This window comes from Vicia villosa, linkage group LG1 (genome assembly GCF_029867415.1).
Source record: "Vicia villosa cultivar HV-30 ecotype Madison, WI linkage group LG1, Vvil1.0, whole genome shotgun sequence".
NCBI classification, from domain to species: domain Eukaryota; kingdom Viridiplantae; phylum Streptophyta; class Magnoliopsida; order Fabales; family Fabaceae; genus Vicia; species Vicia villosa.
Window position 1 is genome coordinate 2,370,085 of NC_081180.1, and position 72,089 is coordinate 2,442,173.

General features: G+C 33.6%; 6 protein-coding genes and 2 long non-coding RNA genes across 8 annotated transcripts; 4 read left to right on the forward strand and 4 right to left on the reverse strand.

Annotated features, from left to right (window-relative positions):
- The first annotated feature begins 7,805 nt into the window (after positions 1 to 7,805).
- LOC131626609 (pentatricopeptide repeat-containing protein At4g16390, chloroplastic-like) lies at positions 7,806 to 10,169 on the forward strand. The gene has a single exon (XM_058897444.1). It carries the CDS (start codon positions 7,902 to 7,904, stop codon positions 9,981 to 9,983), a length of 2,082 nt encoding a protein of 693 aa, XP_058753427.1. The 5' UTR covers positions 7,806 to 7,901; the 3' UTR covers positions 9,984 to 10,169.
- Positions 10,170 to 15,270: 5,101 nt separating this feature from the next.
- Positions 15,271 to 17,406, forward strand: LOC131626612 (pentatricopeptide repeat-containing protein At4g16390, chloroplastic-like). Its single transcript, XM_058897450.1, has one exon. The coding sequence runs from the start codon at positions 15,327 to 15,329 to the stop codon at positions 17,271 to 17,273; it is 1,947 nt and encodes a 648-aa protein (XP_058753433.1). The 5' UTR covers positions 15,271 to 15,326; the 3' UTR covers positions 17,274 to 17,406.
- Positions 17,407 to 17,517: 111 nt separating this feature from the next.
- Positions 17,518 to 18,230, reverse strand: LOC131626622 (PLASMODESMATA CALLOSE-BINDING PROTEIN 5-like). Its single transcript, XM_058897460.1, has 3 exons — positions 18,111 to 18,230; positions 17,755 to 18,003; positions 17,518 to 17,656 (listed from the first exon to the last, which is right to left on the reverse strand). The coding sequence occupies exons 1-3, from the start codon at positions 18,175 to 18,177 to the stop codon at positions 17,622 to 17,624; spliced, it is 351 nt and encodes a 116-aa protein (XP_058753443.1). The 5' UTR covers positions 18,178 to 18,230; the 3' UTR covers positions 17,518 to 17,621.
- Positions 18,231 to 19,567: 1,337 nt separating this feature from the next.
- On the reverse strand, positions 19,568 to 20,653 carry LOC131626633 (uncharacterized). Its single transcript, XR_009291241.1, has 2 exons — positions 20,198 to 20,653; positions 19,568 to 19,924 (listed from the first exon to the last, which is right to left on the reverse strand). It is a non-coding gene; the product is annotated as an uncharacterized LOC131626633 (long non-coding RNA).
- Positions 20,654 to 35,201: 14,548 nt separating this feature from the next.
- LOC131645250 (uncharacterized) lies at positions 35,202 to 35,788 on the forward strand. The gene is made up of 2 exons (XM_058915924.1): positions 35,202 to 35,251; positions 35,398 to 35,788. Exons 1-2 carry the CDS (start codon positions 35,202 to 35,204, stop codon positions 35,786 to 35,788), a joined length of 441 nt encoding a protein of 146 aa, XP_058771907.1.
- An 8,897-nt stretch (positions 35,789 to 44,685) lies between these two features.
- LOC131645251 (uncharacterized) lies at positions 44,686 to 45,066 on the reverse strand. Its single transcript, XM_058915925.1, has one exon. It carries the CDS (start codon positions 45,064 to 45,066, stop codon positions 44,686 to 44,688), a length of 381 nt encoding a protein of 126 aa, XP_058771908.1.
- Positions 45,067 to 49,640: 4,574 nt separating this feature from the next.
- On the reverse strand, positions 49,641 to 51,602 carry LOC131599570 (uncharacterized). The gene is made up of 3 exons (XR_009282847.1): positions 51,179 to 51,602; positions 50,989 to 51,048; positions 49,641 to 49,785 (listed from the first exon to the last, which is right to left on the reverse strand). It is a non-coding gene; the product is annotated as an uncharacterized LOC131599570 (long non-coding RNA).
- A 3,390-nt stretch (positions 51,603 to 54,992) lies between these two features.
- LOC131645252 (protein MAIN-LIKE 1-like) lies at positions 54,993 to 56,841 on the forward strand. The gene is made up of 3 exons (XM_058915926.1): positions 54,993 to 55,364; positions 55,460 to 56,083; positions 56,242 to 56,841. The coding sequence occupies exons 1-3, from the start codon at positions 54,993 to 54,995 to the stop codon at positions 56,839 to 56,841; spliced, it is 1,596 nt and encodes a 531-aa protein (XP_058771909.1).
- The last annotated feature ends 15,248 nt before the right edge of the window (positions 56,842 to 72,089 follow it).

The following is a 72,089-nucleotide window of genomic DNA, read 5'->3' on the forward strand; positions in this document are numbered from 1 at the left end:
GAAAAATAAAAAAGGGCCCAATGGACCAAACCGGTCCAAAGGCCCATTTAAGAAAGAGCTCTGTGGCTGAGCGGGTTCAGAACCCTAACTCACCACACTTTTGAAACTCACTTGCCTCCACTTGATTCCATCTCCATCTCCACCATTTTCAAAGCTTCAAGTTCTTTTTCTCTTCAAATTTCTTGGTATTTCGTGTTCTTCTTGAATTTCAGATAAGGTATGTGCTCTTTTCTGTTGCAATCTTTTGTTTAAACTATATTAGGGTTGTAGACTTATGTTTCTTTTAGGATTTAGTGTGCTTTGGTAGTATAAGGAAGATTAGAGTGTAAATTATGTTTGGTTTTGGTAAGAAATTCTGTTTAGGGTTTAAGATTTAGGTTAGATTGAATTGTAAATGTTAGGGTTTCTTGAATTGGATGTTAATATTCTTGTTTTCCATTGCTTATATGCTTGTGTTCTTGTGCTGGAATGGGGTTTGAAACCCCATGGCTAAGGCTGGTGCAGACCTGTGTTCTGAAGTTTTTTTTAATTTTCTGCGCAGGTCCGCTGAGCGGACCCCCTCCGCTGAGCGGACCCTGCTGAATGCAGAATTTCAGTTCTGTTTTCTGTTGGGTATGCAATGGGTTAGGGCCTGGTTTAATACTACCAATGGACTTGTAATATGCTATAAATGTTGCTTTTGACGATGTTTGTTCGATGTTGTGTTGTTTTTTGTAGATGTCGTCAAGAAGTGATCGGGGAAAGCGAGCTAGGCAATTGGCAGGCTCAAGCTCAGGAGCTGCTCCGCAACCACCCTTTGATTCCCATAGGTTTCTAGGACCAGAGCAGCAGGCGAGGTTTGAGAAATTGGTTGGTCGGAAGATTTGGCCAGAAAAGGTGTTTGACCTCCCACATAGAGGTAACTTCTATCAGTTTCTGGATAATATCGCGGAACGCCATTGGGAAGCTCTGATTTCTCCAGATACTCAAATCAATGCGGACCTTGTGCGTGAGTTCTATGCCAATGCGATTCCGATTGAGGGAAGGGTGTACACTTACACGTCCTATGTGAGAGGTAGGGGCATTTCTTTTTCAAGGGATGCAATTAACACTTTTTTGGGAAGACCGTCTCCTCGTGCTGCAGGTGAGAAGTGTGAGTATGCAAGGAAAAAGGCTGCAAAGACTTGGAATATGCAGGAGATTGCTGATCTGTTATCCTTTGAGCGCCGAGGGTTCACTCTTAACCCTTCCGGTTATATTCAGAAGATGGACAGGAAGAACATGACTCAAATGGCACAGCTGTACACAGTTTTCCTCCTGAACAATGTCATGCCGAGGAGCCACACATCTGACCTAACCATTGACATGTCTTGTCTTTTGTTTTGGATTATGACAGGTGGAGAGGTGGATGTGGCTCAAATCATTTATGAGGAGATTAGGATTGTGGCTTCAAGTGGTACCAAAAGAGGGACAAAGCCGTCTGCTCAGCTTGGTTTTCCAAGTTTGATTATGGGACTATGTAGGAATGCAGGTGTGGAGTTCCCTAATGTTGCAAGCATGAAATCCACTAGTGTTGTGGACACAGGTTATGTGCATAGGCACTGCTCTCCCAAGCTAGGTGTCCAGCAGCATCCTCAGCCACAGAACATGGCTCCTCCTGCTGGTGGTAGGTATAATGAAGAATTAGCTTGCAGGTACAATTGGGCGTATTTTGATGCCAACAGAAGATTGCAAGCAATGATTCATGATTCTCTGTGCAAGCTCTATCGCCACCAAGTCAACCCGGCGGATGTTCCCTCTTTTCCTACTAATGAGGATTATGAGGCTCATTGTGCATGGCCTGCGGAGAGGCCATTTTTCAGAGAGGGGGATGGTGAAGAGGAAGAAGAGGAAGGAGATGGCATGGAGCAGGATGATGAGGAGGATTGAGGATTTTCAGTGATATTTTTATTATTATTGTTGTTTATGTAGTTTATGTTTAGTTTTATAATACTTTGTTATTTACTTTTATGTTGTTGAACTAGTAGCATAATTTCTAGTACCTTTGTTAGTATTAGTAACTACTTTTGTGCCATCCAGATGAGGATGAGGTTTGTTGTACTTTGGTGGCCGTGGGTGCCACCCGAACATATTTTGTAGGCAACTTATGCCTTTGTTGTTTAAGTATTTGGTTTAAGTAATGTGTGCTTGTGTGGGCAAGTTATGCCCTTGTTGTTATAATATTGTGTTTTAGTAGTAGAATAGTGTACATATATTATATGTTAAGGTGTATATAATTTTTTGTGTTTGTCTTGGAATAGAAGTGATGCTCTAAAGAAGAAAAAGTGATAAGGTGTGTCAACATCAAAAATTTGGATGGTGATGATGATATTCTTGATGATGTTCATACCAAGGTAAGTATTTTGTTGCTTTGTAGATTATAAGGTGACTATGAATTAAGGACTTTACACAAAGTTTTGATCACATTGCATTTTAGAAATTTTGTTTGTGTTTGAATCAAAAATAGGACAAAACTAGATAAGTGAGTGGACTTCCATTGTGTACAAAAATAAGAGTGTTCTAGTGATTGATGTTAACTCAAATGATTCATGTTTAATCTTGCTTTGTATGAGACATTAGAGCTTAGAAGGGATCGAGGCAAATTTTTTGAGTAGTATGAGAAAAACCACCTTAAACAAGGCTACCCGTGAGTGTGTGATCTTTTGTAACCAATTTTGAGCCTAAAATTTTTGTTTTGTCAAGTGACTCAAAGAAAAACACAATGAATTTTGATAAAGAGAAGTGATTCACTTGATAATTTCTTTGGTAAACACTTAACCCAATAGTACTTGAACCTTAAATGGAAAGCATTGATGTCTTTATAGATGTAAATGTTTAAAGTTGGGGAGAGATGTTTCTTAAAGATAAAGAAAAGAAAGAATATGGTGGTGCAATGCATTCTTTGAAAAAAAAAGAGGAAAGACAATGATAAAAGAAAAGAAAAAAAAAATGTGTGTTAATGGTCTAAAGAAAAGGAAAGGATGCATTGTATGGTGAAAAACAAAAGGGTAGCATATTAGTAGTGTTGTACATAAATAATGCTTTCCATGATCATTCACCCTTTTTGTTTCAATGGCCGTGTACATACAATATCACTTGTTTGGAACCCAAGCCAAGTTACAACCAAATGAAGTCCTCAGTGATCTTTGTTTCTATTGTCTCGTGTGCATAGTATAGATGAATATATGAATTGTTTTGGATGTGCCTCATTACTAGTGAGTGTGATTTGTCCTTTTTGCTATCATGGCAATTGTCCTTCAATTATTTTTGTGAAGTGAAACATAGGTGATTCATTCATGAACATTATCTCTTTAATGCAATTGTGTTGAAAGTTTGTGTTCAGAAAGTGGTTCATAGTCATGTTAGAATCTTGTACAAGCAAGGAAGACTTATCTTGTAGGTATGTAACTCAAGTTTGAACCATTCAATTGATGTTGCTAACCTCATGTGATTCAATGATGTATGTTTTTGAGCTAGCTTTGTTCGAGGACAAACAAAGATCAAAGTTGGGGAGAGTTGTTAGAATCCCATTTGTGCATAGTTTGTATATATGTTTTGTGGTATTTCTGAAACTCTTGTGCCAAATTTGATTACTTTTTGATATAATAGTATGTAAATAAATAACTTTATGTTTATTTTCTAAATTAAGTTAGTTTATTAACTCTTGTTATGTTTTCTTTAGGTTTTAACAACTTTTGGGCAAGATGGAATGAGAAGAATGATCAAAGCAAGCTTGCAATGAGGGTGGAATGGAAAAAGAAGAAGATTTGTGCAAGGAGGTCCGCTCAGCGGAGTCCAAGCGGACCCAGGCAGGGATGCAACAATTTTTTTCATCAGCAAGTCCGCTCAGCGGAGCTGAAGCGGACGTGGGCAGTGAAGAGCAGAAAATTTACCTCCGCTCAGCGGACCTCTCCGCTCAGCGGACCTTGAAGACAAAACAGATATTTTTACTGCTCCGCTCAGCGGACGGACCCCCTCCGCTCAGCGGACCTACTTTTTCAACTTTTGTTCTTAGCCACATAAAATTGATGATTAAGCTTGGTTAGCTTGGTTCTTATCATAACACACATTGGGAAAGAAAAGTTAGGGAAAGAGAAGAAGAGAAAAACCATTTTTAAGAGAAAATCAAGATTTCCAAACATCTTTCTTTGATCTTCTTGAGTTTGATGTCACTAAATCTTGGTTTGTTGCTTGTTGTTGGAGCTTCCATGGATATGGAGGGCTAAGTTCCATCTTGTGTCAAGATTAGAGGTAGTTAGTGTGTAAATATGTACTTTCTTTGATCTATTATGTATGAACTTGGTTAATGATTAATACATGGTGAATATCTTGTTATTTATGTTTCATTTGTTGTTTTGGATTACTATTGAGAGATATGTTTCAAAGCTAGACCTAAAAGATATTCATCTATCAATAAACAAACTCTAGAGATAGATTTGTGAGTTGATATTCACAAGTATCAAGCTTTTAAGATTATCATGTTGATTGTCGGCATGAGAGATCATCTGACGGTGAATATGATAATAATCACGATATTGCTTTAGAGATAAACAGTATCGAGAGGATACGTGATTGTATTAATCATGAATAGGTTCATATATATAATCTTTAGAGTACATATGAAGCAAACTAATGAACACTAATCTTGACACAGTTTTACCAAATCGTTTTAAACCCGAATTTATTGTCTTTAATTTCTTTTAATGCTATTTATCTTTCATGATACTAAAAACATCCAGAGCCTTAACTCAAAATACACTAAGCTGTAGAACGGAGATAATATCGCATCAATCCCTGAGGAGACGATACTAAAAATACTTATCCTATACATTTCTAACACCAGATGAACCACGTCCTTGCCCCTCCATAAACACAAGTTCCGAGCCAGACAAAGTTCGCGCCAGGGAAAAAGGGCAAAAACGCAGGACATCTAACTATGACGCACGCATACAAAGAGAAACGCCAAAAGCATAATCAAACGTCTTTCAACGGTACAAAAAGCTGGAATCTAAAGATAAACTCATCAAAACGTTGTCGTGGACGACGGAGAAACCCCATATCTCCGCCATACGCCACCACAATCATCATCTATCCTCATCAAAATCTTCCTAAAAACCCACCCTAACCACATGCAACCGGGTTCTAAACAGTGATCGAAGCATAAAAATACAAAACGTAAGGATTAAAAGGTAACTTACAGGTACGATTTTGAGGAAAGACTGAAGAATATGTAACAAACACCACTACAAGAAGAAAGGCCGGCGAAGAGAGAAAGAAGCGACTGAAACTTGAAAAGTTTGGAAAGATGAGGGGTTCTGCTATTTATAAGAGGCATAAGGTACCACGCGCGCCGCACGTGCTGTAATATTCGGAGGAATGGCAATCATTAACCCTATAGCCTAGGGAATAGATTAGCCATCATTTCACATTAAATGCGACATGCTCCCCTATTAAATTTTTGAAACAACACGCTTCCTTACTCCCGGCCTAACCCTTCTTCTCCCCGGAAATGCACGACCTACCTCCCTCGGATAGCCTGGGCTCGGACCCTCGGATCAACTTTCTATAAGTCGTCACTCCTATGACCGGAAGCAACGACTTGGGGGGCTCCTGTTCTGGACCGGCCCAATCCAGTCAATTGGACCATTCCCGCCTTCGGCCCAATACACTTCAGAACACGCGTGGCAGTCTCCATCCAAGCAGACCGCGTAAACTAGGCCAAGCAACCGACCACGAGGGCCCCTCGTGCCCGGTAAACAATCAGTCAACGCGTCTCCTAAATATCCGCCCTATGAAGAGGAGTCTAATTCGTTCCAAGAACATCTTATAAATAGCCCTCTACGTACAGAGGGCAAGGTAATCTTTTTCTTACCACTAAAACCCCATTACTTTGTTGTACCTTGTAGAATACATACTTACTTTGGCATCGGAGTGCCTTGCAGGTACAACACCTTTTTCTCCATATTCGTCATCCTGAACTTCAAGCCTTCATTGTTGCTGGTCATCTGATCTGCCCGGTAAGATCAACTATATTTACAAATAAAAATGTCAGAACCTATTTTGTTTAGCATTATCAAATTACTGGAGATTGAAACGTGTACAAAAAGAAGAAAAACCAGTATGTCAGGAACTTCTTTGAATTTGTATTTACTATTCTCTTAAGAGAAAAACCATTTTCTTCTTGAAAAGTTATATTCTTAATGTATAATGATTAGGTTAGTAAAACGGTGATAAAAAAGTCTAAACCTAATTGATTTGGTAAGTGGCCAAGATAAATCCCTCATTATGGATGTAGTGGGTTTGTATTAACTTAATTAAATTGTGTATTTTTAAAAGGTTGAAAGTGTGAATTGGATAGAAAAATCGTCGAGAGAGACAGATCGTTCTCATGTAGCGTAAGTTGAATGTGTTTGAAGCTTTCTAAGGTAAGAGCACTTTCTAACGATATTATATGTGATTGAATCCATATGTGTTGATATGAATGATGGTGTGCCCAGTTGGGGTTTTGTGATAATTGTGCATCCGACTGAGAATGTTTAAATGTTGTGTGCCCAATTATGAATATGTGTTTATGCTGTGATGCTAAACTTGTGAACATACTTTCATATGATTCGTTGAATATATGATTTGACTGGTGGTTATGATTACATATGTGAAGATTATGTAAGTTGTTGCATTAGTATATGTAGAGAAAGTGTATACTCATGCATATCATAGTTGCGTGTATGTCGAGTGGATTACACCGGGTGAGGACTCTAGTGGATTGAGCCCACCTAATCCTGCAGGATTTTATAGAGTCGGTGTCAGTGGAGAATACTGCACTTTTAGTGGAAAGAGGCCATGACTCTCTGCGGAGAGGTTAAATTCCGAAATTCATGCATGTGAGGAACCCGGTTAGGGGGATCACACCCATGTAGAGTCTGCATTAGGATATTTGTGCATTACTTTATTTGTTGAAATAAATATTGTGACTGTTGTATATCATGTTTTACTTGCATGTGTGTATTCTTTCATGTATGCTATTTTTAGATCGTGACCCTCTACTATTATTATTGAATGGGCTGAACGCCTCCATGTTGTTAGGAATCGTGATAATTAGGGTATCAAGGTGTCGTGAAGACTTGCAAGATGTGAATGTCTTTGGCGATCGAAATCATCAAGACTCAATGTCATAGTGAGTCATTTGTACTAAGTCATCCTTGGCTTTCAATTCAAGATTAGCTTAGGGGTTGTTTCAGAATGTTGTCTATGTCTATTATTGGGAAGTTTGTTGTTGAAGCTGAATGCTTAAATGTGTTAGTGGTATTGACATTCACTTTTCGTCAAATACAATTTGCAAGAAAATATATTCAAGTGGTCAAATATTTTATAACCTTGGGCATTGCTCTGGTCCTAATTATGGAAAAGATTTAGACAAAGTGTCATTATGTTCTTTTAGACGAAATGTTTAATTTGTGTTTCTTAATCCGTTAACTGAGAAAACAAATTATAAAAGAGACCCTGTATTATGATCATTGTCTTACAAAACTTTACTCTGATTTATTTTAAATATGATCATAGATGTTTTAGTTCAAAGATTTTGTGGTTTTAAAAAGAAAAAATATACACTCCCGCTGTTAAAAATCGGGGTGTTACAATGATAATCTCAATATAAATAAATTTTTTAAATTTTAAAAGTTTTTTTTAAAAAAATTTACTTACAAAATATTTAATCGGTGCGTCGCCCGGGTGTAAATACAAGTTTTAATTTAAAACAAACAAAAAATTACATTAAACTCTAAACCGTGTGATCTTGACTGCAGGCGATCTGAATTTGTAAGTTTTATGCTCCTCTTCTCCTTCCCCTCTCTCTCTCTCTCTCTCTCTTCCACATAACACAGAAAATGGCTTACCGTCTTTGTTGCTCTTCTGCTTCCTCTCTCTTCCACGACCCACCCTCCTTCTCTATCTCTTCCCGCAAACCCAAACTTCGAAACTTTCCTTCTTCTCTCACTCCTCAATCCAAAATCATTCTCCAATCCAACCATGTCTCCCTACAACAACCCATTCCACAACAACAATCCGAAATAGACGCTAATTTTGATAACCCAGTTGCGAAATCTACTCCCTCGAAAAACAGTCACATATGGGTCAATCCCAAAAGCCCCAGAGCCAAACAGTTCGGGAAGAAATCTTATGATGCAAGGTACACTTCTCTTGCCAAGCTTTCCAACTCTTTGGATTCGTGTGATCCCAATATAGATGATGTCTCTAGAATTTTTAAGAGTTTAGGAGATAATCTTATAGAAAAAGACGCTGTGATTATCATCAATAACATGGAGAATTCTGTTGTTGTACCTTTTGTTCTTCGGTATATTCAGTGCAAGATTAGAGGTGTTAGAGAGGTGGTTCTTTATAATGTTACACTCAAGGTGTTTAGAAAGTGTAGGGATTTCGATGGTGCAGAGAAGGTGTTTGATGAAATGGTTAACCGAGGGGTGAAGCCGAATAATGTTACTTTTTCGACTATAATTAGCTGCGCGAGGTCTTGTAATTTGCCGAATAAGGCTGTGGAGTGGTTTGAGAAGATGCCGTCGTTTGGAATTGAGCCGGATGATGTTACGTATGCGGTTATGATTGATTCTTATGGGAAAGCGGGTTATATTGATATGGCTGTGAGCTTGTATGATCGTGCGAGGACTGAGAAATGGCGACTTGATAATGTGACGTTCTCTACGATGATTAAGATGTATAGGGTGGCGGGGAATTATGATGGATGTTTGAATATCTTTGAAGAAATGAAGGCTCTTGGTGTTAAGCCTAACTTGATTGTTTATACCACTCTTTTGGATGCCATGGGGAGAGCTAAGAGGCCATGGCAGGCCAAGAGTATATATAAAGAGTTGATAAATAATGGACTAATTCCTAATCGTGCAACCTATGCGTCTCTCATACATGCCTATGGTAGAGCGCAGTTTTGTGAAGATGCTCTTGCTGTGTATAAGGAAATGAAGGAAAAGGGAATGGATTTGGATACGCGTCTTTATAATACCCTTTTAGCTACATGTGCTGATGTTGGTTACACTGAGCAAGCGTTTGAAATTTTTGAAGACATGAAAGGTTGTGATACTTGCTGTCCGGACAGTTGGACATTCTCATCGTTGATTACTATATATTCCTGCATTGGGAAAGTTGAAGAGGCTGAAAGGTTGATGACTGAAATGAATGAATCTGGATTTGAGCCTGATATTTTGGTTCTGACTTCGCTCGCCCAATGCTATGGAAAAGCCAAGCGTGTTGATGATGTTGTGAAAACATTTAATCAGCTATTGGATATGGGCATTGAACCGAACGATCAATTCTGCGATTGTCTTCTGAATGTTATGTCCCAAACACCAAAAGAAGAACTTGGTAAGCTAACAGATTGTGTGGCAAAGGCTAACCCGAAACTTGGGTCGGTGGTGAGATATTTGGTGGAAGGGCTGGAGGGTGATGGAGAGTTCAAAATAGATGCAATAGAACTCTTTGGCTCAATTACTAATGAAGTAAGGAGGGCATTTTGCAATTCTCTGATTGATATTTGTATCAACTTGGATTTGCTGGACAAAGCATGTGTGCTTCTTGACCTTGGTTTGACACTTGAGATATATACAGATTTACAATCCAGATCTCAAACTCAGTGGTCATTGCACTTAAAGGGTCTCTCAGCTGGATCTGCACTGACAGCATTTCATGTTTGGATAAATGACTTGGCTAAGTCTTTTGAGTCTGGAGAGGACCTTCCGCCTCTACTCGGGATCAACACTGGTCACGGGAAGCACAGGTGTTCCGAGAAAGGTTTGGCAGGTGTTATTGAGTCGCATTTGAAGGAACTCAACGCTCCATTTCGGGAGTCTCCCGATAAGGCTGGCTGGTTTTTGACTACACAGGTAGCAGTCAGTTCATGGATTAAGTCTAGGGATTTGTCTAAACTAGTTGTTGCGTAATTTCTGAACTATGCGGTTATCAGCTGCTCTAGCAATGACTTTTTTTATATTCATAATGTAGTTTTAATGCACTTTCCTTGTCTTAAGTATATCATTGCAATTGATAATCTTTCAAAACCATATAAATAAAAAAATTAAAAAAAATAAAGATATTATTTACTTGGATCAAGAGCATTGATTAATGCAGCAGAGTTGAAATAACAAGATCCTCCTTTGTTCTTAAACTTCTAATAGTAATTGTTGAAGATATAAGAAGCATGATCCTTGATTGTATTTGGAAGATAACATGGTTGGTTCGGTTTTATCTTGCTGCAATCTGCTCCACCAACATTACAAGCCCAATCCATGGCCCTTTGCAACTCATCGTCTGGTGTCTGGTGTCCTGAAATTTCACAATAACTCATCATAATCAAATAAGATAATGCACAATAAAACATATACTTTAAGTACAGAACACAAATTCAGATAATGCGGATTTTACCTGATGCTTGAAATGACAGGGTTGCAAAGAAGCATAGTTATCAAAAGTTTGAGCATTGGAGAAGTCATTGTTCTTCTGGAGTTTCTAATATCTAACGTTGAACAGAGACACCATGTTTTGGCCCTACATCAGTTTCTTCACTGTCACGGTAGCTTATTTGAAATTTTTTTGGTTTCGAGAATCAATCACATGATTTTGTTATACTAAACTTTTTTGCTTTTCTTATATTCAGATCTAAGATGTGGAATTTCCAAATATTGTATGTCAGTTTTTGTTCTTAATTTATTGATAACTTTCCAAATACATAACTGCACATGGTAGAGAAATTAAATTCAGAAAACCTTCACAATAGTACTCTTATTATTATTTTTTTAGAACCCGAGTATCATTGCTGAAATTCTTGGTATGATTTTAACTTGGAATGGAGATTGGAATGATTTATTGATATCAAATGAATTTGAAAGGATTTATTTTAGTCCCACATAGGAGGGAGTACAATTATTAGTATTGTATATATATTCCAACTTGAACAATTGGTGTTTGGCCCAAAGGCATCAACAATTTTGTAAAGGAGTGAGGACACACCCATAAATTGGTGTTCGGCCGACTCAGCTCTTAACCTAGTTTTTGACTGGGTCGCTTGCCCTCCAAGAGTCATACGTGTGACTTGCTGACCAAGTAAAAACGGCTAGTTTGACTGGGTTAGTCTCACTCTCCCACGATTTTTCTCCACTCAGTTGGATATTTTGCCTATAAATAGAGTTCTTCCGTTCATTTGCAACTTACTCCAGAATTCTCTTTTCTCTCTCTCTCCCTACTCTCCTTTATCTAAACATTTTCTTTTTCTGTTTTTCGACTGGATTAATTTCAGATACTACGACTGGTTGTTATACAATCTAAAGGTGTATCACTTAGAAAGATTTATCATGGCGCAAGTGAGAATCATATTTCTTGAACGAGCTGTTTTTTCCTGGAGGCGTCGTGGTTATTAAGAGCTGCTTATAATTTTTGGCAGTACCGCAAAACGTCTAAACGAAAGCGTACTAATCCGCGACTCAGCCGATAACTTCCTTCGTGGCAATATTTTCTAAAACCGAAACAATAATTTTAAGATGTTTTTTGTGACTGTCATGTCTACTGAGGGAAGTATTGGTAATACTGTGGCCGCTACTGTGAATGACAAACCAATAAAGTTTGAGGGATCTAATTTCAAACGTTGGCAAGCTAAGATGAAATTTTTCTTAACTTTGAAAAAGGTTGCCCACGTTCTGACTGAGGATATCCCTGTTGTTCTTTCTGGATCAATCGACCTAACTAATGATAAGTCAACTGGTGAATCAGACGGAACTTCCAAAACGTCTGAATTATACTCTGCTACAAAAGCTAAAGCCGCATCAAATAACTTATAGCTCCGAAAAGAAATCGCCCTATGGCAAGAGTATGATTACCTATGCAAAAACCACATTCTGGACAGTCTTGCTGATGACTTGTATGATTACTACAATAATTACAAGACTGCTAAACAGGTTTGGGGAGCTCTGCAAGAAATATGATACTGAAGAAGCAGGTGCAAAGAAATATGCTGTTAGCCGCTACTTAAACTACAGGATGGTGGATGAATAATCGATGGAAGCTCAAAGCCACGGACTTCGAAAAATTGTTCATGAAATAATTACAGAAGGTATGCCCCTCAATGAACAATTTCAAATTGCTGTTATCATTGACAAACTGCCCCCTGGTTGGAAAGATTTCAAAAACGTGTTTCATCACAAAACAAAAGACTTTTCAATCGAGAGTCTGATTACTCACTTGCGAATTAAAGAGGAAGCTCGGAGAGAATATCAAAAAGATGAAGTCTTAGTTGTTTCTAAAAATAAAAGAGATTTAGTGCGGTTCTGAAGCCTACTGGCAAACCATTAAAGAATCAGAACTGCAATGCTGCGAACCGAATTAAGAATGAGAATCCCTCCAGGACCTCATCTGCTCCATATGCTAGGCAGCAACCACCACCTCAAAAAAATGACGCTCCAGTTTTTACTTGCTACAATTGTGGAAAACCGACTCATATGGCAAAAAAATGAAAGAGCAGGCTTAAATCTATTGCTGGCTCAAATGCTCAAGTTAACTTGACTGATGAGCCATTAGCAGCTATGATCACTGAAGTCAACATGGTTGGAGGAAGTGATGGTTGGTGGATAGACATTGACGCCTCTCGTCATGTCTGCTATGATCGTGCTATGTTCAAGACATACACTAATATTGAAGATAAGAAAGTATTGTTAGGAGATGCTCACACCAATAATGTTGCTGGAATTGGAGATGTTGTGCTGAAATTCACCTCATGAAAGACTTTGATCTTGAAAGACGTCATGCATGTTCCTGAAATTAGGAAGAATCTTGTTTTTGGTTTTCTTTTAAATAAGGTAGGGTTTAGTCAAATTATAGGGGCAGATTTGTACACCATCACTAAGAATGGTATTTTTGTTTTGAAAGGGTACGCCGCTGATGGCATGTTCAAGTTAAACGTTGACTTGAATAAAATTTCTCCTTCCGTTTACTCTTTGGGTGATTTTAATATTTGGCATGCTAGACTTTGTCACGTTCATAAGCGAGTTGTTTCTAATGCAAGCAACTTAGGCTTAATCCCTAAATTAAATGTCAATGATTCAAGTAAATGTGAGTATTGTAGTTAAGATAAAATTAACTAAGACTTCACATAAATCGATTATTAAAGAATCCAATCCACTAGATCTCAAACACTATGATAAATGTGAATTAGATGGAACTCTAACTAGAAATAGTAAACATTATTTTATCACTTTTATTGAGGATTGCTATGATTATACTTATGTATATTTAATGAAGAACAAAAGTGAAGCGTTTGACATGTTTAAGATGCATATAACTGAAGTTGAGAATCAATTTAGTAAGAAGATTAAGAGACTTCGTAGTGATAGGGGAACTGAATATGACTCTGAGTTATTCAATGATTTTTATATTAAACATGGAATTATACATGAAATGAATGCTCCATACTCTCCTGAAATGAATGGTAAAGCATAAAGAAATAATAGAACTCTTACTGAACATGGTTGTTGCAATTATGATGAATTCTGGTGCTGCACCTCACTGGTGGGGGAAATTTTATTGACTGTTTGTGATGTCCTGAATATAATACCCAAGTCAAAAAAGTAAGATCTCACCTTATGAGATATTACAGAAAAGACAACCAAACTTGTCTTATTTGAGAACTTGGGACTATCTGGCTTATGTCATAATTTCGGATCCGAAACGAGTTAAACGAGCCTATGAATGTGTATTCATTTATGCAGCAAATAGTAAGGCATACAGGTTTTATGACCTAATTGCAAAAGTGATCATAGAATCAAATGATGTTGAATTCTATGAAGACAAATTTCCTTTCAAATCGAGAAATAGTGGGGGAACCTAATAAAGTCACATTCCTGTGATAAGAAGTACAGAAAGCAATGATAACGTAGAAACCGAACTTCAAAGAAATAAAAGAGTAAGAGTTGCTAAAGGAAATGGGTCCGAGTTTGCGACTTATAATGTAGAAGAAGCTCCAATACATCTTCAAGAAGCACTGCCATCTCTAAATGCTTATTTATGGCAATAAGCTATCAATGATGAGATAGATTCTCTAGAGTCTAACAAGACCTGGTACCTAGTAGGCTTGTCTCCTAGTTGCAAACGAATCGGTTGTAAATGAGTTTTGAAAAAGAAACTAAAAACTGATGAAACTATTGATAAATACAAGGCTTGCCTTGTAGCCAAGGGTTTTAGACAAAGAGAAAATGTAGATTTCTTCGACACCTTCTCTCCAGTCACTAGAATTACATTCATTAAGGTACTTGTTTTAATTACTGCTATTTGTAACTTAATAGTACACCAAATGGACGTTAAAACAACTTTTTTAAATGGTGACTTAAAAGAAGAAATCTATATGGATAACCAGAAGGTTTTGTGATCCATAGACAAGAAAACAAGGTCTGCAAGTTAGATAAGTCTCTGTATGGACTAAAACTAGCTCCTAAGCAATGAAATGAAAAGTTTGATAGCTTAATGATATTGAATGGGTACAAAGTGAATGAAAGTGACAAATGCGTTTATTACAAATATGAGGATCGCATCTGCATTATCATATGATATGTCTATATGTAGACGATCTACTCGTATTTGGATCAAACATTCAGGCCGTTAATGCTATGAAATCATTGTTATGCAACAACTTTGATATGAAAGACCTCGGACAAGCGAGTGTGATTTTTGGTATCAAGATCACAAGATCCGAAAAAGAAATTACTTTGAATCAATCACATTATGTGGAAAAGATCTTAAGGAAATATAATTAATTGACTGTAAACCAACGAACACACCATTCGATCCAAGCATGAAACTGTTTAAGAACACAGGTGAAACTGTTAGACAGACAGAATATGCAAGCATCTTTGGCAGTCCTAGAACGCTTAAACACAAAGTCCTTACTTGCCTTATGCTTAATTAAATAACTAAGAGTATCAAAAACTACGATGTATCCTCCGCCGCATAATTATTCACTGCAGTTGAACATTGTCGCATTTATACATTCAACATATTTTCTATCGTTAAATCAAGATCAAATAATTTATATTAAAAGTTTGATATTTTAATTTAAAACAAATAAAAAATTACATTAAACTGTAAACTGTCTGATCATAATCTAACGATCCTAAATGTACTGAATGCTGGGGTGCTGTCAATATTTTGACTGCAGGCGATCTGAATTTGCACGTTTTATGCTAACCAGTCCTTAATTTGCAAGATAAGGCTAAGGAAGTCCACATAACACAGAGGGTAAGAAAATGGCTTACCGTCTTTGCTCCTCTTCTGCTTCCTCTCTCTTCCACGACCCACCCTCCTTCTCTCTCTCTTCCCGCAAACCCAAACTTCGAAACTCTCCTTCTTCTCTCACTCCTCAATCCAAAACCATTCTCCAATCCAACCATGTCTCCCTACAACAACCCATTCCACAACAACAATCCGAAATAGACGCTAATTTTGATAACCCAGTTGCGAAATCTACTCCCAAAAGCCCCGGAGCCAAACAGTTCGGGAAGAAATCTTATAATGCAAGGTACACTTCTCTTGCTAAGCTTTCCAACTCTTTGGATTCATGTGATCCCAATATAGATGATGTCTCTCGAATTTTTGAGAGTTTAGGAGATAATCTTATAGGAAAAGACGCTGTGATTATCATCAATAACATGGAGAATTCTGTTGTTGTACCTTTTGTTCTTCGGTATATTCAGAGCAAGATTAGAGCTGTTACAGAGATGATTCTTTATAATGTTACACTCAAGGTGTTTAGAAAGTGTAGGGATTTTGATGGTGCGGAGAAGGTGTTTGATGAAATGGTTAACCGAGGGGTGAAGCCGAATAATGTTACTTTTTCGACTATAATCAGCTGTGCGACGTCTTGTAATTTGCCGAATAAGGCTGTGGAGTGGTTTGAGAAGATGCCGTCGTTTGGAATTAAGCCGAATGTTGTTACGTTTTGTACGTTGATTAAGATGTATGACGTGGCGGGGAATTATGATGCATGTTTGAATGTTTATGAAGAAATGAAGGCTCTTGGTGTTAAGCCTAACTTGTTTGTTTATAACACTCTTTTGGAGGCTATGGGGAGAGCTAAGAGGCCAAGGCAGGCCAAGATTATATATAAAGAGTTGATAAGTAATGGACTAATTGCAAATCGAGCAACCTATGCGTCTCTCATACATGCTTATGGTATAGCACGGTTTTGTGAAGATGCTCTTGTTGTGTATAAGGAAATGAAGGAAAAGGGAATGAATTTGAATACGCGTCTTTATAATATCCTTTTAGCTATGTGTGCTGATGTTGGCTTACTTGAGCAAGCGTTTGAAATTTTTGAAGACATGAAAGGTTGTGATACTTGCTGTCCGAACAGTCGGACGTTCTCGTCGTTGATTACCATATATTCCCGCATTGGGAAAGTTGCAGAGGCTGAAAAGTTGATGAGTGAAATGAATGAATCTGGAATTGAGCCTAATATTTTTGTTCTGACCTCGCTCGCCCAATGCTATGGAAAAGCCAAGCGTATTGATGATGTTGTGAAGACATTTAATCAGCTATTGGATATGGGCATTGAACCGCACAATCACTTCTGCGTTTGTCTTCTGAATGTTATGACCCAAACACCAAAAGAAGAACTTGGTAAGATAACAAATTGTGTGGCGAAGGCTAACCCAAAACTTGGGTCGGTGGTGAGATATTTGGTGAAGGGGCCGGAGGGTGATGGAGAGTTCAAGGTAGATGCGATAGAACTCTTCGGTTCAATTACTAATGGAGCAAGGAGGGCATTTTGCAATTCTCTGATTGATATTTGTATCAACTTGGATTTGCTGGACAAAGCATGTGTGCTTCTTGACCTTGGTTTGACACTTGAGATATATACCGATTTACAATCCAGATCTCAAACTCAGTGGTCATTGCACTTAAAGGGTCTCTCAGCTGGATCTGCACTGACAGCATTTCATGTTTGGATAAATGACTTGTCTAAGTCTTTTGAATCAGGAGAGGACCTTCCGCCTCTACTCGGGATCAACACTGGCCACGGGAAACACAGGTATTCCGAGAAAGGTTTGGCAGGTGTTATTGAGTCGCATTTGATGGAACTCAACGCTCCATTTCGGGAGTCTCCTAATAAGGCTGGCTGGTTTTTGACTACACAGGCAGCAGTCAGTTCATGGATTAAGTCTAGGGATTTGTCTAAACTAGTTGTTGCGTAATTTTTGAACTATGCGGTTATCAGGTGCTCTAGCAATGACTTTTTTTTATTCATAATGTAGTTTTAATGCACTTTCCTTGTCTTAAGAGGAAATTTTTGTATTAGCTTCATAAATAACTCTTGTTTTGTTGAAAGTTAGATGCTATAAAGAAATTTAAAAAGTTAGAAAACCCGATTGACAAACGCCAACCATTTAAGTTGCAGAAAAATAAGAATTCAATGTCTCTTTGACATGATATGTTTAAATATCAAGATATGACACAACAGCAATTTATAAGACACTGGCCGAATATTTCACTGGCTTTGTTACTGTCTTCACTTTGAGAAAACAATTTACTCCAAACTTCATTCAAGGGATAAACTCAAACTTGCAAGAGCCATGGCCTGTCGTTGAACAAAGAGAAAAGTATATCATTGCAATTGATAATCTTTCAAAACCATATAAATGCAAAGAATTAAAAAAATAAAGAGATATTATTTACTTGGATCAAGAGCATTGATTAATGCAGCAGAGTTGAAATAGCAAGATCCTCCTTTGTTCTTAAACTTCTGATAGTAATTGTTGAAGACATAAGAAGCATGATCCTTGATTGTATTTGGAAGATAACACGGTTGGTTCGGTTTTATCTTAGTGCAATCTGCTCCACCAACATTACAAGCCCAATCCATGGCCCTTTGCAACTCATCATCTGGTGTTTGCTCATCAGCTATGCACCATTCCATGAATTGTCCTGAAATTTCACAGTAACTCATCATAATCAAATAAGATACTGCACAATGAAATATATACTTGTAATACAACTTATTAGAACACGGATTCGGATAATGCGGATTTTACCTGATGCTTGAAATGATAGGGTTGCAAGAAGCATAGTTATCAACAATTTGAGCATTGGAGAAGTCATTGTTCTTCAGGAGTTTCTAATATCTTGAACTATATTCCCTATAAATAATGACATATTGTATATTTTTATAAAAGAGTTTCTAATATTTAATTTTTTCCAGAATCTGAGGCACAAGTTTTGGCCCTACATCAGTTTCTTCACTGTCACGCTAACTTATTTGAAACTTTTTTGGTTTCTAGAATATCACAATCACATGATTTTGTTATACTAAACTTTTTTGCTTTTCTCATATTCAGATCTTAGATGTAGAATTTCCAAATATTGTATGTCGGTTTTTATTCTTAATTTATTGATGACTTTCCAAATACATAACTGCACATGGAAGAGAAATTAAATTCAAAGAAACTCCACAATAGTACTCTTAAAGGGTTACAAAATTACCATCTTATGAATCAGACTAAATTGGTGGTGAAAAAAAAAAAATTAAAAAATTGCTTAAAAAATTTATATCATTATGATAACTATTATTATTATTATTAGAGAAAATGTGATGTACCGACAGTTTAAAATATTTTTACACGGTCAATCAATCACCACCATGAATTCAATTAAACCATTTTTTTATTTTAAAAAAAGTTTAATGACATAGCAGTTTGATGGCTTTCTATTAGATGTCAATGTAAAACTATTTTACACGGTCATGCACGACCTTTTAACTCTTATTATTATTATTATTATTATTATTATTATTATTATTATTATTATTATTATTATTATTATTATTATTATTATTACTATTATTATTATTATTATTATTATTATTATTATTATTATTATTGATTAAGATTCTGATTACTTTATTGTACATACATATATCAAGAATAAATAGTCCAGGAGGTCCCATCTAAGCATATTTTCTTTTGCAATGAGGAATTTAGATGACTGATTTTCCAAGCAAGGTATAAGAGTCTATGTATAAAAGTTAGCCCTATTATTTGTTTATTATATACGTTTTTCATTTAAATTTCATGGCTTTTTGTGAAGAGTTTGATAGTCTCATCTAGGGGTGGACAACGGTTCGGTTCGGTTCGGGTCCAAAACCTAAAACCGAACCAACCCTCGGGTGAGAATCATTGACCCTATTTCCGACCGATTGGGCTTTCGGATTGTACGGGTTCGGGTTCAAATGGGTTCGGTTTTTTAAATCGGTTTTTTCCGGTTAGTGTTATTTTTTGACCAATTCAAATTCCAAGCCCAAGTTTCAAATGAATTTAGTTTTTATTAATTTTAAAATTTTATAAATTGTCAATTGTTAGGTCATATTAAACTTGGTCCAAATAAATTAACTAATTTTTAGTGAACATTTTTAAAATGTAGAATTTAATTATTTTTAATCAATTTTTAATTAATGACATCAAGCTATTTTTAGCTCTTTTTTCCCATTAAAAAGTAAAATTATTTTAACCTTATATAAATAGACACGCAATTAAATCTAAATCTTTCTTACAACTATTAAAATTAAAAATTAAAAATTTGTCCATAATTGCTTCCCACCCTGGGAATTCATCTTTCATCATATCTCTGGAATATTTTGATTTGCCTCCAATTTTCACCATTTTATTTCGATATGCTTCACATTTTCACTTTCAGACATGAGCTAATAATATCTTTTATCTTCACTGATATTGTATAATAAAACCTACATCAAAACAAATGAAATATGTATACACTTCATATATTTACATTCCCTGCACAATATCATATGTATAAACTGCACATTCAGTAACTAATGAAATAGTTGTATAACCTGCAGATGAAATTAGAGTGGTAAGAGTTAAATTAATAAGCACAGTTTACATTAAAAGAACTAAGAAGCAAGCATAGTGCAAATTGGTTTTAGCTTGAAGAAGAACATATTTAAACAGAACACCAACAAAACAAAACATAATAATTTGAAATGTAATTTTTTTAAGAAAACAGAACTTCATAACAAGTATAGAAACTTTACTTCTAAATACATATCATATCAATCAATTTCTGGGAAAAAGTTAATATAGAAGTAAGATTTATCAGGACTTACAGTATTGCATAGTCAAGGAGAAGATTTAAAGTACCAAGAGACAAACTTTAGGAAAAACAAAGGCAAAATAGATCTAAACCTGAAAAATGAACCGCTTCAAAAAAATACAAGATTAAGCAAAATAGATTGAAAAAACAAATGAAAAATAGATCTAAACCTGGAAATAAATAGATCTAAACCTGGAAAATCAAAAAAATACAAGGTGAAGATAAATAGATTGAAAATACAAATTCAAAATAGATCTAAACATGAAAATAAATAGATCTAAACCTGGAAAATGACTAGCTTCAAAAAAATACAAGTTTAAAATAAATAGATTGAAAATACACATGCAAAATAGATCTAAACATGGAAATATTAAAGCCAACAACAAGAATAATAACCAATCAACACAAATGATTAGGGCTGGACAAACTATGATCACCCGAGGGAAACCGACCGGTCCGAATCCGGTTTTACATTTCGGTTCGGTTCACGTCGGGTTAGCAATTAAAACGGGTGGCTATTTCGGTCTATTCTGGTTTCCTTCGGTTCGGATCGGATCAAAATGTTGGGTCCATCGGTGGCCGAACCCGACCGAGCCCAAAACATACTTTACTATTATTTACTAGCAGTATAAGGGTTTGTGGAGGCAACCCTAATTTCTCAGTTTCATTTTTCTTCATTCTGAATAGCGCCGCCCCCTATGCTCTCATCTCTTCAACTACCACCACAATATTCATCTTTTCCCTGCTTCCATCACCACTACCTTCGTCTCTTCCTCTCAACATCTCTCTCACCTTACTCACAAATCAGATTTGAAACCAACACCCTAATCCCTAAATTCCAGAAAATAGATCTAAACGTGTTGTTATATTTTGTTGGAAAAACACCACTTGCGTGTCTTCGTGTTTCTCTGTCGTCCTCGGTCAGGTTTGGATCCTACCTTCGCTACCATATAACTCTTTGTTTTGAGTAAGATTTTTGATTTTTTTCTCCTTAATGTATTTTACTCCTTATTTTACCTTTGATGCTTATTATATCTTTACTTTTATCCTTGTCAGGTTACTCACTTCTCATAATACTTGTTATTGATATTGGGGTTCTTGCCTTCCTTTTGGGTGTTGCGGTAAGTATCACTTTTCTGATTTATATTTCAGTTATCATCAATGAAAAATAAGCAAAGAGTGATGGTGAGAAAAATATGTCTAGCAATGATTTGTTAGTGAAGGAAGTGTTGTTTTCATATTAGATTTTCATTAGAGTTGACAACTAAAATAATTAATAAAGATTTGGATCCTCTACCACAATGATTTCTACAGCAATTATCTCAGTCATTAGATAATTTCATTGCATTATGGGATCCAAATATTTAAATTACTAATACTTAACAGAATTCAGACCAAATATCTTAAAATGAGCATATTCTCGGAACTTAACATTCACCAATATGTAGGGGGTGGCAAAACGGGCCGTGGTCTGCGCACCCGCTAAAAAATGGCGGGTTGGGTTGGGATTTTAGGTCCGCTGCTCGCCAAAGCCCGCCCCGTCAAACCCGCCGCCTGCCAATGCCCGCCGCCCGCCAAAACCCGCCCATCCTCCAAAATTCCCTCTTTTTTAAAACCACCGGTCATTTTATTATAGTAAAATTATTTTATTAAACTACGTCTTGTGGTTTTTGTTGAAGTTGGTATTTATGTTGTTGGAGTTTATTTGAAGTCTCACATTGCTTAGGTTTATGGACGGTTGATTGTATAAATATGTGAGAGCAATTTCATCCTTTGAACTAGCTTTTTGGGTTGCGATCCAGACATATTTAACATGGTATCATGAGCCTTTTTGAGTTTGGCTTCCGAAAACAATATTTTTTTTATAAAAAATATAGAAAAATATTTGATATTTAAAAAAAAATAATTTTGTTTAAAATAATAAAATAGTGTTTATCATTACTATATTTTTAAATTTTTATAATACTATAACAACATAAAAGATATTTTAAAAAATTTATGTAAGTCTTCCAAAACCCTCTTTCAATACAAATTTCACATTCGCTTAAATTAGAGGATTTTTGGTGTTATGAATAAAAGTTAATCCTCCAAATTCGGAAACAAAGCCTTAAGATTTTGGATGAGTATGTGGTGTATCTCTCACAAAGTGTGTCGCTTCTAAACTAGCAAAACTTCATTATCCTTTTGGTTACTGTTGCTACGTGAGGTCATTGTGAGCAGTATTTTAAAAACCGGATCAAACCGGCCGGTCACACGGGGAACCAGAGGGGTCACCGGTTCGGTCTAATTGTTGGATTAGATATGCTATTGAACCGGCGAGAACCGGCCAAAACCGATCAAAATTATAAAAAAATGCTGATCGGTGGTTTTAAAAAATCAGTGGTTCAAATGCATACTCTTTTTTTTCCCGCACAAAACAACGGCGTTTTCATGATTTTTTTTATAAAAAATATAATTAGACTTTATTTAAACCTTATTTGGAACAACTTTTCCCCTGTTTGCAATTAGACTTGGTTTAAATTTTATTTAAATTTATATTTTGTATTATATTGATTATATTTAGAATTTGAATGTAAAAAACTAAAAATGTGAAATTATGATATTTTAAAATTGTAAAATTTTATAGGTGTTGTGATATTTTTTTAGAGACTAAGTCATCTAGTTCGACCGATTTAATAAATATATAGTATTGCAATATAGACCGGTTTATTCAACCAAGTTATCTGGTTTAATCTGATTTAGTCATGCGCTTCGACCAGTGATCCAATAACTCAACCACCAATTACTCAGTACCCTCACCAATTTGATGACCGATTCGATTTTTAAAACACATACTTTTGGACCTGGTGTGCTTTGTTGCTACGTCCGTAGTTATTTGATTCTACTCTGAGTACTTTAATTAATGTGAATGCTTTTTACTTATGTGAGTAATCTTTTACTTCTATTGCAAATTATTTTGATCCTAATTCTTAATTTTTTTTAGTAAGCCGTGAATCGTTTATTTTATTTGCTCATATAATATTGATCTCTCATAATTAATTGCAATTTCAAATGATAAAAATATTCTCTTTGATTTATTAGTATTCAATTAAATGGAGAAAATTATTTTCATTGGAGTTATGTAGGGCTGGAAATGAGTCGAGTCGAGTCGAATTCGCCTCAGCTCAGTTCGACCCGTTAAGAATCAGCCGAGTTCGAGTTCATGACGAACTTTTTTTTCGGCTCAAACTCGACTCGTTAAGAATTGGCCGAGTTTGAATTCGAGTTCGGGTTTATCTCAAACTTTTTTTCAGGTCAAACTCGATTTGTTAGAACTTCACGAATATCTCGATTCAACTCGTTAGGTTTATCTTGTTAGGTTCAACTCGCTTATTTCACGGACTTAAAAGTAATTTTTTAAAGTCTATTATATATATATATATATATATATATATATATATATATATATATATATATATATATATATATATATATATATATATATATATATATATATATATATATTTGACTTTTTAAATTAATATTTTTTAAATAAAAAATATAGAAATAAAATAAAATTTATAAGATTGGAATTTATACGATTTTATTTTATTTGTATAATTATTTGTAGAAATATTTTGCTCACTAGAGAATATAAATTATCAATTAAAACCGTAAGATTAAAATAAAATATGATACTAAGATTTAAAGCAAATATTTAAACCTACTCTTAAAGATAATATAATCTATCCCATATATAATCGAGTTGACTCATGAACCTAACGAGTCGAACTATGTATAGTTCAAGTTCAGCTCATTTAGTTAACGAACTTAGTTTTTAGCTCATACTCAGCTCATTTGGTTCATGAACATAGTTCAACGATTTAATTTTCGAATCGAGTTTCGAACTATTTTCGAATTAGTTTGGTTCATTGCCAGCCCTAGAGTTATGTAATGAATTTTTTTTTGAAAGCAAAGAGGATGTGAAGTTATATTGATGGAACCTCTCTTAAGCCTACCGATAAAAAGGATGGGAAATATGAGAATAATTTAGAAACATGAGATGTTAATAATTCGAAGATTTTTATTTGGATTAATAATTCAGTTTTTCAGTCGATAGGTATGCAACTTACAAAATCTGATACTGCTAAGGATGTTTGGGATAATTTGAAACGTTTGTATGTTACATTTCATTTTGCAAAACAATATTAGCTAGAGATTGATATTCGGGCCCTAAAATAGAGTAATATGACTATTTAGGAATTTTATTCGGCCATATGTCTAATTTGTGGGATCAATTGGCATTCACTAAATCAAATGAATGATGAGCTTTCAAAGCATATATTGATCATATAGAAGAGCAACATTTGGTTCAATTTTTTATGGCTCATCGAGATGATTTTGAAGGACTCAGTGGGACTATTTTGCATCACACTCCTCTTCCAAGTGTAAATTGAATAATTAATGAGTTGTTGGCAGAAGAAATAAGACTCAAGTCTCACTCTCATTCGTATCATGAGAGAGGAAATCTCTCGCCTTCTCCATCCGTCTTTGTTGCTCCTTTTAACAAAAGAAAACCACAAGGAAGAGTTGGTATTAATGAATGTTCTTTTTGCAAGGAAAATGGGCATTGAAAAACACATTGTCCAAAATTGTTGAAGTCAGGTAGAAAGAATTTTAAGACTCCATCGTCCCATGTCGATGTTGCCGCTCTTTCTACAGTTTCCCTTCTTCCTGCTGATTATGGTATACATGATGAAAACGTGAGCGATATAAAAATCGTCTTGTATGTTGATGATATGATTATTACATGTGATGATATTGATGGGATTAATAAGTTGACGTTGCAGTTATCTAAGCAGTTTGAGATGAAGGATTTAGGCGCTCTTCGTTATTTTTAAGGGATTGAAGTTACCTACTCCCCTAGAGGTTATCTTCTTTCTCAATCCAAGTGCATTGCTAACATTCTTGAACAAACTCGCTTATCTGAGAATCGAGTAGTAGATAATCGTCTTGGGCTAAATGTTAAATATACTTCTTCTGATGGCGTTACTCTACCATATCTCACTTTGTATCGTATTTTGGTTGGAAGTTTGGTGTATCTTACTATTACTAGATTTGATATTGCTTACACAGTGCAAGTTTTGAGTCAGTTTGTTGTTTCTCCTACTACACTACATTGGGCAGGTGTACTTCGTATTCTTCGTTATCTCCGAGGAACGCAGTTTCAAAGTCTTTTGTTCTCATCAACCTTTTTCTTAGAATTACGTGATTACTCTGATGCTGATTGGGTTGGTGATCCTATTGATCGTAAGTCTATCACGAGGTTTTCTTCTATCTTCCCTTCTTTATTTTTCTGTATAGTATTTATTTTGATTTTAGAAAATGAGAGAAGTTCTCATGGTATTTTTTAATTTTTTCTACTAAAAATTGTTGTGTGTTGTTTTCAAATTTAAAATAATTTTGAAAATTACATTTTGTTACCTAAAATATTACTAACTGAGTAACGTATCAAAATGTTCTCTTTAATAAAACAACAGAGTTATACTGTTCGATATCGTAGTACAATGTAGGCATCCTTCTAAAATTTTACCATTAAAATATGATACATATGTTGGTGGAGAATATGAGAATCGAATGGTCTAGAGGGGGTTGAATATATTGTTTCCCAAATTCATTTTCAAAATCATTTTGTTTTGCAAATTCAAAGTTTTACAAGATGCCGCACAGATAACAATCGGAAGCAAAATATATCGGATGTATTGAAAAAGATACATCTAAATGTCATCACAATTATGTGAGATAGTCATAAATAATCATAACTGAGATAGATTAAGTTGCTTTGACAAGCAATACGATTGAGCACTATAAGCATGGTAAATCCTCATAACATAATATTCTAGAAACGACAAAAAAAACTTAACGCATGTAATACTATACAGAAATGTAAAAGAGGTAGGGGAAGAAAAATGTACACAACAGATTTATAGAGGTTCAACTCATTGGTCGTCGTTAGAACTTAACCCAGACTTCAATAGTTTAACTATTGAAAATTTGTAGGGTCTTCCTCAATTTTGTAAAATTAATACAAGAGTACATTTGGTACAATGAATAATCAACAACATTGAACACTATAAGCTGATTGTTTTAGGCAACACGAGTCTAAATGATTCTTTATCCCAATACCATTAACAAAAAATGATTCCTTATCCTAACACACACAACAAAACTTCACCAAAAAAATAATAACTTTCCTAATGCATCTTGGATCTACCACTAAAACTCAATATTTAGAGTTGAGCATCATAACAATGGTTTCTTAGTTCAAGGTTCAAGGTTGAAGATGATGAAGTTTATCCCCACACAACACAACTTAGATCTCACTAGACTAACATTCTAGGAAGTTTTTGACAAGGTTGAAACAAGGAGATGGTGTGTTTATCGGAAACACTCATGAGTTTGTCTAAATATTTGTGAAAGTATGTATTTGATCTTTCTTGATCTCTCTGTTTTGATTTTTCATCTCTTCTTAAAAAAATTGGAAAAAATAATTTATACATGTGCTAGAGGTTGGGCACAAAAAGGTGAGGAAAAGAGCAAATGATTCGAGCCAAAACATGTAGTTATGATTTGAATCAACAAAAAAGAATAACTTGAATCAAGATAGCAAAATGAGGAAGTTTTCATTTTGATTTGAATCATAATTTGCACTCATGATTTGAGTAAGACAAAAAGTGTGATTCGAATCATATATGATGTTTTTTTTAAAGTATAACCATGACTCGAGTCAGAATAAGTTGTGATTTGACTCAAGGAGTGTTGTGATTTGAGTCACACATATCCTTGATTCGAATTAACTAGTCGGGAACAAAATCCAAATTTCAAATTGATGTTTTATTTGAATAAGCCATATGCTTGATTCGAATCAAGCTTAAAATATGTTGTTTTAAGTTAATTAAAACATGCAAGATGTTGACTTTGAACTACTTTCTCAAGTTTAAAAAATACATTTATATGGATTCAAATCTTATATATTGAATGTGAGGGAGACTCAAGGTGTAATCTAATCAAATAAACGAATTTCTAACAAATTGAAATAATAACAAATCAAATTACAAATACTGAAAATTAAACAGAACATCAAAATAAAGATAATACCGACTGAATAGCTTTAACGTAAATCATTCATAATAATTGCTCGTAATAATATAAATTTTCATAATCTCGGTAGATATTTTTCTGAAGGAAAATTTTCTCCATGGATAAATATTTTCTATGGAAATGACGACACCACTCATACTACATATTTTTGACAATTTTCCTAATATTTTTAATTATATTTTAAGTTTATTTAATGTGAAATAGAGCAAAAGTGGATAGATTTTGAAGCATAATGGAAAAACTCAATCCGTTTTAAAATCACTTCAATTAATCAAATTTTGTGAAATATTCATAGTGGAAGTTATAGTGAAAATGTGGTGCGATACATCGACACAAAATCGAAAGAAATGAAAATTTTGAAGATTTCTCCTAATTTCATTGAAGGCAAAATTCATTGTAACTTAATGGAAAAATCGTGTCGCGTCAAGTTATACAATGCATCACGTTATTCGAGTACAATTTCATTCGATTGAATTCCTTTTTTATAAAATAAAGCTTATACTCAATGTTTTGATTTATTGACGAATTATCAGTTGGTTCCAAATTGTGCATGTGAAATTGTGCATGATCCATCATACCTTCGTGATAATCAGGAATACAATGGCAGGTTCATACGGGGTCTACTCACTTTTATTATTATATTTTCCTTAGTTTTACATACATATTGTAATGTACTTTCAACCATAATCTCTTTGTACCCCTATACATTTTATTACTTGTATTTACATTTGTTTAAAATAATTAAAATCATTCTTTCTTTTAGAAATTTACATAATCCCAATGGAGATGTATCTCTTTATAAATTGTATTACTTGTTCGTTTTTCATCGTTTACTATGTTGCCATATGTCATCATTCTAATAATAAGAAAGAAAAAGATGAGAATTTCAAGATAATCATGGAGATGTTCAATTTGTTAAAAGTCAACACCTCTTTTGCAAAAGTATTATAACAAATGCTCGTTTATGCAAAGTTTATGAATGAGCTTTTGACCAAGAGAATATGGCCCTTAAGCAGTGAAATAGTTGCATTATTTGATGATTATAGTATGATAATTTAAAGGAAGCCATCACATGTGTTAAAAGACTCATGTAAGTTCTATATTCCATACACTACTGGAAAGCTAACATCAACCTGATGGCTGATGCAACTCTCAATGTTGACAAAATTGGGAGTAGAAGTAAAACCAACCAACAAGACTTTAAAAATAGGAAAGATGTCAATCACAAACTCTTATGGTGTGATGTAATATGTGCTAGAAAAAGTTGGTGACTTTACATTTTCAGTTGATTTCGTCATTTATGATATGATTAATGATGTCTAGGTTCCCTTTATCCTTGGTATACCATTCTTTTTAGCTGCTAAAGCAAGTATTGATTGGGAAACAAGTGAGAAAATACTAGGATTTCTAGATGAGAAGGTTACTTTTAAGGGTTGTGAAGGCTTGCATCAAACTGTTGAGAAGATAGAACGCTACAAAATTGAAGTACCTTTTGTTATGTTATTGTTAATATTATTATTAATTGCTATTTATTATATGTTATTGGCTAAGTCTCTACTAATCGTGAGAGGATCATGGTTGTTAGTTTTGATTGTGCCTAAATTGTAGGGAGTCTAGTATGACTTAGTGGCCCTGCTTCTTAGGAAGCATTCAATTCAGTTTTCTTTTTGTAAGCTATTTATATAGCAGTATTTAATTCTAATAAACAAGTCAGTTACTAGATTTGCTAACATCTGGTATTAGAGCGAGGAAGACTTCAAAAGTGTGAGAGATCCAAAAGTGTGAGAGTACCACAAAATAGAGTGTTTGGGGTATGGGATCCGAAGAGAAGAATGGTGGATTTTCAGTACACCCATTCCCAGATTCGATAGAGATTACAATCATTGAAAGATGGTCATGGAAAATCTCTCGAGATCTAGAGAATATTGGTTCATGGTGAAGAACGGTTACATGGTGCCCAAAGAAGGAGAAGTGTAGACATATGCGCAGAGGAAGACCCTTGATGATTTGTTTCTTAAGGATTTGAAGGCAAAGAATTATGTGTTCCAATCCTTGGACAAATAAATTCTGAGAACCATCACCAAGAAGTACGCCTCCAAGCAGTTGTGGGACTCCATGAAGATGAAGTACCAAGGAAGTGATCAGGTCCGACGTGCTAAGCTCAATCAACTCCAATGAAAATTCGAGGTGTTGGCTATGAAATAAGGGGGGGTCAATTAATGACTACTTCGGCAGGGTGATGACCATAGCCAATGACATGCGAAATTGCGGTGAAGATATGACAGATGTCAAAATCATAGAAAATTCTACGAACACTGACGGAGAAATGGAACTACATTGTGTGTTACATTGAGGAAGATAACGATGTTGATGAACTCACAATTGATGCCTTCCAAAGTTCCCTCTTGGTCCATGAACACAAGTTCAAGAGGGAACTAGATGAAGAACAAATGCTGGCGGTTTCTTATGGTGACACTAGTGGTCGAGGGCGAGGGAGTGAATGTTGCTTCCAAACTGACATAAGAAATTGCTCATCTATGGAACTGCAAGTATGGCCACCTTAGCTATAGTAGACTTCAAACTTTGGGAAGCAACAACATGGTTAAAGGCTTGGCAAATCTTGGAAAAATCATTGCTGCTAGAAAAATTATTGTTGTATGCGCTGAGTGTTTGAAAGGAAAACAACACAGGGAGATCATACCAAGAAAATCCATGTGGATAGCTGAAGCCCGATTGGAGCTTATACATGCCGACATGTGCGGTCCCATCTCGCCAATGTCACATGGTAAAAAAAGGTACGTCATCTATTTCATTGACGACTTTAGTAGGAAGGCTTGGGTGTATTTTATTGCTTATAAGAATGATGCATTTTCTATATTCAAGCAATTTAAAAGTCGGGTAGAAATGGAGTCCGATTTATTCGTAAAATGCTTAAGAACATATCTTCGAGGTGAGTTTACATCACATGAGTTTACTAATTATTGTAGACAAGAAGGGATAAAAAGACAACTCACCACGGGCTACATGCCACAAAAAAACAGAGTTGCCGAAAGGAAAAACCGAGCTGTCATGAACATGGCCAAAAGCTTACTTATCAAGAAGGAAGGGCCTAAGATTTTCTGGTCTGAAGTGATTAATTGGACGTTCCATGTGCTTAATAGGAGCCCCACCTCTGCTGTAAAAGGAATGACTCCTGAATAGGCCTGGTCTGGAGCGAAGCCAACACTCGAGCACTTCAAAGTTTTTAGTTGCATTGCTCATGTCCATATTCCAGATGCTCGAAGAGTCAAGCTTGATGACTAGAGCACTTAATGGATTTTATTTATAGTATGTGCTGAGTTGAAGGGATATAAGTTATATGATCCCATTAAAAGAAATATCATTGTTAGCAGGGATGTCGTGTTCGAAGAAAATAAGAAATGGGATTGGAACACAAGTCACTCAGAGTCAAACAGAGATCACCTTGATTGTGGAGATATGGATACTACTATTCACTACAACACGGAAGGCCTACGAAAGCGCTTATTTTGGGCTTTAAAAGCGCTTTAAAGCGCTGTGAAAGCCAGCGCTGGCGTAGGTAACAAAAGCGCTTCTAAAAGCGCTCTGGTAGACCCCCCCTATAAGAGCGCTTTTCTGGAAAAAGTGCTCTGGTATCCCCCCCTATTAGAGCGCTTTTTCTGGAAAAAGCGCTCTGATAGCCCCCCCTATAAGAGCGCTTTTCCAAAAGCGCTTTCGTAGGTTGCGTTTTTTATTTTATTTTTATGCTTTTTTTTTATAAACCTATTATTTTTATAATTTCTAAACCTGCATTTATGGCAGCATTCTTTCATGAACCTGTAATTTACCATTGTTTTCCCATAAACCTATAATTTACAATCGTAATCCCATTATTTCAGTAATCTCATTATTTCAACAAAGAAGCGATTTCGATTATATACTAAACATGCATTATAATTATACCATTGTAATTAATCCAAAATATATATACACCGATTCACATATTTCTAGCATGAAAACAACTAAACCAATTCACATGACATTATAACAATAATAAAATCATCCCTAAACAACTAAATCAACTAAATCGGTCCTAGTCCTGCAAAGTCTGAACATCTTCAAATGACTGAAAATCTTCACAATCTGCAAAATAAAAATAATATAATCAAAATAAGATTATTATTATATAAAGGCTCTAAAATAAGAAGGTAAAGAGTAGAACGAGTATATATATATATATATATATATATATATATATATATATATATATATATATATATATATATATATATATATATATATATATATATATATATATATATATATATATGTGTGTGTGTGTGTGTGTCGTGTAAAAAGAATAATCAAATTAAATATATCAATAAATACAAATTAATTTATTAATATTTAGGACTTTATATATCTAACTTGAATACATGGAATGGAATATCATTTATTGTAAATTAGTTCAACAAATTTTGTACATAAAGTTTACCTTAAATTTAACACAGCCACGTCATATAGCCCAGAGGGATAAAGCAATATAGATCACTAACAATAATCCTGTCACAGACACCCTCAAGAACAACATTAGCTACATGTTATTGATAGGAACACTATTAGAAACTCAACCAACAGCATGTCAAACAATTACAGAATTTGAGAAGTTGTTACCAAATTGATCAAAAGAGCCCAGTATCCTTGTGAGCTTTCTACTATCTCTTAGCAATATAAGAAGTTTCTCTGCAACAACAATTAATGTAAAGTTCACAACCAATTGACAGGAAAAATTAGACACAAATAAAAGTTGAATATTAATTTCTATGACAAATAATACATGACAACTAGTTACTACTACTTACCCTTCAGCGTTTTCCTTCATCTTTGAGCTATGCTATATCTACACTTATTTTCCTACACTTGTATATTACACCGTATATTTTAACACAGATAGATACTTGTGCACAGAAATTAAGATAGAATAAATTAATAAAAAATGAATTGTATACCTTGTATGTAGAAAATTACGGTGTTGGTGTAAGCTAGGGGTGTATGTTTACTCAATCAATAAATGTTGCAATAATGAGAAGGGGTTGTTGGACTAGAAATTTGAAGGTTTTGTTGGACTTAACCTGCATCGCCTCATTTCTATCCAAGTTGTATTGTGTCACAGAATATGAATCAAATAACTGTACCCCGAAGGATCCTGCCACAGAAGACTTCGGGGTACAATTACTTGATTCATATTCTGTGGAACATAATCGGCAGGGGCACATTGTGTTCTATCCTTTACCAGTCCATCCACTGTTTGAAGCTCAAACTACAATAGAAAAACGTGATTATTACTAACTACATATAGAAAATCTTGAATCATGTAAAAGTTGATGAAACAGATATCCCTTGTAGGTCTCATTATCAATAACATCTTCTACTTACTTGATACATGTCTTCAATACTCTAAATCACTGATAAAAACCTAACAAAAGCGCTTTATAAAAGTTTAATAGCTCAGATTGTCATTTAAAATGATTAGTTTGTCATTTATAAAAGTTTAATAGCTCAGTTTATTTTATGATTGTCATCTATGGCTAGTTAAAAGTAGAATGTTAATTTCCAGATACATTATATTGAAAAAAAAATTAGAATGTGAAAGCTAAAAGAGTTCAAAAGTTCCCTAGAAATGAATGTTCTCAACACGTTCCACATTGGAACTCGTAATAGTGGCTAATAAAACAAAAAGTCCTATGCTTTATGTCCAGAAAAGATCATGTAAAAAGCGATCAATCCTGGAGGCCCTTTAAATCAATTCATACTAAATTAAAAAGTGTATAAAACTATAGATAATACATCTATAGATGTAAATACTAACTTCACGGATCTAATGAAACTTTTATTCCAAAAACAAATTACTTGAGTTTTTTTTTTTGCTGCATAAAAACCTAACAAACTTTGTCTTCAATACTCTAAATCACACTAATAAATATAATCCCTTGTAGGTCTCATTATCAATAACATCTTCTACTTACTTGATACATGTCTTCAATACTCTAAATCACTGATAAAAACCTAACAAACTTTGTCTTCAATACTCTAAATCACACTGATAAAACCTAAATCACTGATAAATTAAAAAAGCCCCAATAATATTAACTATAACCCTAAATAAAATTTTGTATTTTTGAAAGCAAACAATGAAAAAAAGGAAAATTTCCGGCACAAAACCCTAACCTGAACAGAGAAGAGACGGTTGAAGGGTGGCGATGGAGTGAGGAAGGCGGCGGCGGAGTCGGTTGAAGGCTGGAGAGGGAGTGAGGACGGCGAAGCAACGAAAGGAAGAAGAAGGTTCGCGTGTTTTGGATCTGAAACAAAACGCGTGTGTTTGTAAAATATATAATTTTTTAAATGGGCTACCAGAGCGCTTTTCAAAAGCGCTTTAATAACACCCCCTACCAGAGCGCTTTTATCCCAAAAGCGCTTTCGTAGCACCCACCCTATAAGAGCGCTTTTAAAAGCGCTTTCATAACCCCCCTACCAGAGCGCTTTTTAAAAGCGCTCTCATACCCCCCCTACCAGAGCGCTTTTTTTGCATCATTTTCCCTTGTTTATTAATTTTGTTTTTAGCGAGCCCTACGAGAGCGCTTTTGCTAAAAGCGCTTTCAAGAGAGTGATTGGCGTAGTGATTGCTGACCAAGAGAGTGATACAATGACACCATAAAATCAATTAGAGCATGAAGAAGCCATTGAGTACAGTGGAGATACAAGTCACTCAACAAATGAGAATGAGGAGCTTGAGAATGCAGCTGGGACTGAGATTGCTATTGAAAAATCTGCAGCAGTAGGCCAACGTACCAGAAGAACTCCAAGGTGGAAGAACGATTAGGTGGTGAACTCTGTTGTCTCAAACTCTGATGTTGCAACAAGTTTTAACCCCCAATCCTTTGAGGAAGCTGTGCTAAATACAAAGTGGAAGAAAGCCATGGATGTTGAAATTCATTCCATCGAAAAGAATAGAACCTGGACTTTAGTTGAATTACCAAAGGGAGCTGCAAGCATAGGGGTCAAATGGGTGTATAAAACAAAATTGAATCAACATGATGAAATTGACAAGTATAAGGCCCGCTTAGTAGCAAAGGGATATGCGTAACAACACGGAATTGATTATAAAGAAGTATATGCGCCAGTGGAAAGGCTAGACACCGTGCGCATTGAACTTGGCTCTTGTTGCGCAACGAAGTTGGGTTGTGTATCAACTGGATGTGAAGTCTGCATTCTGACAAGGTGAACTTGTAGAGGAGGTGTGCGTTGATCAACCAAAATTCTATGAAGTAAAGCATGAGAAGACTAAGGTATACAAGCTCTAGAAAGCTTTATACGGCCTTAAACAAGCACCAAGAGCTTGGTTTAGCAGAATTGAAGCATACTTCAGAAACACGGGCTTTGATAAAGAAGCAAGCGAGCAAACCTTGTTCACCAAGATCAATCAACAAGGGAAGCACTTGATCATTAGCCTATATGTTAATGATTTGATTTATATTGGGAATGATGAAGCTATGTTGAAAGAATTCAAACAATCAATGACAGAGGAATTTGAAATGTCCGATCTGGGAAGAATGCACTACTTCCTTGGCTTAGAGGTTATACAGCTTGATAGTGGAATCTTCATCTCACAAAAGAGATATTCCAAGAAGGTCTTGAAGAAGTTTTGGATGGATTAAAGCAACTTGATCCTAAATCCTACTGTTCTTGGGGTTAAAATTGATAAAAATGATACATGTGTGACATTAGACAGCTCCATGTTCAAGCAACTTGTTGGTAGCTTGATATATTTGACCACTACTAGACTGGATCTGATGTATGCAGTTAGTGTAGTAAGTAGATATATGGCAAAGCCAACTGAGATGCACCTTATGGCAGCAAAGAGAATATTGAGGTATGTGCAGGGAACTATGTGTTTTAGGATTTTCTATCAAAGATCAGGCAATCAGGAGCTTGAGGAATACATAGACAACGACTATGTCGGCTATATCTATCACAGCAAAAGCACCTCGGGCTATGCCTTTATACTTAGTAATGCAGCAGTGGCATGGTCATCAAGGAAATAGCCTATAGTCACACTCAGCACCACCGAAGCAGAATTCGTAGCTACGTCAGCTTGTGCTTGCCAACTGATTTGGATGAAGAGGGTGATGTCCAAGTTGGACTACAATGGAAGCAAAAGTCCAGTGATTTTTTGAAACAAAGTTCTACCACCAAGCTCTCAAAGAACTCAGTTATGCATGGCAAAAGCAAACATATTGATGTGCGCTTTCACTTCCTCCGTGATTTAGTAAATACAGGAAAGGTTCAATTGAATTATTGTTACACCAAACAACAGATAGCTGATATCTTTACTAAGCCGCTCAAGCTTGAAGTCTTTCAAGAGCTCAGGAAGAAGCTTGGCGTATGTGACATCTCAGAGATAAACTAGATAGTCTAGTTTAGCGGGAGAATTGTTATGTTATTATTAATATTATTATTAATTGTTATTTGTTATATGGTATTGACTAAGTCTCTACTGATTGTGAGAGGATCATGGTTGTAAGTTTTGATTATGCCTAAATTGTAGGGAGTCTAGTATGACTTAATGTCCCTGCTTCTTAGGAAGCATTCAGTTTAGTTTTCTTTTTGTAAGCTATTTATATAGCTGTATTTCATTCTAATAAACAAGTCAGCTACCAGATTTGCTAACACCTTTAGAATAAAATAGTAAAAAAGAATCACTAGCTCCACCAATACAAAATTTGACCATTATGTTGATCTTGACCAAGTAAAGAAGAAAATGAAGAAGGGTGCGAGTATAACAGTCATAGTCAAAGTAAAAGACATATTTGTATATGATAATAGGTCATTATTCAATTGGATCAGGAAAATTTGGATCTATGTGATTGTAGGTATGACCATTAGTTGGTTTTGATGATGATAACTAATGAAGAAGAAATTTTGAAGACATCAACTCCATGGGTCAAACGACTTGTAAAATTTGAGAGTTCTTTGTGACAGGGGACTTAATTTCAACTTTCAAGATAAATTTTATGATGAGGGCACTTGATCAAAAAGATATCTCCAGCCTCATCGGTCAGAAGATTCAAGTTTCAGTTGAAGTGCTAGTCCTGGTTGTATTTATCTAGGGAACTTGAAGATATCAAGTTGTGAAAGTGTGATATCTCACATGATCCTACGCTTTCCATGTTAGAGTGTTTAGAAAAGTCTTCTAAAACTCTCTCTGATTTTATGAAGTCAATTGAAGACCTATCAAGACTTTTAATTGAGTAAGGACATGGTCCAATCCATTATAGCAAGTTAGGTGGCCTCTTAATTGATTAGAAAAACTTTTAATCGATTAATGCATATAGCTATTTAGGGTTTCCTTTTTCGGATTAGAATTGTCATATTTTGAAAGGTTTTAATCGAGTAACAGCTGGGGTTATTCGATTAAATCATTAAAATGGGCCATGAATTATTTCCACTTTGAGACATTTTATTTCCTATATAAAGGAGGCTTATCCTCCTTTTATTTTACACCCAAATTATGATTAGAAAACCTTCAATATTTATGCTACTATCTCTATTTTCATTATTTTCTTTTCACAAAAATTGACGTAGTGTCGAAAGACTAAAAAGCTCATGTGATTTATTTTAATTAGTGTAGTGCTTAATTAGTTTGTGTATTCAAGAGTGTGATTCTCTTATGGAGTTATTTTTTAAAGGTTGCAAGCTAATCCCTTATAAAAGCTTAGTTGTAGGTTCTTTAGTTTGACCTGTATAAAAGATCTATTAGTAAGTTTTTGAGTTTGTCCTATCTAAAAGCTTTATTTGAAGGATCCACAACAAAGCATGTGTTAAAGATTAGTTTGTTGATTCTTGAGCTTAACTAGTACAAAAGCTATATTTTTATGTTGTTAAAGGTTCATGGACTATCCTGTAAAAAAAGTAAAGTGTGTTTGGTGGAATTCTCATGAGAAAACTCTTGGAGACATTAGTAAGCCAAGTGGTTAGACAAAACTTGTATGAATCTCTTGTTCATTCTTTATCTCTTCTCTCTTTTATTTCCAATGTTTTTGTTATTTCTTTTCTGCATCTCTCTTCATTCTCATCTTCTTTCTTTATTTTCTTTGCCCTGATTATTGATTTTTTTTTAATATAACAAAATTTTATAAACTGATTTCGAATTTTAATCAATACAATTTACCCCTCCTATTATAAGACTAACAAATGACATTAGAGCCTAACTCATATTATAAGACTAATCGTCCCAAGAAATAGTATGTTGACTTCAAACATTTCTTCTTTTAACAAGAGATTTTTCTTGAATACATTGTTTGTGAAAAGTTTGATATATGAAAAGAGAGAAGAAAAAAACTTTTTTTTAATATGTTGATATTTTTTTTTGTAAGCAAGGTTATATTGAAAGAGAGTACTAGGGGTACTCAAACCCTGATACAAAAAGGAGAGGCTAAAAGAAATTACAAACCAATTGAGCCTTTAAACAAGATATAACAAAGGATCTTTGCAAAAATTGTAAAAATTGCAATTGGTGTGAGTAATATCCCCCACCGAGAGCCACTTCCAAGCTGAAATTTTGATATTCCACCGTAAATCCGACCACGAAAAGGATTCATGCTTAAAGATGATCGCGTTGCGGGTGTTCCAAATATTCCAACACACCACAAGCCACAAAAACCCTCCTTTCCTTCCTTGACATTCTTGTTTCTGAAAAAATTAAACCAGAAATTATAACTGTTGCATAATGATATCTCGTGTTCCACTGTAATTTCGAACCATACGCCAACATCTTCCCATATATTCTTAGAAGAAGGACAGTTGAATAACATATGATGGAGGGATTCGTCTGCAGCCGTACAGAAACTACAAGTCATGTCCAAAGAATTACCCAAGCTACCTCTCATGGAAAGGAGGTCCTTAGTCGCGAGTCTGTTCCAAAAACACCGCCATCCAAACGCTTTGATTCTTTGAGGGATCTTAGTTCTCCATAACCTCTCAAAGACTTTGAGATGAGCCGCCTCCACCACTCTATCATTGGCCACAGGTGGGACATATATGCAACCATATCCGTCCTTTGCCGTATACCCCTCACTTGGAGTATTACTCCAAATAATGTTGTCCATGTCGTCATTCCGCATCATTGCTGCCTGCAAGTCAAGAGATAGATCTGCCATAGATTTGAAATCAGCAAAATCCAAAGGAAGCTCTATACCGATATCTCCCCAACACCATTGATTTTCGACTGCCGTCCCTGCTTCCGCAACTCTAATATACTTCTTATTTCTCAGAGCAAACAGATTAGGATAAGCGGATTTCAAAGAGACATCTTTTAGCCATGCTATGTTCCAAAAAGAAACAGATTTGTCGTTGCCCACGTTATACCTGCATCTTCCCATGAAAACCTCACCGTTGTACCGGTGTTCCGTCTTTTTCAAATCGCTCCACCAAGCAGAGGATGAATTTCTGCTCCTGACAGCACCATCGTTTTGTAATATCAGCTGAATTTTCCCATATCTTGCGCTTAGAACTTCAATCCATTTAGCCTTTTCCCCTCCGAGAATCCGCCACTTCCACTTTAGCATTAATGCCGAATTGAAATCCTCGATGTTTTTCAGGCCTAAACCTCCTTCCTTTATAGGTAGACAAGTATAGTTCCACCCAATCCAGTGAATCTTTCTCCTACTCTCGTCTCCGCCCCATATGAATCGGTTTTGGATTGCATTCAGCTGGCTGCACACCTTTTTCGGAGCCCTGAAAAAAGAAAGAAAAAAAATAGCCAGGCTATTTAAAACAGATTTAGTCAGAGTGATTCTTCCACCGAGGGACAACATTCCGCCATTCCAGCAATTGAGACGGTCCTTGAACTTCTTCAACAGAGGAGCCCAAGTATTAATTCTTCTTGGATCAGAGCCTATTGGTAAACCGAGGAAATTGAAGTGTTTATCTTCCACTTTGCAACAGAGGAAATTGGCCGCTGCAGCTAAGAAATGAGGATTACCGTTTAACCCGATAAGTTTGCTCTTGTGGTAATTAACTCCTAGACTCGATATCAATTCAAATCCTCTAAGGATCGACTTAAGGCACCAAACGTGTTTCCATCCTCCCTTACCTATGAGTAACGTATCGTTGGCGAATTGTAAAATGTCCACCGTACATTCCTCGTTTACCTGAAACCCGGAGTAGTCACCACACGCGGCAGCTTTCTTTACTAGACCAGAAAGAGCTTCATCCACCAAGATGAATAAAAAAGGAGAAATGAGATCTCCTTTTCGAAGACCTCTTTCGACTTTGAACTCTTTCGTTGGGCTCCCATTCACGAGAACAGAAAAATTGCTTGTGAAAATGGTTGCTTCCATCCACCGTTTCCACCTACCTCCGAATCCCATTTTGTCCATCATGTGTCTAAGAAAATCCCAACTGACCCTGTCATACGCTTTCTCGAACTCGACCTTGAAAAGCATACACTCTTTGTTCTCCTTAGTGGCATAATTAACAACTTCGTTAGCGATAAAAACTCCGTCCATAAGCTGCCTTCCGGGGACGAAAGCAGTTTGAGAGGGGGAAATAATTCTGTCTAGGACTCTTTTAATTCTATCTGAAAGCAACTTTGATACAATCTTATATAAACAGCCGACCAAACAGATAAGGCTATAGTCTTCTAAACCAAGCGGTATCTTTTTCTTCGGAATTAGCGTTAAGAAAGCTGAGGTAATAGCGCTGGAAAGAACGGCTTTCTCATGAAAATCGTTAATAAAGCGAACGATATCATCTTTCATGAAAGACCAGCACCTTTTGATGAAGAAGAAATTGTATCCGTCTGGGCCAGGACTTTTTGAGCTATGGCATCCCCACACTGCATCTTTAATTTCAATTTCAGTGAAAGGAAGCTCCAAAGAAAAAGATTCTTCTGAGGTCAAAGAATTAAACTGCAAGTCTTCAAGAATTGGACGGTGTTCTTCCTCTTCTTTGAAAGCAACTGAAAAGAATCTCCTAACTTCTTCCTTTACTTCTGCGACCGAATGTGCAGTACCTGCTGGAGACGGTAAACACCCTATATAGTTTCTTCTTCTCCTTTCCTTCAGCTTGGAATGGAAATAATTACTGTTTACGTCTCCTTCATTATCCCACATTGAACAAGATTTCTGAAAGATCAAATTCTCTTGAATTTTGATATCCGTCCACATACGACTCGTTGCTTCACCTCGAACCGCTAAGATCTCTTCTGAATCTTCTTCCCTGCAAGATTCGAGAAGTTTGTCTGCCTCGTTTAAAACCTTCTCATTAGCCTCAATCTCTAGATCCCTCTTGCCAAAGACCTCCTTGTTCCAAACCATAAGCCTACTTTTCAGCAATCGAAGTTTTTCTTTAATAATGTAATCTCTTCTTCCTGATACGACAATACTCTTCCATTCGTTCTCTACAAAAGCTAAGAATTCTTTGTTACCGAACCAAACATCATTGACACGATTCGGCTTCGGGCCCCAATCCGAGTCATCTATCATGAGCCAAACCGGGCAGTGATCTGAAATGTTCCTGTCTCCGATCCGTTGCCCCGCTATTTTCAAACTATCGATCAGACTTTCAGAAACTAAAAAACGATCTAACCTGCTCATCGCTCCTCCTTTCCCTCCATACCAACTGAATCTTTTACCTTTCGTAGGAACATCTATCAAGTTGCTATCATCTATAAAACCTGAAAAACCAGTCATTTCAGAACTTCTAAAATGCTGACCTTGGCCTTTCCTTTCACTACTATTAGAGACAGAGTTGAAATCCCCCGCTAAACACCATTCTGCATCAGAAAAATTAGATTTGGCTTCTAAGATATCCCTCCATAATTTCTTCTTTAGAGATAAAGAGCAAAGAGAATAAACGTTGACGATATAGAAAATGATGTCTCTCCATCTCACTTTGATGCCCAGAAATCGTTGTCCTTTGAAACTAAGAGTAACTTCCACTTTATCAGTGTTCCACATGGTAATGATTCCCCCCGATCGACCTTCAGAGTCAATAGAAGACCAACCTACATTATCATAATTCCACATGCTTTCTATCATAGATGAATTAACTTTCTCCAATTTTGACTCCTGGATCAAGAAAACATCAGCTCTTCCTTCCTTTAAGATCTTGTTGATTCTCTTGCGCTTGATCAAGCTTCCACCCCCTCTGATGTTGAGCGATCCTATAATCATGATAACTTATTAGCGGTCTCCTTCGAAGCTTGTTTTTTCTCCCTAGCTGTCTTTTCCATTTCATCAATCTTCTTCTTATAGTCTCTCCCTCCTTCGATGTCTTTGATTCCTAATCTCCCGACTGCCTCCCAAACCTTGTTCCCCACATTTGAATCGACGCAGTCCCAGAACCTGTTATTACAATGAACCACATCTGAGTCTGATATCGGATCGCTGCAAAGGGTTACGCCTACAGAAAGAACGTCGTCCTCTTCTTCTGTCCTGGGGGAAGGAGCAATCGCTAATTCCAAAACTGGGCCGTGTACCATCTGTTCTTCATAACCCTGAAACGAGTGGGCCTCTGGGCTGAGGTTCTTTAGAGATCTCTTCATGGGCTTTTTCTTGGATACTTTAACAGGCCCAGATATATCAAGCAGACTTTTTGACTTAAGTTTTTTATGAGTAACCTCTGACTTCTTCTCAGCTTTGAAAAAGGTATCTAGCGAACAACTCACACAGGTTTCCTTAGATATAAAAGAAGTTTGGGACCCACCGTCAAAAGGTATAGCTGAATTTTTTGCCTTTGCCGCCCCTACTGCAGCATCGAAACTACCATCTATAACAGGAATTGAGTTTCCTACGAGTAGACCATTTTTGCCTGCTGGATCTTTCTGAACCTCCTCTCCAAACCTGGAAGCGGAAATGGTACAGTTGTTTCCTTCCTGAGAGTTAGAAGAGAGGGCATCGCTATCTTCTAAAAGGTCTTCTCTGACGTCGTCTTCCTCTCTGATAACGTAATCAGAAGAAGAAGAAGAAGAAGACCCTGAAATTGAAAACTTATCCTGTTTCTCTTTTTGAGGTGCTGATATTCTCATCGGGCCAAAAGAATCCTCAGACATTTTGATAATGTAAGGCATTCCATTTATAAGAACTGAGAACGAATCGTTGAGAACCTTAAACTGATCAGTTCTAACCATTATTCTAGCTACATCCAAACTCGTCCCTTTTTGGGTGTTTTCATCAGCACAGATATATGTTCCTACCAGATTAGCCAGCTTTTCGAAAAAGTTGAAATTCCATGCGTGACATGGAATACCATGAAACCTTAGCCAAGTAATTCTTTCATTATCTATATCCGCTTCCTTCCACTCCCTAATCTGAGAGAACCACTAACTCCATCATGGTCTTCCTTCCTCAATCAAATTCCTGATCTCGCCTTCCTCGAATTCTTCTAGTAGACATAGGTTCGCTCCCAAGGGGGTGACTTTAATCGCAAAATATCCCTCTAACTCAAAGCTGTTCTGGATATTGTAAGTCATGCCTGGTTGAAGAACCCTCCCCACAAAGGCCTTCTTGAATCTATTAACTTCTTCTACCTTAGTTTCAAAAGTGATACGATTGCATAAAGACTCAGAAGAGGAACCTGGAGTATTATCTCTTTCGAGAACCGCGTCTACAAAAGATTTGGATCCCGCCATCCAAACACCCTTACCCTTCGGCTTCCTCCGTTGATCCTTTCCAGCTTTGTCATCAACTTTCGAACCATGATTACCAGCTTGATATTGATTTGGGTAAAGCCTCCCCTTGCTACCTAAACCTTCGCCTCTGTTGAATCTAGGGAGATTAGCGTGAATCTTTTTACCATCTATGATAATATTATCCAGTTTGACTGCTATCATCCTAGCGTCGTCGCCCTTCAAAAATCTCGCAAAACCGAATCTCTTCCCCATTCTGTTCCTTCTAGGAGGTATGACAACTTCATAGATGTTCCCTATACAGCGAAACAGTTCGAAAATGTCACTCGCCCTGATCCTATCTGGAATTTCCGAAAAGAATACAGAGAACGACCCCCCTCATCTAAATCTTGCTTCGATCTTCCTCCCGTGTGGATATCCCATCTGACTGTTAGATTTCTAAAAATCTTCCTCCCTACCCTGTTCCATTCCATGTTATGGTTCATATTTAATTCATAGTGAATTTATTCATTTCATAGTTAACCATTATTCTAGCTACATCCAAACTCGTCCCTTTTTGTCGTGTTCATTTTATTAATAATGAAGTAGGAGACAAACCAAATTATTTGTGAATCACATGAGAAAAAGATAAAAGTGCAATTTGAGTTTTAAGTTAAGTACTTGCTGACTATTGCATTAAGCTCTACAGAGTTCTTTCATATTTTGAAATATAACACAGATAAAATGTTTGGGACACCCTAAATCTATGAAGTTCCAACTGAAATCTATGAAGTTCCAACTGAAATAGGAAGGGTAAACTCATGTATCAAAAAAAAATGAGATACAAAGTACTAAAGACAGAAGTATTGGATTTAATCTTAGAAATTTTGTTTCTAACAAATATTTAAGATTCAAGAATTGGTATTAAAAACTTTATTCAGTACTTAACTTTGAGGATAGAAAAATTTATGATGAGTTTCAAGACAAATCAAACAAAAAAGAAATCATCGTGAAGCTTAAAGAATTAATTCAATTGCTTAAAGATAAATAAAAGAACTCGGATAAATTTAATGAATCTTCATGGTCGAAAGAAAAAGCTCCTAAATGACCGTCACCAGAAGTTTCATACCAAAAAAACAATCAATGTATATGAAAGATCTCAAACATTATAGTATTAATTATTGACATCAATCTCTCCGTTCGCAAAATTTATATTCCACATGGAAAACATTCCAAAAAGATTAATGTCACTTTGTATAAACATTTGAGGAATATTTTCAATGGACACCACACTTTCACATAATACATTTATTCAAACGTTACAACATTTTGTTATGAGGTCCTCATGAATTTGTAGATTGCACATTCCTCATATTTGCAAATGTAAAACACTCTGAAAAAAGCTTCTCCAAGTCTCCTTAGTCCTTGCATATTTGCTTAGTCTCCTCTTCTTTTTTCTCCCAATAATAAGAGTTGATGATACATCACATGATCATATAGGATGCATTTGTTAGCTTCTCCTTTAGTACTAAAAATAATAAACTCGGTTTTAGACCGGCAGAATATCGGAAAATAACCACAAAATAAGACTCATGATTCATATATAAATAGATGGATAGATAGATAGATATTCGTCATATAATATTATATATATAGTTAAGTGTTATACAGCTAAAACTGAACCATTACATAACATGCTACAGGTGAAGAGAAGTGTCAACACCAGAATCACAAACATTGTCCCATGATGCTTGCACATCTTGTGTTTCTGTACTACTGCTACTGCTAGTATTGTTATCATCCTTCACACCCTGTGATGTTGTTGGCCATAGTGATAAACAAACATGAGGCGGCGGTGATATTGAACCCGAAGTATTCATATTGATTAACTCAGGATGAAAAAACAACCTAGTAACAGGCTCATGACTCATAATACTAGAACTAGAATCAAAACTGAAATGTTTAGTTTCACGAGTATTGCTAAGCATTTTCAGTAACTCTCTTTTCTCTCTCAGTTCTTTCACTCTTTGTAACTGCTTAAACCTCTCTTGTAACAAAGAAATGGAAGAGTGAACCATAGTAGGGTCATGGATTTTCCTATTCCTCATAAGGTTCTTTAGAAGCTAGCAAAGCAATATTGAAAAGCTTAACACAAATGTGCATGCAATGAATTGCTTTACGTATGAATGTATATATAGAGTAATGTCATGGTTTGGTTACTACCATATAGATAGATAGTTTATTATATTTAGTTTCTCGATGAAATTCTTAATGATTAAAGAAATGGGAATGAGAATCGGCAGGTAAGGTGAAAAGTCCAAAAAGAAGATGTTGATTGGGGGGCAATCTAACAGGTTATATTTTACAGTTTGTGTTTGTGACTGCATGAGCATATCTGTCTTGTTTTCTTTTTCTTCGGCGCATAGAGGCAAAAACATTGGTAAAGCAGAAAAGGACTCACACATTTGTCCAAGGGAATGTCGGAATGTAGTATATGGAAGGGTGTGCTTGGAGGAATATTGAGTCGAGTAATGCTTTGCCAAAGTGTCCAAAACCACTTTCTTTCATCTTGGGTTGGTGGAGCTTAAGTATTTGGTTGGACATTGTTTGGACGGTTGTGATATTTGAAAAACTCAAATTTAATCACTTTTTTGGGCATTGTTTAAACTGAATTAGAACTTTGATGAGTCTGAAGAAAAATTAAGAGCAAACAATAAATCAATGATTCAAGATTGTAAAGGAAAATCACCTTTAAAATACAAAGGGAAGATAAAAATTTCTCTTGAGTTAATTCTTTCGAATATGCATTGATAACTAGAATATTTCTAGTAGCGATTTATTGTTGATGCAAAATCTAAAAAATGATCATGCGCCTTATATATATATATATATATATATATATATATATATATATATATATATATATATATATATATATATATATATATATATATATATATATATATATATATATATATATATATATATATATGGGAACGACTCAAGTGAGAACAATGAATCACACACTTGGTTATTATTAGAAATGAGAACAATGAATCACGACTATTAAATTTTGATTGTGTTGATTTTAATGGTCTGGATTGGTTTCTCTGATCCTTAATATTTATTTTAAATCAATATAGAAATAGAAACCAATTCAGTCCACTAAAATCAACAAAATCAAAATTTAATGATCGTGATTCATTGTTCTCATTTTTCATAATAATCAAGTGTTCTCGCTTGAGTCGTCCCCTATATATATATATATATATATATATATATATATATATATATATATATATATATATATATATATATATATATATATATATATATATATATATATATATATATATATATATATATAGGGGACGACTCAAGTGAGAACACTTGGTTATTATGAGAAATGAGAACAATGAATCACGACCATTAAATTTGATTTTAATGGACTGGATTGATTTCTCTTTCTAAGATCTTTAATATTTAATGGACTGGATCTTAGAAAGAGAAACCAATCCAGTCCATTAAAATCAAATTTAATGGTCGTGATTTATTGTTCTCATTTCTCATAATAACCAAGTGTTCTCACTTGAGTCGTTCCCTATATATATATATATATATATATATATATATATATATATATATATATATATATATATATATATATATATATATATATATATATATATATATATATAAAAATTAAAATAAAACTATTAACCTCTAGATTTGATATCAACACATAAGAAAAATACATCATATTTCTATTCAAAATCTTAAAACATTGAAAATATAAGTTATTTCTCTTATCAATTCAATATTAGACCCATTCATAATCAACATCATTCTCTTTTTCTTTTACGATTTTGAATGAAAATCTGATAACAAAACCTCTTAATTAAATTAATAAATGTTTAACCAATTATTCTTTTTAACGTTTTCCTTTTGTTGGCACATAAGAAAAGGGGAAATTGGGGGCAGTGTAAATCAAAAGCAAAGAAACAAGGATTATTAGAAGAAGAAAGAATAAGATTAATTGGCAAGAGATAATGTTTTGATCCAACAATTATAAAAGACAAAGACAAACATACCAACATTCTTTCCTCTCTCTATCTTCATGTTATCTATGCAACTTGTTTGTCCTAAGTGTTTGGATGTGAATGGCATGCAAACACGAAAGCTGCAGATACCACTAATGCTTACCTTGGATGTTACTAGTATATGTTTCTTTTATGCAACACACTTTTTATTTGTCTACTAGGTCTTTTCAAATTTGAAACACGTGTTGACTGGTTGAGACATAGTATGTTATGTTAGAGTTAAACTAGTAACAAACCCGTGCGTTCGCACGGGTTCTGGTATGGGACGCGCATTTGTTTTAAATGTATATTTTTTAATAGAAAAATGTTTGGTACCCGTGAAAAATAATAATTGAATGTTTAAAAAAATGTCTGGTACCCGTGAAAAAAATAATAATTGAATGTATAGAAAAATGTTCAGTACCAGTGAAAAAAATAATAATTGAATGTTTAGAAAAATGTCTGGTACCCGTGAATAATTGAATATATAGAAAAATGTCTGGTACCCGTGAAAAAATAATAATTAAATGTTTAGAAAAATGTCTGGTACCCGTGAAAAAAATAATAATTTAAATATATAGAAAAATGTCTGTTACCCGTGAAAAAATAATAATTAAATGTTTAGAAAAATGTCTGGTACCCGTGAAAAAAATAATAATTTAAATATATAGAAAAATGTCTGGTACCCGTGAAAAAATAATAATTAAATGTATAGAAAAATGTTTGGTACCCTTAAAAACATTTAGATCAATAAGATTTTTTAATACGAAATACAATTTTAGTATAATATATGTGAATAATAGAAGCTAAAAAAATGTATTAAAAAATAGAAGAAAACAAATATTAGAAGCAAATAGAAACTAAATATTTGTCTTTCTAAGATTGAAGATTTTTAATATTTTAGATTATATTTGTCTTTCTAAGAAAAGAATAAAAATATATTTGACAAAGTGATCGTATGGTATATTTTAATGGTATAAATTAATGATATAAATTCTTAGTAATCACAAGGCATTATTTTAATGATATGAATTAAAGATTTTAAAATTCAATCATATTGTTTATTTCGTGAAACGTAATTGAGTGCTATTAATCTCATTCAATAAGTTTAAAAATAATAATAATATCACTTTATTATTAATATTATTTATTGCAGGCTAGAGGAAAAATATATTTTATTATTTTAAATTCACTTCAAAATAGTTAATTGAATTAAAGGATTTTAAAATCTAATCATTAATGTTTATTTCATGACATGTTCCCGTTAATATTTAGTATTTTAATCAGTAATTTCAGGTTCCCGTTAGTATTCACATTATCATCATGAAAATTAAACACATAATAAAATATATAAAACAAAACATATTTTGATAAAAAAAATTAAAATTTAAGAAACATGAATTTAAAAAAAAAAAGTGAGAATACCACATTTTATTTTAATATATAAATCATTTAATAACAATATTAAATATATAATACATAATTAACAATTAAAGAATTTAATCTAAAATCATTTTAAATAATTTGAGTAAGTTATATTTTAAGAAGAAAATTAATAAATAATTTTATTCAATGTTAAATATATAATACATATAACATATTAGTTTTGTAATCTTCCAATCTGAATTTAATACATATAATACGTATAATCGATTATATTAAATATATAATACATATAATACATATAATAAATATTCAATGTTTAATAATCTGTAACCAAAATTATTCAATTGTAACTTATATTTTACCTCTCTTTTTAAGATCTTTTAATTTCTTTTTGTGGAGAGATTGGTGAGAGTGATTGTTGCAGAATGACATTGACAGATCACTTTAATTTTGCAGAGACTAAGAATTAATAGAGAGGTAAGAGACAACTTCCAAGAAAAATAGGACAACCTATTAATAATAGCTGGACTACTATAGGGACTATAATTACTTTTGATTTTGAAATAAATTTTGATTAATAAAATCCCTTTTAAACCAAATGTTGAAGTATTGTGTGTGCCATAGATATTTTTTGGAATAAAGCCAAAATAGATTGAAACAAAAAAAACACAAGTGCTAACGGTACAAATAAAAAACCAGATTAAACATACCAAAATTGAACAAACAGCAAAGAAGCTGACACATTTTAAAAACTTATTATGATTTTGTAATCTATAAAAATCTATAATACTGATATTGTAGTTTAAGTGAATAAACTATTATTTTATTTTAACTAAATAATAATTTAGTAAATTTTGTTTAAAATGGAGAGGCCATTTTTTCTTTATAGAAAATCATGTTTATTTTTTAAGAAATATGAAAGAGAATCATGTTTCTTATTTATCACCAAAAGTGGAAGGAAAATATTTTTAGTAAGAATAGTGTGAGTCATTAAGAGATCTTTTAATAATCATAAAATTAAAATAAAATCAAAGATTAAAAAAAGTATAATTATTGGTGTAATATATATATATATATATATATATATATATATATATATATATATATATATATATATATATATATATATATATATATATATATATATATATATATATATAAGCATTGATTGTGAGTCATCTCATCTGTTTTTACTGTTGATGGTTTCTAATGACCCAAAACAAACTATTATCTGTCCATAACACATTTATTCATTAAGAATCTTCAAGAAGCAAGTTTCCTCAAATCCAGTAGAGAGCAAGCCAACATCTCTTTAGAACCACTTCCTTCCTCCTGAAAGATATAAAAAGATAAACTGAGATAGGTGAAAAAAGCTAAATAAATTTTAATTCTCATTTTAATGAAAAACACATACCATTTCTTTCTAGGTCAAAATCATTCTCTCATAAACAAAACAACAATATTAAACTCAGATATATTTATTTTGATAGACCTTTTGAAGAAAATAGAATGAAAATGCTTAAAATATATTTTATGAAGTTTATTTTCAGTATCAAATCAAGTTTTATTTGATAAATAGTATGAAATCAAAGTAAAAATAATCTTTAAGCAAAACAATAGGCAATTAAATATGAGAATACACAGGAAACATAAAAATAGAAAAAATCAAATCAAATCAAACACACAAAAAATAAAAATCAAAGAGGATATATGATAAAAAAAAGTATAAGAGAGAACAAAAACTTAGTACATAAACATTCAAAATTGGTTGTTTTTTATCCACCTCTCCCTAATTATTTCAAAATTGGGAAAAGGAAAAAACATGAAACGTGAATCACCTCTCCCTAATTTTCTTAAAATTGGTTGTTTTTTTATTTTAAAAAATAAAGTAGAAAACAATTAATAATAAATTAGAAAAGGGAGAGAAAATGAGAAGTAAAATCGTTCCCTTCCCTAAAAATTCTCTAAATGATTTTTTCAATTTATTATCTTTAAATTAATTTAAAAAGAAACCAGTTAAAATTTACAACATTATTTAATGAAATAATAATAATAATAATAATAATAATAATAACAATAAAAAAATGGAAAAGTAAAAAATTGTGGTAGAAAAAAATGACTATTTGACAGACCAATAAATGATAGAGATTTGACATTTTAATTAATTAAAGAAAAAACAAATAAATTATAGAAAGAGAAGATATGAGATACCTCAGAAAAAAATCAACATTTGCTAAACTCTCACTCTCTCTTCACGGTTTCTCACCATCTATTTGTTCTAAACAACAACAACATTTTTCAATCTAAAATGCCATCCACTATATTTTGTATATTTTTTAGATCTAAAGAAGAAAAAAAAATGAGCTTCAATATGTGCAACATCAACCAATTTAAAATTTTGAAAGAGAAACAGATAAAGTCATAACACTTAAATCTCACCTTATGTTGAAGAAATATTAAATTTCAAGAACATAAATCCATACCTAGAAAAATATAGATTTACAACCTAAAAAAATAAAAAACATTAAAACTTACAATTTTTATTTTATCGATGTTGTTTAACCTTATACACCTTCATTTTTGTAGATCTACGATCTGAAGAAAAAAAAAACAAAAGAAGTGAAAAGATATTAAAAAGATGAGAAAGATATAAGTTTTATTATGAACTTCAAAAATGACAACAAAAGATCTATATTATCTTGAGAATGCACAAATGGTTACATACACGCGTAGATCTACAACCTACGAAAGCATTTAATGTTAGTTTGCATCTTCATATAGATCTACAACCTGGAAAAACAAAAACAAAAAAAAATATGAGAGATTGCATATAAATGAATGAAAGATTGTGAGAAAATGAAGAAGAAATAAAGAGAGACGAATTTGAGGGATTTAGCAAGCATATAGAAAGAAGAAAGGAAGAAAAGTGGTTGGGAGAAAAGAGAGTAATTGAGGGAAAATAGATAGAGAGAGAGAGGGGGGGGGGGGGGGTAGAAGATGGAAGCTGCAGGAAGAAGCAAAAGTAGTTTTGAAATGATCAAAACCAAAATAGAAGCAATGTCTATCTTTAGACTACTTTTAGACTGTTGATGTGAAAATAGGTTAATATAATAATAATAAATACTCTGCAGAATATTTAATGTAATATATGAAGGGACATCTAAGAAAGAAGATATTAAAATATATGGAAAATGGAAAAGTCTTGGGTTTGGTGAAATGAAAGAAAAGAAAAAGGTTGAAGAATTAATTAAGATTTTAATGTGTACCAAAGGAAACGTGATGTGAGAACATAGAAATACAACCAAGGCATCCATGTGGCTGAAGCAGAAAGCAAAGGGGCAAATATGTACTTTCCAGATCATAAAACTTTCTTATATTGTAGATGTAGGACAAGTGTGAACTTAAAAAAAAACTATTATGTTTCCATTGGTGATTAAGTTAGTTAAAAGCACGTTTTGCTTGAATGGATGTATATGTATGTACACATTAAGATTGAGTTATCTAGAACAGTGTTGGTTGGGTGGTTAGTGCTGCTGTGACTGGTGCTTTCGCTATGCCCAATAAAGAAAAGGTAATTGGGGTGAGCTTGAATGGAAGATAATGTACTTCAAAAGAGGTTAAGTAACTTCAATTTTACTTTTATATAAAGCAGCTTCTTTTTGTCTTTGTAATGGAATGTTTAAACAAATATCTCAATAAGATGCAAAAAGATAGAATTACAACTACCATCCCAAATGTGAAAAATTGAAAACCATGAATTTGTGTTTCGCAGACGATCTATTAATGTTCTCTCGTGGGGACAAAATATCTATGGAAATGATGATGACAACATTCAATAACTTTTCTATAGCAATAGGGCTGAGAGTTAACCCGCAGAAATGCCGGATATATTGTGTTGGTATTGATGGAAGGTCAAGACAGGATATCTACAATGTGTCTGGTTTTAAAGAAGGTCAATTACCCTTAAAATATATGGGTGTACCTGTGAGTGGTAAAAAAAAACTCTCTATACACCACTATATGTCATTGGTGGATCATATTGTGGGGAAAATTAAACATTGGACCGCTCGAATGCTAACATATGCAGAGAGACTACAACTTATTAATAGTGTAACATTCACACTGACTAATTATTGGTTGCAATGTTTCCTGTTCCCCAAAAGTGTGTTTCATAAAATTGAATCCATATGTCGTATATTCCCATGGACAGAAAGGGTTTGAGGTCAGTTGAAAGGCGCCTGTAGCTTGGAAGAGGGTATGTAGCCCAAATGTCATAGGGGATTAAATCTAATTGACATAGAGATCTGGAACAAAACCACCCTGATTAGACTTCTTTGGAACTTGAGTGGAAAATCAAATTCACTTTGGGTCAGATGGATACAAGCATACTATATGAAAAACAAACAGTTGATGGATATTAAAATCAAGCGATTGTATACGTGGATTATGAAGGCGACTCTCCAACATAGAGATGTTGTATAGAACTTGGCGGACTGGGACGATATCAAGAAATTGAACAAATTCAACATGAACAAAATATATAAGACGCTATAAAATTGTACTCAAAAGGTTGAATGGAGGAATTTGTTATATGGAAACAATGTTGGACTCATGGCCTATTTTATTCTATGGCTTGTTTGCCACAGAAAACTAGCCACAAAGGACAGGTTATTCAAATTTGAAATTATTGATAATATGGATTGTTGTTTTTATTCGGAGGAAGAATCGATAAAACACCTATTTTTTATTGTCCAATTACAAAGAAGGTTTGGATGGAGATTCTGGAGTGGATCCAGATGCAACATAACCCGGGAGACTGGCACAATGAGGTCGCTTGGTTAATACAACAAACCAAAGGAAAGGGAGCTAGAGCTGCTGTAATCAAAATGGCAGCCACGAGAACTATTTATGAGCTTTGGAATCTGAGGAACAACAAAAGTTTTAGCAATGATGTGAATACCACACATATAGGAAAAAGAATTATAAACATAATTGTGTATAGAGGGTGGAAAAATAAGAAGCTTAGGAAGTACATAACTATCCTAATGCTATAAGAGTGATAGTTTTTGTTTGTGTTCATAGTTTTTCATGATTTTGACAATTTTGGATCGCTTGTAATTACGGCTTTTTAAATTAATCAAAGTTATTATTTTTCAAAAAAATATATTAAATTATTATATAAATATTTATTACATAATATTAGTAAAATATATTAGTTTAAAATATATAAACCTCTGAAATTAGAAAATTTTAAACACTAAAAATATATTTCAAAAATTAAAAATATATTTAATAGATATATTTCACAATATTTAATTTATTACTTTAGTATTTAAACAATATTTATTTAAAAAAATCTAAACAAATTTAAACATGTATAGATATTTATTTAAACAATATTTTACAATTAAATAATATCTAATCATATATAAACATGCCTTGAAATATTGTACATGTAATTTTGATATATTTAAATATTTAATTACATTTAAATAGTAAAGAAAATATATTTAAGTATTAATAAACATGAAGGTATGATCATGGTTTCAAGTCCCCTATTTATATGATTATTTTGAAATTATTTATTTAATATTTAAATATTATTTAAAAATTATTATATCTTATTTCTAAATATTTATTTATGTATTATTAAAAATAAGTAAATAATTATTTTTATCTTATTAAATAATAAATAATTTCAAATATAATAAATTTCATATTAAAATAAATATTTATATATCAGATTAATAATATTAATTATAAAATAATTAAAATAAAAGTATAAGTGAGAGAGAAAGATAGATAATTGAAAGAATGGTAAAAACAATGGTGTAACATATCCATTTTATGAAGGTTTTTAAAATACAATTTCGTAAATGCATTTTCGAAATTCTATAAATGTCCCTATAATTCGGAGATGCATCTCCGAAAACGTAAAAAAGAATTATTTCGGAGATGCACTTACGAAATCAAATTTTTTTGAAAAAAAAGTGTTTTCTGCAATGCATCTCTGAAATAACCCTTTTTTATGTCTTCGGAGATGCATCTCCGAAATATGCTGCGTTTTTCTGTTATTTCAAAACAATCACCCCCTTATTTCATTCTACCCAAAACATCAAAATTTCACCACCACATCCATTTCTCCAAACTTTCTACACAATCTAAAGTTGCCCTACAACATCAAAGGACTCAACGACTCACTCAAAGGCACACTAAAAACTCCAAACAAATTGTAAGTTTCTAAACTTTAAACTCTATCATTGATAATCTTGTTAGGGCTGTTAGAAATTAACAAAATGTAGTTAGTTGAAGTTATTAGCAATATGTAGTAGTGTTTGGTTGGTAAAAATTGGATTTTTAATGGTTTAAGGCAAGAAATGGGGACTGCAAAAATGGAGAATCACATGTGTTTTCGGAAGTGTATTTCCGAAATCACGTCTAACCAGTTTCAGAAATGCACTTCCGAATTTAGTCTGAACTATTTTTTATTATTTTCTGAATTGTTTCAACGTCTTACCTGGTGCAATTTTTTTAGGAAAATGTCAGGAAATCAGGCACGACTTAGACAGGGTAGGGAGACCCAAATGACATCGGCTCGACACGAGCGTGTTGCACAGTTAGTAGCGACACGAGGACGGGGTCGAGTACGAGTACTCGTCCAAATGGATGAGGCGCGAACAGGTTCCTCATCTGGATTGAGGAGTAGGCTGCCTCAAGTGTCTTCTTCGCGTGAGGTTGACGAGGATGTGGTGGAAGAACATCAGGAGGAGGTGAAGGCGCCTGAGGAGGAGGGTGTACGCAGGGAGGAGGCTCAGGGTGATGAGGATGAGGGCTACCCGGGAGGGCCTTCGGACACATCTCGATTGATATGGTACCATGAGCACGTCGCTCGACGTGTTTGGGAGGGAGAGGTAGTTTTTTTATTACACTTTATTATTTAACGGTTTTAATAACAAATAGTCGAAAACATTAACTAACATTGTTGTTTTTTTTGTTGTGATGGGAGAGGGCGGCCATAAAATCTGTTAACCATGCGCGGAAAATATTTGATATCGAGATACCGGAGGCTCAGTGGTTTAGCGATGTCGTAGTTGTCTCCGGTCTTAGCGGGTTATACATGATCGGATATGGTAGTGTTAGCCACAGAATGTTGGGGGCATTCTTCAAAAGGTGGCACAAGGAGACATCGTCTTTCCCCCTTCCTGTTAGGGAGTTGACGATCACCTTCTACGACGTCGCCTTTCTGCTCCACCTACCGATCAGAGGGAGGCTGCTGGACCATTCTCACATACAGTGGATTGAGGCCATCGAGTGGATGGTGGATTTTCTAGGCATGGACCCATTTATGGCCGAGAGGGAGTGCCAAGCAACGAGTGGGGAACTTATCCGGTTCTCCAACCTAAGAGAGTTGTACGAGGACCATTTGGTGGCGGCAGCTGAGGTTGAGGAGGAGGGTGACGCTTTTTATGTTGAGTACCACCGATGCATCACTTTACGGTGTTGGTTTATGTTCTTGGTTGGCACGATGCTTTTTGTGGACAAAAGTGCCAACTATGTGGACATGACCTACCTCCGGTACTTTATAGATTTGAGTCGAGTGCAGGAGTGGAACTGGGGAGGCACTATTCTGGTATACCTCTACCAGAAGCTGAATGAAGCCTGCCTATGAAGGACTGGACAGTTGACTGGCTCTTGCATACTTCTCACTGTACAATTATTTTTAATTATATCACATTTAATATGTTATTTCCTAATATGTACTAACATATTATCGTATTTGTGTTTCAGGGATGGATCATCTCATACTTCTACCGCATCCACGGCTACGAAATTAATCCTGTGTACACTGACGCTATGCCTAGGGCCGCACGATACATCCTCCAAAGGGGGAATAATAAGGTGGGCCCATATCGCGTGTACCTCAACCACATTGTTCACGATGACATCCAGTGGACGCCCTTCATTGGTTACGGTGATGTTATCCCCTTCGACCGCATCAGATTATATTTCGGATGGTTGCCATCTAGGTCCAACACCATGGTCAAATACTTGCCGGAGCAGTGCATGCGACAGTTTGGGCATGTGCAGATGATTCTGAAATCGCCATTCCATGTTGCTCCGGACACCGTTACTAGTCGAGAGATCGCTGCTATATTTGAGGATTGGGCGCATCATTTAGTTCTGAAGGAGTATCGGAGTATGGTGGCCACCAAGAGATGGCACTGCGTGGATGGTTATGTGACATGGTTTTATCGGGTGTCACATCCTTTGGTGACACCCGATGCTCCTGGAGATCCACCTAGGCCATCACATGAGGAGATCTTGGAGAACCGGCAGGCCGAGGATGACCAAGCCACTGATATCCTACCGGTATGCCAGCGGATATAGATGATTGGGCAAGAGGCGTTGGACTGAGGGATCATGCAGCGGAGCGGTGACGAGGCGATTGCCGTCATGGAGAGGGGTTGTTAGAGAGGCGGCTGGTGCGGCGGCGTATAGTAGGCAGAGGAGGTCGCAGGGTATTCACATTAGGCATACTCATTAGAAGTTGCCTATTTATGTTTTATTCATGACTTTTTGTATTCATGTTGTAATATTTTGACACTGACCACTTACCCGTACAACTATTTTTCGTATTTAAAATATTGGTATTTTATTCTAATTTACGTGTTATATTTTATCGATTCTGTTATATTTTGTCTATTAATGTAAAATATGGGATTAATCATTGTTTTGAAAAGAAACAGAAAAACTCAGAGCTTATTTCGGATATGCATCTTCGAAATTGGTCCATAGGTGATTTCGGAGATGCAAATCTGAAAAAAACACCAAAAAAATGGATGATTTCGGAGATGCATCTCCAAAATTATTAAAAATATGAAAATTAAACCTTCGGAGATGCATCTCCAAAATTTATGAATATTTTGAGGTTTACAGCAGGGGTCTTCATCCCATGGAGGTGTACAAAGAAATTGTCTTTAAAAACTAAAAGTGATGGCCCAGTGATAAGGACGTTGGACCTAGGAGGGATAGTAATTTGGGTTCAATTTCTTCTAAATGCAAAATTTTGATTTTTCAGGTATCATATTAAAATTTACAAACTTAAATAAATCAAAAATAAAAGACACGTGAATTTTTAAAAAAAAGTGAAAATTTTAAAAAAATGCTAACTCGACAACCATATCATTAAAAAAAATCGGTGGATGTTTTTTAAGGGTAATACTAATAACATGAGAATCTTCATAAGACAATGAGAAAACTCAAACTTTTTTTACAGAGAATTTTTAAAAATAGCTTGTATGAAAACATAAAAAAAAAAAAAAAAAAAAAATGTATGCAGCGTCAACCAAAAGTATGTTGTTTTGGCCGGAAGGATAGACGTTGAAATATTTATAAATCACCTTTTTTTATAGTTTTTAATTTTTTTTTACAACATAAATAAATTTTTTTAAAAAAATTATGTTCATTTTTATTAGATACCTCTAAATTAGAACAATCATTAAATTGATTGAGACAGTCTAGATGTAGTGCACAAAGTTTCATGAGTCTTAGGAATTTTGTTCATTGACGCTCTTGGCGTTCCTGAACTCCCCCAACAGTGTGGTGTTCAATTGTACTTGTCAAAAGTCTAATGTCATGATTCTCGAGTCCAAACATGACTAACAAATACATGAGTCATCTTCATTATATGTCATTAAAAATAATATTTATGCGATGGGGGAGGGGTATATTAGAGGGTGCGAGTATAAAACCTTCGCTTAGACATGCCCGACGAGCTGACATGTTTTGCCACCCTTAGTTTCAAGCATAAATATGAGTAATTTCACATTAAAAATAATATAAAACCTTATGAGTAATTAATGTGAAATTACTCATATTTATGCTTGAAACTAAGGGTGGCAAAACATGTCAGCTCGTCGGGCATGTCTAAGCGAAGGTTTTATACTCGCACCCTCTAATATACCCCTCCCTCATCGCTCTGTTTTCTGCGGGCAAGGGTACATGAAAATTTGCAAATTTTAGGATTAAAATGGGCAATGCACCCATCCCTCACTCATATTTTTGCAGGGCAGGTAAGGTTTTAGATCTGCACTCTCAATAAAATCCACCCTGCTCTGCTCCGCCCCATTTTTGCAGACTTATGCATGGTGGACATGCCCGTTTGCCTCCCCTACTTGAAACATATAAAAAAATTAATTAATTTTTTAATTGCTAAAAAATATTTATTCATTCAAATTGATAAAATTTGTTAAAAACAACATGAAATCAACACTACTAAAATTAGGAACTTTGATAAAATCGATTAAAAACAACATGAAACAAACTCATAACACGTAAATTAATAACATAAAATGAAATTTTTCCTACAAATATGATAAACCAAAGAGATCGAAATACATAAATCAAAGTCTATGAAATAATCTATAATTGAATGAAATTGATATTTATAATCTAAACTAATCGAACATTGCGAAAAGTCAAACAACGTTGTATCAATGCAACGAACAATACAATGTTGCGTGTTAAAGACAAAAAAAATGAAAAAGAATGTTAAGAAATCAAAAACCACGTGGAAGCAAGCTTGAACGTTTAAAAAACTATGGAAGAAGAAGAAGAGAGAGAATTGGTTGAAGCATGCAATCTCATTATCGTGTTTAAAATTCAAATGATACTTGATGATGATAATATATATATATATATATATATATATATATATATATATATATATATATATATATATATATATATATATATATATATATATATATATATATATATATATATATATATATATATATATATATATATTGCTAAAGAAGCAATGAACTACTCTAACTAACTTCTACTAGCCTAACAACCTCTAACAAACTACTTACCTAAAATAGTAATTTTTCTAACTACATTTTTTAAAATAGTTACTAAAAAGGGAAGGTTTTTTACACAAGATAAACACATCATGATTTAAAGACAATTAGACTATATAGGCTTAATTTTTCAACATCTTCCCTTAAGCTTAAGCATTATAGATATATAGCATACCAATCTGGGAAATGAAGCTATTGGATTTACTTGTGGCCAAAGGCTTTATGAGGAAGTCAACCAATAATTCTTGAGAGGGTATGGGTAACAACTTCAATACACCTTTCTTAATGTTATCTCTTAAAAGATGACAATCAATTTCAAAATTCTTTGTTCTTTCATGGAAAAAATCACCTGAGGCTATGTTCATGGCACTTTGATTATCATAATAAAGCAAAGGTGGGTTGCAACATATGATGTGTAAATCTCTCAAGTTCTAGAAAAGCAAAATCTATTCACAAGTGGCTGATCCAAGTGCCTTGAATGCTGCTTCAAAGGAAGATCTAGCTATGGTTTGTTGTTTCTTTGCTTTCCAAGACACAAGAGATGAACCTATGATGAAGCAATAACCTAATGTGGACTTCCTATAATTAATGCATCCTTCCCAGTCTGAATCAGAATACCCCGAGACATGCATATTAGAAGATTTAGGAAACAATAAACCTCTGTCAAGATTAGCCTTTAAGTATATGATAACCTTGCAAGTTGCATGGTAATCTAATTGACTAAGACTGTGAAGGAAATGGATTAATTATTGTTTTGCAAGGATTATATCTAGCATGGTCTTGTTCAAGTGAAATAATATTCCAATGAGCTTTCAATATGTAGTGACATCTTCAAGGTTTGATCTTATCTTGATGCAGTTTCATTGAAGGGTTTAGAGGTGTGGCAACAGGCTTGGATGTAACAAATCTTATATCATTCAGCAAATCTAACCAATACTTTCTTTGTGGGATGACAATTATCTCCTTTGAATGGGCCATCTCAAGAACAGGGAAATACTTCAAGATTCCTAAGTTCTTGATTTTAAAAGTGTTGTTAAGAATTTGTTTGATGTGATCAAACTCAGATAGAGATGTTCCTACCAAGATAACACAATCATTATAAACAAGCAAAATTGAGATCTGACCACCCTTCAAGAGTGTGACAATGGAATAATCTAAATTAGATTGAGTATAGCCAAGTTTTAGAAATGAAGAAGTAAGCTTCTCATACCATTTCATGATATCTTTTTTCAATCCATAAAGGCTTTTGATAAGCTTGCACACTTGGTTTGGCCTGTTACATGTAGTTCATTGAGGAACACTCATGTACACATCTTCTTCTAAATCACCATGAAAGAATGCCTTATTTACATCTATCTTATGTAAATTTCAGTTTTTAATGGATGCTACTGCAAGCAATACCTTTATTATGGATAACATTGCTACGGGTGAGAATGTGTCAAAGAAATCCAAGTTTTCAATTTGACTATACCCTTTAGAAACCAACCTTACCTTTTATCTTTTTACTGAGCCATCAGTTTTATGCTTAATCTTATAAACCCACGTTCATCCAATATGTTTAGTGTTTCGTGGTAAATATTCCAATTTACAAGTACCATTGATATCTAGTGTCTCTAATTCGGAATGCATAGCCTTTTGCCAATTTTTCGTCCATACAAGCTTCCTTATAATCGTTTGGCTAGGAATCTTATGTGACTGTATTACTGAAAGCTTTATGAAAAGGGGACAAAAAATTGAAATACTGGAAAAATGAGATTAAATAGTTTATACTTGAAGATAATGGTTGAGCTTGATATTTTGAAGTATTTAACACATAATCGTTGAGATGAGTTGGAGAATGCATGTTTCTAACTGGTCTTTTTGAACTTTCTTAGTGAAAATTGGTGTCTTTGTGAGGACTTGCTTCTTGGTCAATATGATAAGGGACTCTGTCATCAAGTTGTGTGTTTGAAAGAAGTGTTGGTTCACTATATAGGATGTCATTTTGTGATGGTTCATGTTGTGTGTTATCTACATCATCCAAAAGCATGGAATCATTCAAAGGCTTGGAATTATATCGTCGAAGTGTTGAGGTTTCAGTGTTAGGAGCTATGTGATATTGCCAATTTGGCTTATATGGAAAAATGTGCTCATATTGAGCAAAATTTCTTGAGATGGAAATCTTTATTGTTGATGTCTTAGAGAATCACTCCTTTAACACCTTACTTGAATCCAAAGAAAATTTATTTTATACCTCTATGGTCAAGTTTGGCTCTAAAAGAATGCAATGTAAAGGCACATGCCAAGGTGCCAAAAACTTTCAAAACATTTAAATTGGGTTCTTCTTTGAACAAAAGGTAATGAGGTGATTTGTTAGCCAAAATGGGGTCGGGAACCCTATTCATATTATAAACTGCATGATTAACAACATAGGACCCAAAAAATTTAGAAACATTGGCTTGGAAAATTAAGGCTCTTGCAATATTAAGAATCTGTTGATGCTTTCGTTCCACCCTCCCATTTTTCTAAGGGTGTTCAATAGAACTGATAAGATGCAAAATGTCTTTGGAAGCATAAAATTGTGGAACTAAACATTTAGGACCATTGTCATTTCTTATAACTTTAACATGAAAACTATGTTGTAGTTCAACCATCTTAATAAATTGAGGATATTTTGCATTGTTTCAACTTTATTTTTTATTAGAATGGTCAAGTGTATATGCTAAAGTCATCAACAACAATCAAAAAGTATGAATGATCAATCATCAAAGTACACAAGATTAAATGGTTGTTTTATTTAGTTATATTGGAATTGTAAGGAAGTTTCTTATGTTTTGCATAATAACAAACATTATAGGCTTCCTTTTTACTAACTACAATAAAGGGAAAAGTAATAGGTAAATACAACATTCTAGTAGAGGATAGGTGAACTAATCTAAAATGGCATACGGCACTTTTGGGTAAGGTGCAAACAGAAGAATCTTTTATGGCATAAGCATCTCCATGCTTGTCCTTAAGGACTAAGTGGTACAAGCCTTCAAAATTCTCAGTAAAACCAATCATCTTCATAGTTAATTGGTCCCAAATGAAACACTTAACATTATTAAAACTCACTTTGTATTTTGAATGCTGACATAACTTGGAAACTGAGATTAAATTGATAGAAAAATCAAGTATATAAAGAACATCACTGATAAAAAACAATCGGGAGAAAATACGATTGCACATATGTGTTTGGCTAAAGTAAATTTTCCATTTGGTAATCTAACATTTATATGTTAATTTCTTTGCAAGAATGAAACCAAGAGTTGGGAGAACATATATGATCATTGGCTCTTAATCTATGATCTAGGAATCCAAAGCATAACATTTGTAAGCAAAAGAGTGAGGATTACCTTTTCATTCAGAAGTGAATAAACTGTGAATGAAGATGAGCCAACTTGATTGGAAACTGCTGGGATTGAACCTTGATTAAGAGATGAATTCTGAAATAGGCTCACTAGTTTCTCAAATTGATCTTGAGTAATTGAAGAAGAATATTAATGGCATTTGATGGTTGAGCATATATATTATCATCGTCACCATCATTTCTAGAAGCATTTTTAACCACGAAACCTTTGCCAAAATGCGGTGGAAAAGTGTGTTTGCAATAGAAAACTTCAATTGTGTGGCCAATCCTTCCATAAAGAGTGCAAATCTTGGAATTTGAAGTGTTGTACTGTGAGCTCGAATTTTCATGTTTGGGATTAAATTTCTTGAATCCCACAACATTGATCAACGCTTGAGAATCTTCTACTGAAGCAAAATTCTCTTGTCTTTCATATTGAAGAACCATAAAAAAAAAATATTTTGTTCATGTTTGCTAAGGGATCCATGAGCAAGATTTGCAATTTCACCGCAGTATAATTATCATTCAAGCTAGTTAAAAATCTAATAGCATAAAACAAATCGTGATTCTTCCTTTCTTGTCTCATGTCCCCGCGTGAACAAAGAATTCGACATTTGCAACTAGGAATTGACATGTAAATTTCCAATTCCTCCCAAAGAGCTTTCAGTGTAGAGTAGAATTCAGTAACTATCTTGGAATCTTGCTTTAAAAATACATCTCTTGTTGTAATTCTGATATCCAAATGAGATCTCCTTGAGAAAACCTTTCCTTTGGATCATTCCAAACATCAATTGCATTTTCCATGAAAACAATCAATTGTGCAATTGATTCAGAAATAGAATTGAGTAACAACTGATGAATCACCGTATTATAGTTATTCCATGCATGAAATGAAGGATCAAAGGCATCATCCAAAATTAGTATTGAACCATTTACAAATTTAAGTTTCTTTTTATTTCGAAGAGTTCTGCGCATAAATCTGGCCCAAGAACGATAATCTAAACCCTCAAGGACAGATGTAACTTTGACTGATGAAAGACCATTAATATGATGAACATAATAGCGACTTCTTTGATCCAATTATGGATCTAGGGAAGCCACACGAAGAGGCATCGTAGAAGATGGATTAGAAAGAAATCAGAGGTTGAAGAGTGCGAGTAAATCGGTGCAGGTGTATGATACCATGTTAAGAAATCAAAAACTCCACAGAAGCAAGCTTGAAAGCTTAGAAAATTGTGAAAGAAGAAGAAGAAGAGAGATAACTGGTTGAAGCATGCATCTCATTATTGTGCTTAACTTCAAATGGTATATATATATATATATATATATATATATATATATATATATATATATATATATATATATATATATATATATATATATATATATATATATATATAAATAAGGTATGAACTACTCTAATTAACTTCTCCAAGCCTAACAATTTCTAACAAACTACTTACTAAAATTAGTAACTTTTCTAACTACTTTTTGAAAATATTTACTAAAAAAAGGAAGGATTGTTACATAAGATAAACACATCATTATCTCAAGACAATTAGACTAATTGGGCTTAATCTTTCAACAAAGAAGAAAAACAATGAATAATTATAAAATTTAGGATTAAATATGTTTTTAGTCCTTATAAAATAGAAAATTTTGTTTTTGGTCTCTATAAAAATAAATAACATATTTTGGTCCCTATAAAATTATTATTCATGTAGTTTTAGTCCCTACTATAAAACCAATGTGTTTTTTTTAAATGATTCTTTTGCAGACATATTTAGAACGTTTTAAAAAGTTCCTTGAAAAAAAGAACTCAGAAGTAATTTTTAAGTCGAGATTTTCATTACTTTTATCATTATATTTTAAAATTTGAAAAATTCATATTTAATTCTTCGCATTTTAAAAAATTCTAAAATTTAATAAATAAATATTTTACAGTATTTTAAAAATATAAAAAATTATTTAAAATTGTAAAATTTAAAGGCTAATTAAACAATTTTTAAAATTTTAGAAAATAGCATGGACTAAAACTACATGAATAAAAAATTTAGAAGGACCGTTCATCGAAGAAAATTCTTTTAAGGACTAAAAATGTATGGTCGCATATTTATAGGTACTCCTGACATATTTAACCGTAAAATTTATGTAAAAACTATTTACTTAAATTCAAAAAACAAATATTAAAAAATTGTATATAAAGAGATGATTCCATGACAAAAGAGATAAAAAAAAACTAGAAGTACTCTCTAACAAGGAAGAATGAAGAGACTAAAGGAAAATTTTGAAATTAAATCCTCTAACTTCTATATTTTATCTTTCTCTAACATTGTCTCTATCTATTTTGAATGACTTTCTTTCACTTTTTTTTCTCTAAAATCAATAACATTATCTTTTTTATTTCATCCACATTTTATACAAAAGTTATTTTAACTTTCTTTCTCAAAAGTTAGATAGTTCTTTATCCGGAAAATTTATTTTATTTTAATTTTAAATTTTATAATATTTTTAATAAAGGCAAATTTATAATGACAATTTTGTCACGAATAATTAGGGATGGTAAACGGGCATGTCCATCTCGTTTAGGTTCGTTTTGTAAAAGTACATAAAAAAATGGAGCAAACAAAGCGGATATAATTAAGAGTGTGGGCCTAAAACCTTGACTCGTCCCATAAAAAAATAAGAGCGGGGCAGACTAAGCCCGCAGGTATACATTTTTTAAGAGTAAAAATACAAAAATTTATGTTAACTGCAAAAACACACATAAAAAACAGAACGATGAGGAACGGTCGCATTAAAGAGTGAGCGTCTAAAACTTTTGTTCCCCCTATACTATAATGCAGCCAAAACAAAAATGTCCAACTGCCTGAATCAGTTTTATCACCTCATAATGCCTATCGAAAAGCATTATCGGGTTAGTTTTGAATATATGATTGGAAAGTGACCATTTGTGTACGTTTCTTTCTCGAATGATAGTGATCATAGAAAAGTGGTGCCATGGTTGGTAGGGACCTGTTTTTTGTTCATACATCATGATGCTGTAATATCAAAACAACGGTTGAGATGTAATGCACCCTAAAACTGCAGATAATCTCTACCGTATGAAATTCAGGTCTAATTTACGACCCTAAATTATAAGAAAAAAAAACAAAATCACATTTATTAAGAAAATTAAAAACACACTAATTTGACTTATGGTTTTCTTGAAATAAAGTGTTTTGGAAAAATTTTAAAAAATTCTAATTAGTTGTTGATTATGAAAATGATGAGAGAGAATGTAAGTTAAATGTAATTTGTATTTAATTTTATCTTGAAAGAAATGAAAGATGATTTTTTCTCTTATATTTTGAGACAAGAAAAATACATTTTTTTCTCTTATATTTTGGGACGGAGAGATAGATGAATTTTAGGGTATCTTTGGTTTAATCGATGGGAGAGATTTTAATAAAGGAGAGGATGGAAGGGAGGATAGAGGAGGTATTTTAATAAAAAAAATATATTTGGTTCAAAAAAGGAAGAGAAGGGGAGGGAGAATTTGTAATCAAAAATATGTTTGGTTTAGGAAGATATGAGAGAAATTTTAAAATTAATTTATCTTTTAACCCTTATAATAGTATAACACTCATGCTAAATCAAATAAAAATAATGTGATATTCACAATTTTTTTGTCAATTAATAAACAATATAAATAATCAAACACAAAATATTTACTATTTCAAATATTTTAAAATATATTAAAGTGTAAATAAAATATTGATAAATTTCATACAATAACTATATGATTCATAATAAGATGAATCATTTTATCATCTTATGATTCATCTAATTCCATAAAATATTTATAAATTTAAATTCTAGATGGTATATATAGCTCATATACTACAATTCCATGACATAATAACTTATAAAACAATTAAGCTCTTACAAACAAAATAATAAATAAAAATGAATAAAATAAAACACATGAAAAAAAATAAAAAAGTTAAGTCATCATATTAATACAAAATAATGGAGTTGTCGTAAAAAAATGGAGGAATTCTAATAAGGCGACACAAATTAACATACAATATATATTAAAAATAATTTAGAATTTTAATTAAAAAGTGAGGGTAATTTTGTCAATATAACAAAAATAGATTTTATCATAACTCCTCTTCCTCCCCTCCCCTCCAAATTTCTCCGATTTGGGGAAACCAAAAATTGCTTCAACAGAGAATCTGATTACCTCCAATCTCCTTCCCTTACTAAAAATTGAACTAAACATACTTAACTTAAAATATTTCCTCCCCTCCCATCCAAAACCCCCAACCAAGCAGATTATTAATTCTAGTTTATTTTGTAGATTTTTTTTGAAAAATAATGTTTATTTTAATGTGTTAATTAAATGATTTAAAATATTTATTTATTTTAATTTGTTAATTAAATAATTTAAAACCATTAATAGTTAAATGCACCAAAAAATCTATAGATTTCACGTTTCTATGTTAGCATTTCGTGTTAAATCGCAGGTAAAAACCTTTTTATGTAAAATCGTATTCTGGAACGATTTTACGTGGTTTAAATCTTTCTAAAATCTGTGAAATCATGTAAAATCGTTGGATTTTACTCTTTGACCTGATTTTACTTTTTTTGTCAAAATTTATAAATCACATTTTATATTTTGGTCCATAAAATTTTCTCTATGGATTTTTAATTTTATTCACATTTTAATCTTGGTTATATTATTAAAGAATTTTTAACATTTGGAGAAGGATTTAATCAAGTCGAATATGAATATTTTAATGAAGAAGATGTTGTAGAAGGATTGAACTTTTGATTAAGTTGAAGAAGAATATGAAAAGATTTATTTTTTGAACTTGAAAAACATATGAAACTGTTGTTTTTTATAATCTTTGGGATGTTATATTTTATGATTTGGTGGACAATTTATGTAGTTTGAAACAAGTTTGTGAATATTACACTTTATTACGATATATAGTATATTTTTGTTTTATAATTAAATTAAAATTTTAAATAATTAATGCATTTAGAATATTATATTAGTATATATATATATATATATATATATATATATATATATATATATATATATATATATATATATATATATATATATATATATATATATATATATATATATATATATATATATATATATAGGGTTAATAGTCATTTGCCCCCTGCAATAGTAGCGATATTCGGTTTACCCCCTTTTAAAAAAAAAATTTGTTTTACCCCTGTAATATTTGGGTACCCCCTAAACGTGTAAAAACCAGGGAGTAAAATCAAAAAAATATATTTTACAGGGGGGTAATTTTCCCTCTTAGGGGGCAAAAGACTTACAATTTTAATATTATAGGGGGTAAAACAATTTTTTTTTTTAAAAGGAGGGTAAACCGAATATCGCTACTTTTACAAGGGGCAAATGACTATTAACCCTAAATAAAATAAGCAATATAAACTGAAGTTGATAATGTATTTTATGAGTTTGTTTTTGGAGATAATTCACATCATGTGTGGATTGACATCATTTCAACACTATTCATTAGCTTTGAATTCAAGTTATAGTTTTATTAATTCTATATGTGAAATCTACCTTTGAACTCACAGTTATTGGTTCAATTAGTTATCTTCCGATTTGTATTCAACTTTTGGTGAAACAAGTATAAAAGTAAAGAACAATAACTCAAAGTGTTCAAAGTGTTACCATCACCTATCAATACAGACAACTTATCTAATTTGAGTGACCCAATTTTGGTCGTGTCAAGACAAACTTTTGAGTATATTCACTATTCTAGCTTCAACTTGTTCACACATTAGACTCGCATGTATACATCAATGAAACATTTTTTTGGGTCAATGGACCATAAAGATTAAGTTATTAAGCATGTGTGGTTGCTTTACTCGGTTTCTCTGTGAGTAATTCAAAAGTCACAGAAAAATAAGATAATCCATACAATTATACAAGAATGAATGAGAATGATCTGATTCGTTGGCTTATTTAGTCATTCATGGTTAGTGTACAAGTCATTAGAAAATAAAATTCACAAATTATTATTTTTTAGTTCTATTCATATATTTATCATAGTTATTTATTTGCTCCCTAAATATATGCATTGTGAGATATTTATTTTAGGGTTAAATATGTTTTTATTCTCCTAAATATTTTATAATTTACTTTTAATTTCTCAAAATATTTCTTTTAAAAAATTATCTTTTTAAATTTTTTATCCACATTTTCGGTCTCTCTCGTTAAAGTTTTATAATAGTAAAATTTTATTTTGTAAAATTAATGGCTCTTATTGGTGGACCCGTCAAACTTGAGAAATATTAAATATATTAATTTAATGGGAAAATGATTTTTCATTTACATGATGAAAATATGCATGACAATAACCTTTATCCATGGATACACATTCAAATGTTTCTCAAGTTTGATAGAAAAATTCGGGTAATGAACACAATATTACATACCACAAACCGGCTTTGTTTATATCGATTTTTTATTTTATTATTTACTTTTGATAGTTGGAAATATTTGTTGTAGGTCAATGTTTTGATATTTTGTTTTTTACTTTTTTAAAATTTTTAGGATCGTTTTATTTTTTTAATTTGTGATGTAATTTGATGTTGGAGAAATTAACTATTTTAATTTAAAAATTGATAATATTATAGAGATGAGAGCGTGGTGGGTGATACCCGAAGTCGTTTGAAACGAGTTTGAGTTTTAATTTTTCATCCTCAGCGAAGAACATGGAATTATTTGAGATTTGGATTTGGGTGTGGGGAAGGTAAAAACTGCCTCCACCCTTATGTCATGTTTAGATGCAAATAATTTTTTTGCTTATTTCACAAAAATTGCACAAATTCTTATCGTGGAAAAAACAAAAATTCGGGGATATGAAAGATACATATTGAGAAGAGTTAAATCTTGAGACATTGAAAACCATATGTTATATTATAAAAATCACCTAAGCATGTTCTTTACAAAGATTATAACATATAATCACTTTAGTGCGGAAGCTACAAAGTACACGTATATACACGAACATGAATATAGGATCATTTTTCACGTTGATCTATTAGAGATTAATGAAGAGTAAGGAATCAAGGAATACCTGGATCCATCGTAGAATTACTCCCTTGGCTATAGTTCTTCCTCAACCAGTACTCCTCACGCCTCAGTACTCTTCAGATGGGGAGAAGAGTGAATATGCTTTTCGTACTGATATATTGGGGACCATAGCCCATTATATAGGTGATGGCCCATTAGAGTTCCCATTATCCCGAAATGGGCCATCTGACATCCACCCAATTTGACCCATATCAATTAATTGATAAATAATTAATTATATAAATAGAAAACTAATTAGCCTTATTACATAATTTGACCACTAAATCAATTAAGGCTTCATATTGATAAATAGCTAATATAATCAATTTAAATATATATGCCCACATAAAATTATTTAAATATTTTATTTAATAAAATATTCTAACAATCTCCCACTTGGGCAATATATCTTAATGATTATATCATTATTCTTTAGGCGCGCATCCGAATGCTATTTATCCTTAGATTTCTCCTTTACAATCTAGTTCACCTCACACATCAATAAGGGACCACCGCGGCTATCGTCACTAACTTAAGACGTGAAGGAACCCCGATGACCACCAAATCAATGCATTTGATAAAATAGATCGATATGGATGAGTGGCATGGAAATTTCATGCAATGTGATCTCTTTATCATGTCTATTTCCAACTGGTCCAACTAAAGTCTTTAGTGAGATCAAAAACTAAAGTTCCTTGAGTGCACATAACCAAAAAAATATAATGTTATAACATTAAAGATTAATAAACTTTATTTCTGCAGAATTTCAAATATAACATGGATTGTTCCGGAAAAAAATGAAACCAAAGTATAGAACATATAACAAAATAAGAAGTAAGACTCCCACTAGTCCAAGGCAATATCAAAACCAAGACCCATGTGAGCAACATGCCCATGAAAAGACTTAGGCGTTAAGCCTTTGGTTAGTGGGTCAGCTAGCATTAAGTCTGTCCCTATATGTTCTATCAAAATCTGTTTCTCCTGGACTCTTTCTTTCACAACAAGATACTTGATATCAATAAATTTTGATTTTGTAGCACTCATGTTGTTGTTTGAGTAGAGTACAGCTGCACTATTGTCACAATAAATTTTCAAAGGCCTCTGGATGCTCCCAATGACGCGTAGGCCCGTGACAAAGTTTCGCAACCAAGTTGCATGATTTGATGCCTCAAAGCAAGCCACAAACTCCGCTGCCATGGTGGAAGGAGCCACTAAAGTCTGTTTTGCAGACTTCCAGGAGACGGCTCCTCCAGCCAAGAGGAAGATATAACCAGATGTGGAGCGTTTGCTGTCCGGGCATCCTGCAAAATCAGAGTCAGAATATCCAATGATCTCCAAGTTATCTGACTTCTGATAAGTGAGCACAAAATCTCTAGTTCTCTTCAAGTAGCGTAAAACACGTTTTACTGCCGTCCAGTGCTGCATACCAGGGTTGCTCAAATATCTGCCAAGAACTCCTACAATGAAAGCTAAGTCGGGACGAGTGCAAACTTGAGCATACATGAGACTCCCTACAGCTGAAGCGTAAGGAATCTTATCCATCTCTTTCTTTTCAAGATCCGTAATGGGGCACTGTTTGAGACTAAATTTATCTCCTCTAGCAACAGGTGTGTCTCCTGGTTTACTATCTTTCATGGAGAATCTATCCAAAACTGTATCAATATAGCTCCTTTGCGATAATCCTAAGATACCTCGAGAGCGGTCTCTAATTATTTGGATTCCTAAGACAAAGGAGGCGTCCCCAAGATCTTTCATCTCAAAATTTTTTGTGAGAAATCTCTTGGTTTCATGCAATAAGCCTATATTGTTGCTTGCCAAAAGGATATCATCCACATATAACACCAAGAAAATAAATTTACTCCCACTGAACTTGTGGTATACACAATCATCAACTGGATTAGCCTCAAAACCACAAGAGGATATTACTTGATGAAATTTGAAATACCATTGACGAGAAGCCTGTTTAAGGCCATAGATGGATTTCTTAAGTTTGCAAACCATAGACTTTGGATCTCCCGATACAAAATTTTCTGGTTGTACCATATATATCGTTTCTTCAATGTTTCCATTTAGAAATGCAGTTTTAACATCCATCTGATGCAGCTCCAAATCAAAATGAGCCACTAAAGCCATTATGATTCTAAAAGAGTCTTTCGATGAAACTGGGGAGTAAGTCTCTTTGTAATCAATGCCTTCCTTTTGAGTAAAACCTTTAGCGACAAGACGAGCTTTATATCTCTCAACATTACCCTTTGAATCCCTTTTGGTTTTAAATATCCATTTACAA

What these genes read in the sequence shown, in the direction of transcription:
- LOC131626609 (XM_058897444.1), top strand. Translation starts at nt 7,902, where the DNA reads ATGGCTTACCGTCTTTGTTGCTCTTCTGCTTCCTCTCTCTTCCACGAC.
- LOC131626612 (XM_058897450.1), top strand. Translation starts at nt 15,327, where the DNA reads ATGGCTTACCGTCTTTGCTCCTCTTCTGCTTCCTCTCTCTTCCACGAC.
- LOC131626622 (XM_058897460.1), bottom strand. Translation starts at nt 18,177, where the DNA reads ATGACTTCTCCAATGCTCAAATTGTTGATAACTATGCTTCTTGCAACC. An exon ending in CCTATCATTTCAAGCATCAG is followed by an intron (nt 18,004 to 18,110) that starts GTAAAATCCGCA and finishes GTGAAATTTCAG; the next exon opens with GACAATTCATGGAATGGTGC. An exon ending in AATCAATGCTCTTGATCCAA is followed by an intron (nt 17,657 to 17,754) that starts GTAAATAATATC and finishes GTTCAACGACAG; the next exon opens with GCCATGGCTCTTGCAAGTTT.
- LOC131645250 (XM_058915924.1), top strand. Translation starts at nt 35,202, where the DNA reads ATGGCAAAGCCAACTGAGATGCACCTTATGGCAGCAAAGAGAATATTG. An exon ending in GCAGCAAAGAGAATATTGAG is followed by an intron (nt 35,252 to 35,397) that starts GTATGTGCAGGG and finishes TTAGTAATGCAG; the next exon opens with CAGTGGCATGGTCATCAAGG.
- LOC131645251 (XM_058915925.1), bottom strand. Translation starts at nt 45,066, where the DNA reads ATGGTTCACTCTTCCATTTCTTTGTTACAAGAGAGGTTTAAGCAGTTA.
- LOC131645252 (XM_058915926.1), top strand. Translation starts at nt 54,993, where the DNA reads ATGTCAGGAAATCAGGCACGACTTAGACAGGGTAGGGAGACCCAAATG. An exon ending in GACGTGTTTGGGAGGGAGAG is followed by an intron (nt 55,365 to 55,459) that starts GTAGTTTTTTTA and finishes TTGTGATGGGAG; the next exon opens with AGGGCGGCCATAAAATCTGT. An exon ending in ACTGGGGAGGCACTATTCTG is followed by an intron (nt 56,084 to 56,241) that starts GTATACCTCTAC and finishes TTTGTGTTTCAG; the next exon opens with GGATGGATCATCTCATACTT.